This window comes from Lactuca sativa, chromosome 7 (genome assembly GCF_002870075.4).
Source record: "Lactuca sativa cultivar Salinas chromosome 7, Lsat_Salinas_v11, whole genome shotgun sequence".
In the NCBI taxonomy this organism is placed as follows: Eukaryota; Viridiplantae; Streptophyta; class Magnoliopsida; order Asterales; family Asteraceae; genus Lactuca; species Lactuca sativa.
The window spans coordinates 173,740,695-173,812,783 of NC_056629.2; the positions used below are offsets into that span (position 1 = coordinate 173,740,695).

Genomic DNA, 72,089 nt, shown 5'->3' on the forward strand with positions numbered 1-72,089 from the left:
TCAAAAATATAATAACGGTTACCAGCCGCTATTTGAAATCGCAGTTCTCGCAGTGGTATAGTAGTGATATAACGTTTTTTTTATATTTTGTAGAATTTATATATATTAGAGTATTAATCAGTAAATCATATTTCAAAGTTCAACACAATCCAATTAATTAGTTAATCAATAAATCATACTTCACATATCGTAATTAGTTAGTCATACTTCACAAGCCGGTTACAAATATCACAGTTAATCATACTTTAACATAATCAATAAGAAAACATAAGCAATACTTAACATTTTATCATACTTTAACACAATCAGAGTTAGTAAATAAAATGATTAAACAACTTAAAAGTTAATCATATTGTAATACTTTAAGTCTTCGACACAATTAACAAGACAATACATATATGGTTGCAATGCAAGTCATCACAGTTAGGGAATCACAGTTTTATTTAATGGAATTGCACAAAAGTTTTTATTTGGGGTAAGAAAAAAAATTATTCAATTGAATGACATGGAGAACTAGAGTGTATCCTTGCAAAATATATTATGCTAAAATGTATAAAATGTTTCTTAACAATAATATTATTTTGGAATGGATTAGTGTCTTTGTTAGATTTTGATGTTTTTTTTTTAACCATTTTTAGTTTTAATCTTTAAGAATAAATGTAATCCATATTCTTTAAAAAATGTTATTCTTGATAATATATTGTATAATTCCTTAAGCATGTTTAATATAAAAAGTATGTTGAATGAAACAATATTCTGCAAGAGTAAAACCACAAATATATTTACTAGTTTATTGTTGACTTTTGGTCATTCTGACATAATAAAATCGGTTATTACTAAAAATAATATTAAAATTTAATTAGAATTAATTTAAAAAAACTCATATTTTTAAAAAATAAGGGAATTAATGATCCCTTAAAATCAAAAAATTTTCTTTTTTTAAAATAGGTTAACTGACCAAAATATTCTTTTGCTGAAATTTATGCGATTATATGATACGTGCTACCCTATGGTAATATCATAAGATCTTGATTGTTGATTTTATTCATCCAGGGTTCCAAATCTGGTCCAAATCTGTGCATTCTGACACACAATAGTTAGTAAAAAGAAAATAACTTTTATATATATATATATATATATATATATATATATATATATATATATATATATATATATATATATATATATTATTTCTATTTCTATGTGTCTATTAATGATTATGACACATACTCACTAATATTTTTAAATTACTATTTAGTTTTTGTCATAATTTTACAATGATAGTGGTTTTATAGTATGTCAATGACATAATATATATATATATATATATATATATATATATATATATATATATATATATATATATATATATATATATATATATATATATATATATATATATATATATATATGTGCGCGCGCGCGGTGCGGTTCGAGTTTTTGCAGTTTTTGCAAAACTAGAAACCGCACCGTACCGAGCATTTTCGGTTTTTGCAAAACTAAAAACCGCACCATCTGTTTTTATTTCGGTGTTGGTTTTTCGGTTTCGGTTTTTTCGGTTTTTTTTGTTTGCGGTTCGGTTTTTGAGCACCGTATGTCATATCGACTCGGTAACCTAAACTTTTAGATGATTTAATTTGTCACCAAAATAAAAAAAACAAATGAGTTGCGATTCCAGAATTCTTCTTTGTGTCCGTTTCTGCTCTAATCCGGAAAATTCAACAAAAATTTAAACCCCTTAGAAAAGTTTCAAAAGAAATTCATGAACTTCTTTACCGTAATTTTTTGTGTGAAAGATCATTATATTTACAAAAATGACATTGTTTTGGGAAGAAAAAAAAACAAATGTTCAAAGATGTGATTACAAAGTAAAGCCGACCGAAAAAGCACCTCATGATAAAAACATTTCATAATGGTTTTTCGATCGAAACTAAAAACTTAAAATCAAGATGCACGTGCACCCACATAGTCACGAACAAATGGTACACAAAAAATCAAATCCTACACCGATCTAGAAAAGGAAAAATATGCCTGTAAGTGGATCTTACATGTTGGTATATATGACTTCTGTTTGTAAGAGCCTATATGGCCTAATGGCTGTGGACATGTCATGGATGAAAGCTTCGAGAATAGGAGGGCCAATAGAATTTTATGCCTGTCCATTGCATATTATTACCTATATTATAGGGAAAATGACACATATAGCCTACGAACTTTCTAGGGTTTATCCTTTTAGTCCTAAACAATTTTTGTGACCTTATGATGGAACGAAGTCGTTTTTGTCGGGTCGATTACATCCTTTCGGCCAAAATGAAGGGGTCACCCGGTTACCTCTTTTACATATTGACATTTGTTGACCAATTCTCTCTCTCTCTCTCTCTCTCTCTCTCTCTCTCTCTCCCATCCCCACCGGAAGTACTCCCAAGCTCCATGTTCATCTTTTTGGGTCACCTGACCTAAATTTTGAACCAGTCCTAACAAAAATCATAAATTGAGTTCCAAATTAACACACAATACTGATAATAAACACAAACTGTGACAACCTGAAACTTCTATCTGGTACATCTAGTCAGTTAATCTAAGTTAAACTCGTTTTTGTTAACTCCTAACACTGATTAAGGGTTCATTTAAGCGTTCTAAGCTTGAGTACAACTAAGGTCGAGATTAGGAATGAGTCAACAAATCGTATAGTGACGAAATCGGGCCATACACCCCTTTTGGATGAGTGTGCGGCCGCATACATGGGTGTACGGTCGTACACACCCCTCATGGCCACACACCCACCCCTATATAAAGGGTAGACCCCTTTCCTTTCATTCCTTTAACACCTTGGCAGCACACAACATCATTTCTCTTAAGCTTCTTCAACCACAAACCCTCCCAAGGCTTCAAAAACGTGAGTAATCCATCCCTTAGCTTGTTGTGCTTGAAGAACCACTTAATCTAAGCCTTGAATCATTGAGTCTCTTCATGTTCTTCACTCTTGAAAGGAGTACGGCCGCACACCTTCATAAGGTTGGCCGTACACTCCTAAAAAGCCTTCCAAAGTGAGAGTTTGACTTCCATATTCGAGTTGGACATGACCCTAGCTTTGCTACACCTTAGAATTGGCATTTTGGACATCATCATGTAGGGTGTATGACCGCACACACCTGTGTACAGCCGCACACACCCTTGTGCGGTAGCACACTCCCGTGTGCGACCACACACACACCCTAGGACCACAAACCCATTTCTAAGACCCTAAACTTGTACTACAACTTAGTATGGACCTAGAACACTTCATGGATGCAAGTATGGACCTTGAAAACACCTTAAAATACCTTCCATCATGAGTGTACGGTCATACACCCAAGGCCGTACACACCTTTAAGGTGGCCATACACCTCCCTCATGTAATCCTTTAAGGTCCTAACACTTAGTGTAAGTAGTCCCAAGTTCTTAGAGTGGTTCTCCATCACATTTAGTAGGGAAATACCTTCATTTGACTCCTTTATGTGTCATTACATGTTAATTAGGATCAAATCGTGTTCAAGGCTTCACTTGAACATCCCGCATTCCGTATCGATCCTTCATTCAAATCGCCCGAGGTGAGTTCATGCCCTACATTTTTCCGTGTTTTTAATGTTTTCAGAGGGGGGGGGGGGGATACAAGCCAACTCAAAGTACTTTATTAAGTTTTAAACTTATTAATACAGTCCAACGATTTCCACGTTTAATAACATATTCGGATATGATATCCCTTTTTGTAATATGTTGAGCATAAGGGAAACATTTATTTTGGAAATCTAACTTCATAGCTTTTCAGAAAGGTTATTACAAAGCATTTTACTTATCAATTCTAATAAACTATAATGGGTATAGTTTGGGATAGCCTTCTAGGATAATTATTGTTTTATGTTGTTTCTAGCTCGTAAACTAGATTATACAGAATTGTGAGGCTCTACTTTAATACTGTATCCTTAGGTGTACAAGGATAAATCCTTTTAGTATAACCAGAGTCGCCTAGAGGGGGAGCGTGAGATTTGTGAATAGATCTACTTATTGGATTAGTGTCTAGGTCCATAACTATTTTGATATGTACTTGACCCGATGGTGCATGGTCCTTTTGGGTTGCCTTCACCAAAGCAACTTGATAGGATGAATTATGGAGAGAGAGGATTAATTATGATTTATTAATATATTATGAGAATAATATATTAAAGGAGAAATCATATTTTTTAATTAATAATTAGTCAAGAATTAATAAGAATTAATTTTGTGGCTAAAAGACATTAATTAAATAAATGGGACTAGAACTGTCAATTGTGTGATAGTTGAATATTGGGCTAATGGACTCCATAGAGGATGGAGTGGACGATTCTATGGGGAAACCAATTAGAAATTGTCCAAGGCCTCTAGAGGCAGTCCATGGGTTGCTTAGGGCCTAATCATTCAAATTAGGGTTTCCTTGTTAGATAACCCTAATAGCCTCATTATTTAAGGACCCCTAGGGCACCAAAAACGTAGCCAACTGATTCCTTAGGGTTTCCACATGTTTTTGGGTGCCTCCTCTCTTCTCATTCTTCATCCTCTTGCTCTTGGTGTTTGTGAGCCATTAGAGGTGTGACATTTGTGTCACTAAGCTTTCTGAAGCCAATCACAAGGAGGATTTGAGATTGTTATTGCTACATAACAATCAAGGTATGATCTAAACCCTAATTCATATATTAATATCGATTATCATATGCTAGATCTAGGGTTTAAAGTCTTGGATGAATGCATGTACAATAGAGAAACCTATATCCAAGCATTAGGGTTTGCATGAGCACATAGGATGTTCTTATGGCTAAAACCCATCAGTGGTATCAAAGCATTGATTGGTTTCTATTGTGTTGATGCCTTATTTATTTATTCAACCTTTAAAATCAAATTTTGTGCCTACTGCCTGATGAACTCGACGAGTTCCATGAGGAACTCGACGAGTTCCAAAGTGAACTCGACGAGTTTAGCTGTCAGACAGATTTTCAGGATTTTTGCCTATTTTGACTTAGGATAATTGCCATAATTGTTTAAAATTAATAAAATTCGAATTTTATTGTTTCCTTATGATTATCTTTATGAAAATAAAAGATTTTGGTCATCTAGTTAGATAATTGTTACCTTATTTGATAAATGTTAAATTATTTGAATTATTTGATCATTATCTTGCATGAAATTGAATTAGGTCATAATTAGATAATCACCAATTAATTGTTTAATTGCCTTATTTGTGTTTTGATCTAATAGTTTTGAAATGTTTCAAAACTTGCCCTCAAGTTTTGGAATTTAAATTTTAATTAAAAGTTTAATTTTAAAATGTTGAATTCTAAAACCCTAAGTTTTGAAAAAAGTTCAAATTGCACCCTATGGTTTTATTAAATTAATTAAGGTGTATAATTAAAAGAAAGTTAATAAATCCATAGTGATATGGTTTACATGTAATTAAATTAAAAGTGTAATTTATGAAGTTAGACCACCTAGTATTGTAAAAGTGTAAAATACACCCTTATACTATATATAACATTAAAAGTCTAATATTATATATGTATAACTTAAACTGCTAGTCTTACCGTTAGTAGGCCTCATTCACGAAGCTAATCTATAAGGGAGGTATAAGGTTATAGCCTATAAAATGGCCTTTTAATGGGTGTCTATTCTCACCCACCGCTTCCTTGATTGGTGGAGGGTTGTTAGCCGAACGAGTAGGATAGGGCAAACCCTTTCCATTAAAAGTATAATGAAGTATAAAGTAACTAAATGTTTTTACAAAATTCCCAATCATAGTTACTTTAGGCAAAAGTGAATTGATGCAATTCCATGAAATTACACTTTGTGCCCTTGCGAAGACGTTAGTGGAGCGTGTGTGGTTAACCGGCACACTAAATGGTTCTAAGCAAAGGTTGCAAAGGGTGACTCATTGTTTGTCATAGTTCGATGGAGCGTATGTGGTTAACCGGCACATCGAATATGTGACTTGTAACATTGGGGGCACCATGTAAGTTTGCATGGTTATTCACATCCTGTTTTGTGATCCTCGGCATCCCAGTCACAAATCGAGGGGCATATCAAGATTTAAACGTGCAATTGAAAGGTTCAATGAATCTCAAAGGATCTAGGAGTTTTCAATACATTTAAAACTTAATCTCCATTGCGTTTTTCATGGTGGAAAATTAGTGAATCATCATTCACTTACCTTCAAATGTTCTGCAATTTGGGTTACAACATCCCTCTCCCAAGTTGTGGAATATTGTGTTGGATCCTAGCCTTAATATCTCATTTGGGTGTTTTATTAAGGACTCAATCAACTAACTTGAATTTTTTCTCCTGTTTTGTAGATGTTAAAGTATGACAACTATGGTCTTTCCAAATCCCGTGGAACAAGCTTTCCACATGAAGATGATATTCCACGATTCGATCGAGGAACCTGAGATCATGCTTCACTTCCTCCACCTCCTCCTTTTGTTCTCCCTAACCCACAAGTTCAAAGGCTTGAAAAGTTCAAACTCACTCAAGCCCTTTTGGCAAGTAAACATGAAGAAGGAAAGTCAGTGTGTGCACACGTCCTAGAGATGAAGTCAAACATTGATAGGTTAAGATTGTTGGGATCCGTTGTCTGTGAGGAGCTGGTTGTTGACTGGGTTCTTCAGTCGCATCCTGACTCATATAGTGAGTTCATAAGAAAGTACTATATGATGAACCACGATGTGACCCTCATCGATCTCACCTATGTGCTTATTGCTGCTGAATCAGCAATGATTTGGTGCACTGGAAAAGCAAAGTGGATTGGTGGGTGTACCTTCTAGACCTCTATGGATATAGGCAATGGCAACAAAAGGCATGCCATGGTCGAAAAGTTTGATCATAAGAGAAAGGCAAAGTCTGAAGTAGTTCCGTGTGCTGTTCCAAAAGAGTCAATTTGCTTTTATTGCCAAGAGAAGGGGCATTAGAGACAAAGTTGCCCTGTCTACCTGAGAGATCTAAGAGATGGGAGAGTCATGGCATATGACTCTACTTCAGGTAAACTCCACTATCTAACTCCATTAAGTTCCTATTCATTGATTCTTAAAACGTAATGTGATAAGATTGCATTTGAATGTTTTGCAGGATCAGTGAATGGAGAGGAAGCTTGATGGAAAAGCAAGATGAGTCCGTCACGAAGAAATGGATCATTATTACATGGATTCGAAGATAAGATTTTGAGCTTAGAAAGTTATGATAGATTTGTTAGGAGTATTTGATTACATAGTTTTTCAGTTGATTTTGCATTGTAAGGACATGTTTTTCCGCTGCTTTTATGAATAAAATAAATTTTGATTTGTCTTATATATATATATATATATATATATATATATATATATATATATATATATATATCCTTGCAATGAAATCATTGTGAAAAATTGATGTTTGTGTATTTCTATAAATGGATGTGATTCTTAGTTATGTTATTAATGGAAGTGTAAAAAAATTTCTAAGTAAGGAAAGATTCCCATCACCCAGGTTTCAATTGGACAGAAACTTGGAATCATATGATCTGAATCATGCGATGTATGGAAATCTTGGTACATAGGAAATTAAGACTAATTCCTTGATCACTCAAGTATGTGAGTCAGGTGAAGGACTAAAGGACTAGAACACAATGTTGTGCACTAGTCAAGTCCACCACAAATAACAATAAGACTATTCGTCATAATTTACTAAAAGTCTAGTGAATGTGGTTAAGCTTACAAGATTAAGTGAAATTCTGAATCATTGAAAAGTTTCAATGAATGGCAGAACGAATAAGAAGAATCAATTAGGCAGAAAGATAAAAGTTTCTTCAATCTAAGAAGAAGGGAGAGTACTTTTGTATCAGTTTTATGACCGTCTTAATGATTAAGAACCATATCATAATTGATCTTCTAAGGACATCTTAGTGCACTAGTATGGCTAAGAAGAGGAATCGAAAATTGTTGAAATGGTTAAATCAAAAGGATGAGTCATACTTCGTTCCAAAAACAAGTATTAGAGTCATACTCCAAGATTGTGACTTGAGTGGCGTAATCTTAAGTAGGAATGTTCTTACACTTGCACATTTTGGTAAGTTGTGATGTCTTGAATAAGACAAAGACCAACTAGTACCAAATTGCGCGTAGTTTTGTCTTGATATAGACACACACTAACTCTTGGATATTTGTTTTATCAAGAAATATTTCTTGATAAGAGAATCTAATGTGTCAAGAGGTCATTGGGAGTCTGAAGATCTTGAAAAGATTCAAGAACTAATAAAGAGTAAACCTATTAAACACTAGCACACGACTTGAGGTTTGTAACCTATCGTGTTGATAAAATTCAATTTTCTGTGACAATCCTGTTGAGTGATTATGCATATGAGTTCTACGAGTTCTCATTAGAATGCATAAGGCGAACACCTTGTTCAATGAAAGTACATTGACTGACATAGGTGAGCTGCTAGATAACTTGGAAGCAATGGTGGGACCCTTGATGGCAAGAAATTAAGAATGAACAAGTTCTATCCTAAGAGTTTGAATTTGCCACAAACATTATCTTTCGATTATTGTAATGGCAAATTCACATGGATAGGAACATATACACCATAAAATCTAAGTGTCATAAGGTTTCTCTCCTTCATGAAAATGATTGTGAGGAAACGCTTTCCCTAAGAGAGATTTTAAGGAGATAGCAACTATGTAAATTGCATTCTCAAATTTGATTATGATTACGGCATCCCTTTTCATAGTTCAAATTGTGAGATTTGGCAATTAGTCTGAACATTTAGGACTTAGTAAGATAAGTTTTGAATTAGTTTAGACACGCATATGAGCTGTCTAAGGACAGGTGTGTGATTTTGAGAATCTTAGATAAAGGCTAATCGAAGCACATCGTATTAGAAACAATGAACTTTAGAAGTCAATAAGTATTGATTCCTAGAAGCTTAGCTGGTTCCTAAATACGTGTCAAAGCTAGTGGGAGCATAAGGGTTATGCTGGAATGAATATAATCATCATGTGAGTGGGAGCATGATTATTATTTAAGTATTGCAATTTGGCAATATTAATTATAGAAAAACAAAAGGTTTCACTTTGCACGGTTGCAGGGGTTGAAGAGATGTTTTTGCTATAATTAAGGGAGAGAATGTTATAGTTTGTTTCTAATCTAAATGCTTAGATTGAGAAATTTTAATTGAATTTACTCAAGGATATATTTATTACTTGCATTCTAAAAGTTCGATTATGATTACGGCATCCCTCTTCGTAGTTCGAATTTTGAGAAAACGGCAAATAGAAATATTATGACGATATTATAGTAAGAAACTGGTAAAGTATCATGTTTTTACGATGAATTGCATCCCATACGCTTCGGGTATAGGATCAATTGCATATGCTATAATATTCGACCATTCTAAAATTTTCCAAATGTCTAGGGCATTTAGAGGGAAAAAGGAAATAGAACCGGTTTTGACTAAAATAATTAAACTGCCAAGGATAATCTAAGGTTCGCCAAGGATTGGTCGCTTGTGGACAGTTAGAAGTATAGTCATGGATGGATCATATTGACATTATTATGAATAGATAAGATTCTATTTAAAATGAGTTGTCATATGAAAATATGGAAATGTTTCCATGTTGGGAGTTGGACGTTAAATAACTTATGTCTAGATTAGAAACTTTTATGCAAGAAAGATGTTCAAAGGAATGTACTTTGAATGTGAGACTTCATATCTATGGAATTGTCTAGTAACAATCTCCAATAGAGTATTTTGTAATTTCGTTGGCTGAGTCATGGTGACTTTTGTGCCGTGACGTTACGAAATGACCGTTATATAAAATGTTAGAATCTAACATATTCTAGTAGTGGCGAGAATTTTGTATTCTTGCACTAATGGATTAGGAATTGTGAAATGAGTGTGATTGAAAATGTTATTCAATTATACTATTTCACAAAGTAAGGACCATAGGTAAACATAGTGTGCATGCTAAGAGCATGGGACAATTGTTGTTATAATTCAAGTAAGAAGTTGATTACCCGAAACAACAAATAATGAGTAATCAATATGGTGATTAAATAAAATGTTTTATTTATACCCAAAGTTTGGGGCCATATGGGATTAGTATTATTCTTGTGTTTCACTTTGCATGTTTTGACTTCCTGAATAATTAAATTATTTCAGAATAATCAAATTATTCGAACGGTCCACAGTCGTTCATATGTTGGAAGTAGGTATGAATGAAGACTGTCGTGAATTGGTGTGTGGATTGTCTAAAGTGTATTGGACATAAGCAAATGTTTGCTGCAACGTTCATGAGTGCTTATGAATATGATTTGAGCATTGGATTAAACCCATGCTCACTTGGATCACTTCATGGATTTTATCACGAGTGATTGGTGAGAAGATAATATCTTATATTTTTGAAACCAAGATGTGTGAGTTGTATCTTGCGATTCGGTTACACATTGATAATATCTAAACGCACCAGTAACTGGTGTTATAAAACATATTGTTCTGTGTGACTCGGTGAGTGAGTGCAAGCGAGCATTGAGTCGAAGTTTATCCATTCCTTTTATCCAAAGTAGGATAAAAGCAATATTTGTGGGCCCCTCGATGATTTAGTGATGACACCTAAGCGCTTGGCCAAGCCGGGACTAACTTGATGTGTTCAATTGTAGTCTGTTGTCAGTCGTCATAAATCGGAAATTGGGAAACAACACATAGACTGAGAGAATGATTTAAATCCATGTCTCACGTCTATACGATATCTAGAATGGAGGAATATATGATCCCTTACCTAAAGGATGCGTATCTGATAAGATCAGAGTTGACAGCGGCTTTTGAAAGCTACAATTGTGGATCAGGATCTGAAGTCATACGCAGAATAGTTATTAGACTTATCCAAGTGGGAGACTGTTGGATTAATGTCTAAGTCCATAACTATTTTGGTATGTACATGACCCGATGATGCATGGTCCTTTTGGGTTGCCTTCACCAAAGCAACTTGATAGGATGAATTATGGAGAGAGAGGATTAATTATGATTTATTAATATATTATGATAATAATATATTAAAGGAGAAATCATATTGTTTAATTAATAATTAGTCAAGAATTAATAAGAATTAACTTTGTGGCTAAGAGACATTAATTAAATAAAGGGGACTAGAACTGTCAATTGTGTGATAGTTGAATATTGGGCTAATGGACTCCATAGAGGATGGAGTGGACGATTCTATGGGGAAACCAATTAGAAATTGTCCAAGGCCTCTAAGGAGGCAGTCCATGGGTTGCTTAGGGCCTAAGCATTCAAATTAGGCTTTCCTTGTTAGATAACCCTAATAGCCTCATTAAGCTTAGGGTTTCCACACGTTTTTGGGTGCCTCATCTCTTCTTATTCTTCATCCTCTTGCTCTTGGTTTTTGTGAGCCATTAGAGGTGTGACATTTGTGACACTAAGATTTCTGAAGCCAATCACAAGGAGGATTTGAGATTGTTATTGCTACATAACAATCAAGGTATGATCTAAACCCTAATTCATATATTAATATCAATTATCATATGCTAGATCTAGGGTTTAAAGTCTTGGATGAATGCATGTACAATAGAGAAACCTAGATCCATGCATTATGGTTTGCATGAGCACATAGGATGTTCTTATGGCTAAAACCCATCACTATTCGGGACTGACAATCCCACACCTGAACTGCTAGCTACAGTTAGGCAGGCATGCATGGGGTGAACAAATGTCATTTAGCTTAACGCCTGAAGAACGTTGTAAAGGTCTCTCGATCATATCAAACATGGTTATACGACTCGCAAATAAATATAAACTAACTTTGGTTTACGGAATCTACTCTTCATTTGTTTTATTTTGAGTAATAAAACTACTTTTATATATACGGATAGTAATCAGAGATTTCTAAACTTGCATCTCTACATCTAGGATGGATAACTTGTTTTTAGGGAAAATATGAGATTTTCCCAGGATAACACTGACCTTTCTAAAACTGATGGCTTATTTTCTACTAATAGATACTCTTTCAAAACTGCTTTTGATAAGAAAATATAGTATTTTCTTGAGGAACACTTTTCAAAAGGATAAAAGAAATATTTTCCATAAAAACTAAATGCTTATGGACTCACTAGCTTTATGCTTATATTCTTTCAAAACTGCTTATATTCTCAGGGATTTAGTAAACAGGTGCTTCCAGGATTTTGGAGAAGTCGGCGCGTTAGAGTCACGACTTTCCATTTTACTTTTGATATGAACATAACTATGTATTAATCAATGTAAACCTTTTTCATATATGTATTCAATGTCTGGTTGTGTTTACTATACTTGCTATGATACACTTGTTGTAATACTACGCTTGACGTCCTCCGCCCTAAAACGTTTCCGACGTTCCGGTTTAGGGGTGTACCACAAACACACACATATAGAAGTCCAACCTAGATTAAGAAAAAATCTGATCAAAATCGTTCTCCTCTTTCCATCTCAGTTAAGAAAACACAACTCCAATCATCAATCAAAGGAAGAATCACAATTATTATCGTCATTGATTTGAGCATTTCCATCTAGATCTCCGATCAATGGATTTTATGTTGTGGTACGGTGGTGATTAATCAGTTGTGAGGAATGTAGGGGTAACCACTCATCTCCGGCGGCTGCAAATCGAAAGGAGAACATGTAGCAGCAACAGTCATCTGTTGTGTTTTGAGGGAGGCGGCTGATGGTGGCTGCGAACGGCGGCTGTGGTGGCGATCGAAGCTCCGGTGCTTCCATCGATTTCTAGTGCTTTGTTTCCTTGAATCTCTCCTGCTCCTGTCGAGCAATTAGGAGCAATTAGTACTGAGAAACTCGCCAGAGCTGCCATCGCAACATGTTTGCTCCCTTGGATCGGCAATCACTTCCTCTCCTTTGCAAATTATGTCTTGAGCAAGGTTGTTCCTTCCGATTCCCTCCATCTTCAACTCGATTTCACACCAGAGGAGTTTTCTGTTGTCAATTCGTGTTTCTTTTCCTGGTCGCATCTTTTTTCATTGATAGCCAAAGCATGATGGCTTTCTTTTCACCCAAGGGACGAAATCCCTTTCTCTTTTCAATCAATTGGCAACCACTAGACAATTTGTTGCTTAGTATTTCTTTCTTAACTATAGTTCGTTCGTGATTCATTTTTTCCTTTGATCGATCAGACAACACTACTAGAAAAATAGCCTTTTACGACGTGAATTTAATGAAACACACTAATAGAGGACCCGGATTTGAGCATGCCCTAAAAATTAATGTTAGGTTTCCAAAATTTGATGGATAGAGGACACGCATTGTTGCGTACCCTAAAATTAGTGTCAGAAAAGAAAAAAAAATAAATACGGAGGGCACCTATCAAAAAATGTGTGTCGTGTAACTGTGTCACTTTATATTTTTTTAGGAAACACACGTTTTTAGGGGGAAAATGAAATCCAAAAAATTAACCCCCGCCTATTCATCCCAAAAATTCCCGCCTCTTCGAATTAGGGCCTTCATCTTCATCCACAACTTCCTCAATTCCTCTATCCATCACCTCCACCAAAAACCTAATTCTCGGTTCCAACAAGTTCTTACACTCTTAATTCGACCCTAATGAGCTGAGGATTTAGGGTTTTTACCTCCCAGTTATCAATTTGAGCCAATGATTTAGGGTTCCTAAATCCGACCCTAATTTTTTCTATCTCACTCTCGTATTTCCATCTCATCCCTCTCGCCTGGTTCAAAACACATAAGGGGCAATGAACACATTATTTCTTTGCATATTTTGGTCTTCACCAAGATCTCGTTTCCATGTAAGCTTTACGTTTCGAGCCCAAACCATCCTCAAGCGATGTCATCTGCTTGTCTTACTTACGCATCTGCACTCAGTGGTTCTTTGTCCAGAAGCACCACTCCCGAACCTCAAATCGTGGCTAGGTTAACTAATCCTCGCATTCTTGCCACCGCAGGAAGGGTTAACTCTGCTCTTTCTGAACATTCCGACCTAGCAGCAAGCATGAGTCTATCAGCAGATGGTCTGACAAATCAAGAAAACGAGATTGATAACCAGAACACCCATATCAAACATTCATACTTGACCAACAAAGGTTGGTATCAATTTTAATGCCATGGTACATATATCTTTTCATCTATCTTCTCATCTTTTACATATCAATTTTAAACCTAATACTTTCAGTTTCTAGATTATATATGCAGAGGAGCTGGAGGCGGCAACCTAGAATCACGCTGTAACGCCTAATTATGAGTCGTAGTCATAAATCAATGATGCGAGATAGTCATGCATACACCAATGGATATGAGTTTCAAATGATTGGGTAAGGTGTAAATTAGACAAAAAGAATAAGGTGTTCGATTCACCCTTCTCCAAATTCTTCTCTTTAATATCTATGTAACTGAGTCACATGCCACTATCTTAGAACCATGAATAAGGTGTTTGACTGAAACTTTGGATGAGATGGTATCATAGTTACCTAATTCGCTCAGAAGGCCAGGAACTGCATACCAAATCGTTTCGTACCCAATCGGGTACGAAAGTGTTCCGAACGCGACCTAGATCGCAAACCGGTACAGTGTCGAGATAGTTCCCAATTGGAATCTAGAACAAGTTTGATTTAGTAATCTAATAGTTCCAAAACACGATTTCAGGTTCAATTTTTGAAATTGGTATTTCAATTTCTGATATTGGTACGCCGATTTTATGGAATGGCGGGAAACTACCGACTCTTTCCACATCGATTCTTAGACTCTTAATTCTTCTAATTCATTGAACCATCTTACACACTAATGTTCAATTTCTTATTCTGAGTACTATAATTTTGTATATAATACTCAATTTGAAATCATCTTTTAGAATGATTGTTTGTGTAGTCTATACTACTGTTTAATTCTCGATTTTTACAAAGTTTATACAGAGTCTATACATACCAGACTAGTTATTCAAGTTCTTGTTCAGTGGGATTATTGGTCCTGAGCTTGCTATTCAAGTTCTTGTTCAGTTTGATAAGGTCTCTTAACTCTTCAGAGCTTCTTCTTATTCTTCTTCTTTTTTTAACTATGTGTTAATTCAATGTGAAGGTATTATGTGTTTTGATGATTATTTAATCTGTGAGATATCATTATCACTTCATGTTTCAAATGGTTGTAGTCAATGGCTGAAGCTCTGGACAATCAGGTTAAGACCAAGGTCTCTATTAAGGTAAATAATTTTCATCTCTTCAATTCTAGTATGGAGATAAAATGACCATTATACCCTTTACATTCCAGTTAAAAAATTTCATAATATCATCAATTTGAACATGATAAAAGTTACATAAGGTAAAGAGTTAATGACTTGATACATTCAGTCTTAGGCTTTGGCTTAAGCATGTAAGAGTTAAATGATGATTATACCCTTGGTGTATGGATGCTGATGATTTGGTTTATATAGTGAGGTGAGGTTTGTATACTCAGATCTGAAACACTAAAATCCATAAGCTTTTTCACAACTGGAAGCTATCCTACCCTAAGTTCTATTTAAACTTTCACACACACACACACACACACATATATATATATATATATATATATATATATATATATATGCATATTTAGTTATTCTATAAGCTGACGTGGCATATTTCAGGCGCTTTTGGCTAAACTATGTGAAGGAACAGTAGAAGTGAATGCAAACAATGGCAACATCAGTGGTGTTCTTGTAACTGTGGGAGATCTTGCTAGAGTGGTAGGAGATTGTTACATTTTTTTTGTTCTCATAAGTGTAACATGTTTGATTTGATGAGTCTTACTTGTATATGTGTAGGGTGCTTTTGTTATGAAATAACTTGAACTTATGCCAAGAGCTGTTGAAGCTTTGTTGGATGGAGTTGATGCTACTAAACGTGAGGTTTATGTTGCAACTCTTGGTCAGGTTGTATAGAGCACAGGGTATGTATTCATGTTTACCAACATTAATTTTGAATTTGAGGATATTGTAATTTTTGGCAATTCTTGGTGAGGTTTCTGTGAAAGTAAAACAACAATAATTTAGAATTTGAGGATATTGTGATTTTTGGCAATTAATACTTTTATTTACCACTGTATAAGCTATTTCCTGAAGTTAAAAGACGCAATACACAATGATTGTAGACATTAATGGCCAATTTTTCAACAAAGCAAATGAAGAGATCTTTTCTGCTTTGACCTCATTTTGACCAAGTAAACTTTCAGAAGCTTCTACTTCTGATGCATTGCAATGTTTGTGCAGTGTTTCCTTCACCAAACAAACAAAATTTACAAATCAAAACTTCCAATTTCAAAAATCAAGATTTTTAAAACATGCAATATGGGGTTTGATTTTTTTCTTTTTCCAAATTTATTAAGATAAAAGAAGTAAAAGCATACTTACAGAAACCTTGAAGAAATTGCCATCCAAAAGGATGAACTGAGTCCAAACATTGTGTTGAAAATGAACCTGAATCCATAAGTCAAAAGAAACAATGAAAGTTGGGTTAAATGCAGGAAATAACAAAGTATTATATCTTGCATTTAGCCCATTAAGTTTTGAATTGTTATAGTTAAAACATATCAATGCTTACACTGAAAATGTGCCAATTAGTATTATAGGCTTTCTCCCATATCTATCAGCAACCACTCCCCAAAAAAGAGAAGTCAAGGCTCTTCCAATCATGAATGAAGAACCTACAAAAATTTATCAAAGTTATCAAACAATCTTTTGCAGGTTTATATCATTCAAAAAGAGTATTTCATGGAATTGTACAAGCTTTGTAAGGTTATTTTCAATGATGATAAGGAGGGCATTTAGGTCTCTTGTACATACAAGAGATCGAGATCTATGGGTTGAGTAGGACAAAAATTTTGCAACTTTTTGTCCCATTGACATCGCTCATAGCATCTTGTAGCTTACCCATAAATCCAACATAGTAACCAATATCTTCCTCTTGACTTGCAATATTAAAGTCTCTAATCTGCAGAAGATATCATATACATATAGGCATTTCTGGAACCTATAAGGGAACTAGAATGTTTAGAGAGAATGTTTAGCATGTATGAATACAGGTGTAACAAACTGTGACCTGAACTACACGATGCAACCAAATCATTGCTTTAAGATCTTCTTGGTCAACTAGAGGAGCTCCATCGGTTTCAACAGGCTTACTTCCACTTGGCCTACGGGTAATGATCCCACCACTTCTATTGGTGCAGAACCAGCACAACATCACGTTATTCTTGGGACTTGTTTTTCGTCTGCTGACCCTCCTCCACTTTGTCTTGATCAGAGGGCTTCTCAGGAGTTGGACGCCTCAAATGGTGACCTTGAGGTATAATATAAATTGTAACATATGGTTTCATCTTTGAGTAGCAGAATGATGTTGCAAGATGATGACAAGGTCTTTCCCAACTCCCCTTTTGTCCCATTTTATAAACTCTTAATTTAGTAATTAAATCTTTCTTTTTGTATTTTAGGTAATTTCTTGCTGTGTTCCTTGGATCCTTGAGGATACGAAGAAATGTTCTTTACAAGAATTCTTAGCATAATGAAAAACCACAGGGAGCTATGGCTGTTATGGTAAGGGTTTAGGTGTTTTGGTTTAAATTTAATGGTAAATACTTTTCAAGTTTTGTTAAAATTGTTTCTTTTGTTGTGCGTAGGTTAAACTGAATGTTTCTTTACTAAGAGATATTAGTGATGATATTGACTTCTATTTCAAGCTAGCCAAAGAGGAATCCATGATTCTTCTTCCAGGTGATTACAATCCTTTTGTAACATTTTGTTGAATTTTATAATGACCTAATAAATATCTTTCTTTTTGGGTGTTGTAGGACTTACATGCTTGTGCTTATTGCTACTTCCATAACAAAGAACATTTGGATTTCTTTATTTTTACCAAAAATGCCACAGAAATAGCAAGATACTTTCATTTGTTTGTGTATTGTAACATCTTTTTTTTAATATTCGGATGACATTGCTATAATTGGATAACACTTCCATTTCCATTTTATAATCCTATGACCTAATTTGAGCTAACTTTTTCTTTTCTAACACAATTTCCTTTTATTCCTTTCTGGCAGTTGTTTTGCGCATGATAAGCTTTCGGTATGACTACTTAGTCCCAAGTCTGGCCATTGTTCTACAAACAACACTTAGTCCCAATCCTGCTGAAAGAAAAGCCGCTGAAGAGAGCCTCAATAAGGTATTTACTTCTCATTTGGATCGAAGTTACATTGGAAATCGTATTCAATCATAGATCTTCCAAGTCTAGCTGTAGGTATATGTTTTTCTTAATGAATAATGTAATCATATGTATGAATATGAAATAAAGTTTGTTATTTAGTATGTAATAATCATGTATAGGGAGAAAACAACTTCTATTGATTTGTTTTATCTTTCCATGGATCGACTATTTGTATGATATTAAATTTTATGCAATGGATTGTATTTTTTGTATACAGTATTTTATTTTTTGTTATGAGACATTAAATGAAAATTTAATTTGAAAAGTAGTAAATCTATATATAATATTTTTTTTTAACATTTAAAATTATGATACGCAAAAATGTGTGTCATCTTCATTTATGACACGGCCTTTCTTGATAGGGGCTTCCTTGATACGCATTGTGTGTCATTAACCCGCGCGTCGTAAGGTTACGACGCGCGAATGCGTGTCATCTTCCTTTATGAGAGGGCCTTCCTTGATACGCATTGCGTGTCGTAAACGTGCGTCGTAATTGCGCGTCGTAAATGAGCATCATAAATACGCGTCGTCTGTAGACGACGCGCAAAAGCGCGACAGGGCCTTCCTTGACGCACATTTGCGCGTCGTCTGAGCCTTTTACGACGCGCAATGAGCATCGTAAAAGACTGTTTTTCTAGTAGTGCAAGTGACGGCGAGGGGCAAAAAATCCCTAATTTGTTTTTTTTGGGTAACAATTATGCAATTGAGAGAGAGAGAGAGAGAGAGAGAGAGAGAGAGAGAGATGGGCCCAAAGTTTTGTTTGTCTCTAAACCGGCTAAACAAGTAAAGGGGACTAAAATGATAAACTTTAGAAAATTCGTAGACTATATCTGTCATTTTTTCCTGTATTATATATATTATTTCTAGCACATTATATTCATTGTCTCTATTAAATCGTATCTTTAACAGAAACACCTAAACCGATTGGACAGAGCAAAACATAGCATAAAGGTGGAAAAAGAGAGTATTTTCCACGTCATTCATATCGATACATCCATTACACCATGTATTGTTTTATTTAGGCTATACCATACATGGATTTGTACTAAGCTTTTCAAATTTTATAGGGTGTTCAAGGGCGAGATTGGCTTTCCTTAAATGCCTTGGATTCTTCTGGAGACGAACAACATCTGTTACATCTTCCACCGTATCCTTGACAGCATCCATGGCGGCATCCACCACCCCATCCGCTGCCACCGCCACCTCCACCTCCACCATAGTTACCTCCACCTCCACCATAGTTTCCTCCATACTTCCCTTCATCACCATTTGCTTCTTTATTTAACAAAGATGCCTTGGCTTCTTCTGGTGAGGTGCAACATCTGTTACATCTACCTCCATATCCTTGACAACATCCATGGCGGCATCCACCTCCCCATCCACTGCCACCGCCACCTCCACCTCCACCATAGTTTCCTCCTCCGCCGCCATAGTTTATACCATACTGTCCGTCATCACCCTTAGCTTCTACCTTATGCGCGTCAGCAGCTTTTTTTGATTTTGCTTGATTTTCCGCAAACGCCTTGGCTTCTTCTGGTGAGGCGCAACATCTGTTGCAACTTCCTCCATGTCCTTGGTAACAGCATCCATGATGGCATCCGCCACCCCATCCGCTGCCACCTCCACCATTGTTTCCTCCGCCGCCACCATAGTTTACACCATACTTTTCTCCATCTTCTTTAGCTTCAACTTTATGCGCGTCCGCAGCTTCTTTTGCTTCAAGATAAAGTTTAAAAAAAAAAAAAAAAAATCAATATTCTGACAACTTAATTTTAATAATGTGTCACGAGAAAGAGAAGATACGGACTCTGAGGCGTCGTCTCTTGCTTGGAAATATCGTCAGCAAAAGTGGATGAAAGGAGAACGATCACAATTAGTGCAAAAAGCAAATATGAGTTGGTCTTCATTTTCGATGTGCGTTTCTATGGGTATGGATGCCTCTATTTATACTGAATTTAGGGTTTGGATATGAAGCTTTTGCATGCTATGGATGGATGGATAGTTCAAAATTTTGGCAGGTTGATGGTCAAAGTATCATCGTGTTTTCGATTCCCACTCGGTTGTTGCAGTCGAGGATTAGGTCATTAGGTGTGCCCATGCAGTTTGTGGCATGTGTCTTGATTGACTCTGTTGAGTGACACCTGGAAGTTGAATACAGGTTTTAGTGTGTCTTTTTGCTTTTGTCTATGCTTAGTTTATCCTCATCGGCTTATATCCTTGGACCTTTGTTTTGTTTCTGCTACAAATCGGCCTGAATTCAAAGTTTACACTTTACACACTGCAGAATTAAATAAAATCAGGAAACGAACAGAATTATCGATTGGTAAAATAGATTTTATATGTTGGAAAAAGAATACCTAAGGATTAGGATTAGGAGTTTTTTTTAATATGGCTGATCTATATTAAAATGTTTTTTCTTAGTTATTTAAGAATTTTATGATTTATTTTTTATCTACTTTTTTAAAATGTTTTTTCTTAGTCAACAAATAAAATACTTATGATTTACTTTTTTATTTATTTTTTGAAAATGTTTTTTCTTGGTCCTCAAATAATATAAAAAATTCATGATTTATTTTTTATCTATTTTTTTGAAATATACACTTGTTTGCGGCCCCTTTTCTCCTTTTATTCAGATAAGTAGATTATAACGTGTATGGTACACGGTTGACAAGCCTAAAACAACATTGAAACTTTAAAACTATTAATCACAAATGTGCAAACAGTTATTTTTATACGAAGTTAAATGTTTTGTCTGTACATAACAATATTATCGTTAATTTAAATTAGTATACTTACATAATCAACAAAAATTAAGTAGAATAATAATTGACGTAGATTCCGGTCTTTAATCTTTCTGTAATTATAAAGACATCCAAAACATTTGCCCATTTATCAACTGAATCCAAAACATTACCAAGATTGATATTTTCTAATGTTTTGTCTGTACATAACAATATTATCGTTAATTTAAATTAGTATACTTACATAATCAACAAAAATAAGTAGAATAAGAATTGACATAGATTTCGGTCTTTAATCTTTCTGTAATTATAAAGACATTCAAAACATTTGCCCATTTATCAACTGAATCCAAAACATCACCAAGATTGATATTTTCTAATGTTTTCCCTTGCAAAAAAGAGTATGTGGATAGTTTCTCATAATACCATGTTGTAATGGAAGAAATGGAAATAGGATGGTATAAAACATTAAACATTGTCCCATTTATCAACTGAATCCAAAACATCACCAAGATTGATATTTTCTAATGTTTTCCCCTACAAAAAAGAGTCTGCGGATAGTTTCTCACAATACCATGTTGTAATGGAAGAAATGGAAATAGGATGGTATAAAACATTTAACATTGAACTTCATTCAATTTGCTTTCATTTGCCAAATTACCATTTAGTCAAAAATGATCTTTTTAGCCACAAAACAAACCCGATTAAAACATTGAAATTAATACATAATTTATCCGTTCAACCCCTATTCAAACCATACCTTATATATGATTATGGTTTATGGTTTTCTCTAGAGACCATGAAACAATATGATAGTTTCTCCATTCCTTCCGACCACTATTTTGTATTTAACTTGCAGAACCTCTTCTATATGTTGAAACCATAAAAAAGATTAAATATGAGAAATAGTAATAGACTTTCTTGTCGTCAAAGTTTTAAGAAATCAAACTATAGAACATTGACTGAGATGCTGTAACAACCGAAAATCTCACACAAAAAAAATTATTTTTAACAATCATAAAACACGTGTCTCATTAACAAAATCCAAATATCCATCAACAAAGTTTTCAAAACAACAAGTCAAATCTAGGATCCACAACATAGCTCCATATCAAGAGTGTGTGTACAATCACGCCGGTGCCTTCCCGCAATCCACTGGGATACATGAAACACATAACACATAACACGGTAAGCATGAATACGCAGTGAGTTCCTCAAAGTACCACATACAACAATTCGCCACTCAAGGCTATACACTGTACGACCATCTGGTCACTGTGTCTCTGCGGGACCCTCCAGTCTCGTAGCTCGTTGGACCCTCTGGCCCGGTCTAGCTCGTTGGACCCTCCGATCCAGTCTGGTTGAGGACCCTCCTGCCTCGTAAATTGTTGGACCCTCTAGTCCGGTCAGAATAACGCATAGCATACATAAATCACAATACACATAACCTCAAGCAAACACGTATGACCTTCCGGTCCACACATAGATACCACCTTAGGTAATGTATAGTGAGAAGACTCACCTCGGGTAAACTCACATGATCTCGTGCTCGAAACACTGATCTAGCCTCTGCCTAATCACATACATAAATTACCTCTAGTTAACAATGGCTCTGAAAGGCTAAAGTATTCTCTTCCTATTCTCTCTCTCTCAGAAGGGTAAAAGACCATTCTACCCTTCCTGACCTCTTATACTCATCTTGACCAGACCCTAAGGCCAACAAAAGTCAACTCCAATCAACAGTCCAACTTTTGACCAGACTCGTTGAGTGCACTCAGGCGACTCGCCGAGTCCAGTCGATTCATGGCAACCCCATCAAGTTCCATCTCAACAAGCTAACCCCTAACTCGTCGGGTCACCACCTGACTCGGTTCATCAGGATAAAACCATGGGCTACTCGCCGAGTCAGCGACTCGACTCCGCGAGTCTATTCAGACTCTTGCATTCAACCATTTTAGTGCAATATACTTTCCCAAACTTCAGATCTATGCACTGAAGGATCATTAATCATTAAAAGGCTCAACCTTTATGTCCATGCATCACTCATCTAGCTCTATTTGACAAAATAGCCCTCATAATGGTGTCTTAGGCTCAATATCATTATGACTGCATAAAGTTTGGTTCTTGGGACTCCCTGGACCTCTTAAGGTCCATATATGATGTTTAGGACTCAAAGGGACTTCACATATTTCATAACTCAACTTAAAAGAGGGTAAAGAAACCCTAACTTCAAGAGATCTACTAATCATACGAAAACAGGTGTAGATTCATACCTCCACAATAGCCTTGAATTAAATAGGGAAAGATCTTAGCCCCTCAAGACAGCTAAGCTTGAACCCTCTCCTTCTTCCTTGCAAGAATGCACCAAAATGAAGAAATTAGCTCGCTCTCTCTCTCTCTCTCTCTCTCTCTAGATCGATTAGGGTCTCACAAGGGAAAGTGTGGCCGCAAATGGAGGCCACAAGAGCCTTTAAATAGGCCACAGACCAGAGCAATTAGGGTTTTCCTTAGCAACACTGACTCGGCGAGTCAGATACTCGACTCGTTGAGTCCATTCATTAAACACGTCACCAAGCCGCGACCCTACTCGACGAGTTGAGGCACCAACTTGTTGAGTCCCTCTAAAAGTCTTAAATTAAATATTACGAATAATATGCCTGGAAAACTGGATGTTACAGATGCTCAATGAATACGTGCTTGATCTTTGATGTTCCTGTAATTGATGAAAACATCGATTAACTTGATATAAATATGAAATATATATATATATATATATATATATATATATATATATATATATATATATATATATAAGTTTCCTACAATAGTCAAGGAATATAAAAATTTAGAAAATATCATATTTTTTCAGTCCATTCGACATTTTGGACAACTTATGTGATGTCAGTTCACCAATTTTTGCAGATTACCAAGAAAGAGATAAAATGCCTCATATTTCACTTTCTTGTCCAATTACTTCAGCAGTAGAGTAAAAGATAAATACAAAAGCCAAATTTGTTAAAAAGAAGGACATAAGTTGAGTAGAAAGAAAGAAGAGTGCATTATCAGGACACACAATGGGTATACATATAACATGTATGAAAAATTGTTTCTTGACCATTCACTCCTACAAAAAGAAACAACAAAAAGGAAATTAAAGATCGTAAAACAACTAAAAAAACTTTTTCAACATGAAGACATCATTCGGGGTCGTCCTATATTTTCCTTGAGTACAAAATTGAATTCAGAGAGCTAAAACACAGATTGGGTGCTTTGCTTAAAATTTAAAATGAGAGGATGAAATATCACAAAAGAGTGAAAACACACAAAAAGAACCAAGTAACAAACATTTTTAAGAGGTTATAAATCTGGTTTATCAAAATATTTCTTCTTGAAATTGAGAAAAGTACCATAACCAATATCCATTAAAGAACTACAATACATAATAGCGAGACTTGTTAGATATATAACGAAAAAGTCATGAAGGGAAAAATAATACTAACAAGCCAGAATATGAGGAGGAGGATATGAAGCATTTAGACTGGATTTGGGGATCTATTTGGGTAAATCCCAAACAATAGATCCAAGGTAATCTAACATTGAATTGTAAAACAGACAAAAATCACAAATTAATACGTCTTACCTGATTGAAACTGGGAAAACAATTAATAAATCGACATCTACATGTTGATCCACGATAAACCTTTGCAAAAAGAATCGAAAAATATAAATATATAAAGAATAATATACAAATACAAAAAATTACCCACAGTACGCACTCAAGCAAATGATCGAATAGTTGGTACGCAAATGAAAATCCAAGATGAACTGGAAAAGGTAAGAAATTGATGCAATCGAAGGACCATCATGTTCGATACAAATGAAAAAACTCGAAGAAGAAAGTGAACAGAAAAATAATACAAACCTTTTGAGCCTTTTACCAATCTTTTAGATGTCTAATTTTGACCCTTAATAGATAGATACTATAAGAATATAAGAAAACACTTGAGATTAAAAATTGAAACTAAAATCAAGAATTTACATAAATCGATGCTTACTTGAGGCATCGTCATTCTTTAACTCTCTGTCTTCACGAAACAGAAGCATTACGTGAGTGTTGAGTTTTGCAGATTGAGAATTCCAGCATTGGTTGATAAAGCGGATGGATTTGAAGATTCTGGCGGCTGGGGGGTAACGAAGTTGGTAGCAACAGCATCATTGATGGTGATAGTGGTCATCTAGGGCTTGTATAATAAAATTAAGAGAGTAGAGATGAAGTATGTGTGTGAAGATTTTAAAAAGAAGACGTGTGATATAGGGGAAAGGGAGAGATTCAAGCGATAGGAGCTAATATCTCGGCTGGGCAATCGTGATTGATTCAAATAATGACAACTGAAATGCTGATATTTAGGAAGTGAATGTCGATGGTAGCAGTGAGTTAGTGGGCAGGAAACGTAGAGTGTAGATAGTTGGTGCAACGACATGTGGAAGAAGACAGTGCTTAAAAAATGACACATGGTTGATATATGAGTCTTTTATTAAGAATAGAGATTCTACAAAAATTTAAACCCTTTAGAAAAGTTTCATAATAAATTTCATGAATTTTTTTATGTAAACTTTTGTGTGAAAGATCATTCTATTTACAAAAATGATGTGGTTTTGGGAAGAAAAAGAAAATATTTAGGGATATACCCTAATTAATAAAAAGAGTAAATTATTGAAATCGTCCCTGTGGTTTGGTCAAAGTTGCACGTTTGGTCCCTAACTTTTTTTTTTGCACTCGGATCGTCCCTGTGGTTTGATTTTGTTGCGTTTTTCGTCCCTGTAGTTTGATTTTGTTGCATTTTTCATCCCTTACATACATAAAGTTAGGGACCAAACATGCAACTTTTACCAAACCATAGGGACGAAAAACGCAACAAAAGCAAACCACAGGGACGAATCGAGTGAAAAAAAAAGTTAGGGACCAAACATGCAATTTTGACCAAACCACAAGGACGATTTCAGTAATTTACTCTAATAAAAACAATAGTTTTATTTGTCACATGTCATCTTCATAGTCTTTTTAATCGGTATATGTCACTTGTTATAGTACGAGACATGTCCACCAAATTCAGTATTCATTTAAAATCATTAACCTAATTTTATGATAATAATAATTACATTCAATTCATACCGATAGCGATTATGATACGTTTACTCCAAATTTGATATTCATCCAAAATTATTAACATAATCGATTTCAATAACTATTTTTAAATTTTGATTGCATTACCCATTTTACAGTTTTCAAGTTTTATCATCCTTTTATTTTTAGCTTATCATAATCTTTTTTAAAAATTACAGGACTAGAAAATTCAAAATTCAAAATTCAATTGGAAATTATTCAACCAAATACATGTTTTTTATCTCAGTTTTTATGGTGTTTCTAAAAAAGGTTTTCACTTCTGGGTTCAAGTAAACAAAAAGTTCTTAATACCTTCATATTCAACAAATTGAAGAGGAAGATTGTGTCTAGCAATTGCAATTGTAACTAATTCATGAAATTTATCATTCTTATACATGGCAGATCGAGTTCCCAATGAACCATTCGTGCAGGTTTTTTTATCAAAAGTTGACCAACATTAGCATAATTATTTGTATTACAGGACCTAGCATGTCTAAGCATATTCCCTGTCCCATGACTACTTTCAGCAATGTATTTAGTCCCACATTTCTTGCATTTACACTGAATATTTCCATTTTCATCTAATTCATCAATCATTTCAAAATGTTTCCAAACAGGGGAAGTAAGCTTACGTTGGCGTTTCATAGGTTACCAGATAAGTTTGGTTTCAGTTTCTTTGCTTTCACCTTAGTAGCTTTAGAACCTTTAGAACCCAATGGAACTTCTGATTTATTTGGAACGCTTCCAACCTCCTTTTCACCTTCATCACCTGACAAGTTAATAGCTTCTGACAGAAACTAACCTTAAGTTTATGATTCCTCTTCATCAATGTACTTCCTTTAGCTTTTGGTTTATCAGATTCATCATTCTTTAATTGCACAATTTCAATATGAAATCAAGAGTCATTAGGTAAGATGATTGTTTTAATAGTAGTAATTATGAGGAAATTAAAGTAAATGAAGAAACCTTAGCCTTCTAAATCAATTTGGCAGTGAATTCATTTTTGGTTTAGATAGTTGATATGGAGATCACTGTTTGAGGACACCAAATATAGATTCAAATTGAATTTGTTTGATGTAAACAAATGAATTTATAATTGGGATTCTTATGTTTCTGAGTTGTGATTCCAATTTGTTCTATAATTATAGTATGTATTACACTGTTTGGTGTAATTACAAATTCTACCTCAAATAAAAATATATATTGTTTATTTTATGTATTTTGTTTGATGTTCCAAATCAACATATACTGATTATACAACAAAAACTAATTGTGAAAAAAAAATATAAATGAATATCTTTTAAACAAGTAAAAATAACATACTAAAGTAAAAAAGTACCCTTCATGCCGAAAATGGTGATAGTCTTATCACCCATGAGAAGAGTCTTGGAATCCTTGACTCTGACCTCATCCTTTTCCAAGGCCATAAACACTATCGTATTTGAAATATTGAAAACCAACATAATGCATGTATAAATACATGTCCTATAAATACCAAATATGATATGTTATCATGCATAAAAGAACAAAAATCAAGAAAGGCAAAGTTATTGATTCCGTAGTGTAACTATTCGTTTGTAAGAGTATTAATCTTCCAGTCATCTTCACTAGTGGTGGTGATACCTTCTCAAATTGCTAACACTTTATCATTTTTCATTTTCATTCAATCAAACAATCATTTGATTCCTACATTTGTGTCAAATCTATTCTTAGTCCATAACTTGCATCTTATTGACATGCTTCTATTCAATTTCCTAATTAACTCTAACGGATAGTCACACCCTCAAAATTTTACTAAGCATAATAGAAATCATAAAATTATAATAATATACAACGATCTCTCATAAACTTTTATCAGGATGCACATTCCTAACTCACAAATATCTTAATCGACAATTTAGGCGAGAATGATTTAGTTAACTCTTTTCCTTCCATGAATTTGAACTAAAATACCCTAATTTATAGCAATTTCGAAATTCAAAATTCAACTTATACTTGCTGAAATTTTTGAAAGTATCTCATGCTTTTTTTTTTCACAATGGGTCGTCGACAATCACTAACCTGGCTGTCTCCGTTCTCCGGCAGTCACAATCTATCTTAATAGGTTATTCTTTTTAAAGTTCTTGACTTTTGGTCATCTCCAAAGTCCCAACTCCTCACCTCCGTTCATATTCACACCATCTCGTCAGTATCCCATTATTAGATGTGACTGAAGAACACCAGCCACTAGCATTACAACGTGTATGTTTCTTCTATTGCATTTCATTTAATTTTTGGTAAACTTTTCTCTCTCTCTTAGGTCTCACATTAGTTCTTTGTGCTTACCTGGTTATGTCTAGAGACAATAAATAGGTGTTGTACTGTGTAAACTAAAAGTCTTTGTGTCAAATGATGATGTGATTCTGGATCCAATGTGCTCCATTTGCCAAAGATGGTCTCCACTTCTTTCTTCCTCTTTCAAGATTACTAAAACACACTTAAATGGCTCAATAATGCTGAAGAATGGATTAGGGTTTGTTTGAGGATGAAGGTAGGTTGGAGGCTGAGGAAAGAAAAAAGTCTTAGGGGTTAAGGATGAATTAATATTGTCCAAACCCTAAAAATTAGGATTTTGAGACCAGACCACAAATGCTATACGTTCGAGAAGGATGCTTAGCATCCATCATGCCATGCATTCAGAACCTGGCTCATAGCGTCCCTTTGAGCATGTGTTTTCTACAAAACGCTACAAGGGACCTATTTTCCAATACTTCTCATATCAAGGGTATGAAAGGAATACATTGGAATTAAGATGTTATAGTGGGAAAGAAAAAAAGCATGTTATTTAGTTATTTGAAGGCACATTGGTTGAGCACTATGCAAAGCTCTGGTCATATGGTAAGGAGATAAGAAGATCAAATCCTGGATCTACTGTGAAAATGGATGTTAATAGTATGCTAGATGGGAAGACATATTCTAGTAAGTTTTATGTTTGTTTTGAGGGACTAATGCTTGGCTAGTTAGGTAGTTATAGAAGAGAGAGTAATAAACCCGGATGGCTGTTTCCTGAAAGGGTTATGTACTGGAGAGTTGATATGTGCATTTGTTAGGGATGCTAATAATCATATATTCCCAATTGCATGGGCAGTTGTTCGTGTGGAAAACAAAGAGAACTGGAAATGGTTTTGAGGAATTTAAAGGTGACTTAGGAATGATAAATGGTTTTGGATTTACATTAGTGTTAGATCAACATAAGGAATGTGCCTTATTTGTATTCTCTTTTTAATTGATTTTTAGTTATACTTTTTTACCAGTTCAACTCTTTATGTGTAGGGACTATTGGAGGCCGTGAAAGAGATTTTGCCTACTACTAAACACAGACAGTGTGCAAGGCAAATTCTTGCCAACTTCAAGAAAAGAATCTTCGGAGTAAACTATGAGAAGATGTTTTAGAAGGCATGTAAGGCATCTACTGAGCCTTTATTTAATGCAGCAATGAAGGAAATCCAAGTTCCTAATCCTTCAGCCTTTGAATATATAATGGAGAAGAACCCATAACCATGGTGTAGAGCTTTCTTTCAAGAGGGCAGGATGTGTGATGTAGTAGAAAATGGATTGTCAAAGGGCTTTAACATTGCCATCAGAGATGCAAGTAAAAAACCAATCATCACAATTCTAGAAGATATTAGATTGTATGTTACGGAAAGGCAGTTTAATTTGTGCATGAAAGGCATTTCATGGCCTGAATTTAAACCTTGTCCAACAATTACAACATTACTTAATCAACTAAAAAAAGCTTAAAGGTAAAAAAAATTTACTTTTTTTGACTAACATCAATAATACTAAACATAGACTAACTTGTATACTATGTTATTAGTGATTGATTGGTTTTACCAACCGGTTTAAATCAGTTTGAGAGAAGAAACTTGGCAAAGTTTTTTTTGGTGGATTTGGACAAAAAGACATGTTCTTGTAGAATATGGCAATTAAACGGATATGGATGTGTGCATTCAATTGCAATAATCTCCTACCTAAACAGAGACTTTGGAAGTTATGTAGGTCCCATGCTCTTTGGAGTTGTGTATAGGAACACTTACAATTCTCCGTTACATGGGATGAATGGTAGCAATATGTGGCCATGCATTGATTTCATACCACCACTGCCACCTTTGAGGAGAAGAATTCCTGGCAGACCGAAAGTTAATAGAAGGAACGACCCAAGTGAAAGGAGTATTAGACACATTGTGTCAAAGGTAGGGAGGAAAATTCTATGCAATGTGTGTAAACAAGTTGGTCACAACAAGGTTACATGTCCTTATGTTGAGAAACCTAAACAAGTTTATAAGCCCAAAAAACTCAAGGTGAAGAGAAAGAAATCAAGTAGTAAAGATGTTAAAGGGGGAAAGGAAGTAGTGGTGTAAAATAAAATGAAATTGCAGGAGCTAAAGAGAAAGCAAAAACAACGGATACACGAAAAAGGAAGATTTCTGAAATGATTATCAAGATAAAATTGGCTAAAAGGGTTGAAGGGAAAATGGAGAAGGCAATTCAAGTGAACATGTAATGGATATTAATTAGCGAAAACTGGTTGTATATGTTTGATTTTAGTTTGCTTGTTAGACTACTATGTTGTTGGGTTTAACTATGATGAATGTTATGACCAAAAATTGGTTGTTAGACTAATATGTTGTTATTTGCATGTATAAATGTAATGGATGTGCATGGTTATATGAATCATATTATATCTTATTGTATTATAATGTGGTCGCATTACTAGTACAATTGTTGTATGTTGTATATTATTATATTTGTATGTGGATGCAATTGTTTTATATTGTAAGTTACATGTTGGATCTTATCGTATGGACATTTATATCATAAAGATAAACAATTGTATGTGTAATGTCTACAAAACACAATATCATTTTCATTAAATATAAAAATGATTTCTAAAACATTACAAATCCACAACACATACATTGTTAAACGTAACAGGAAACATAAAATTAGAATGTTAAACATAATAAGAAAAATCCATTACACATCCATTACAACTTTTAGACTAATCTGACAAATAAAACAACCCAACTTTGAAATAACCAAAATTTCAGCATCCTAAATTCAATTGAAGCTTCTTATTTGACCTATTCAAAGTTGTAAACAACTGTTCGTCAACACCTGTTTTCGTAGTCTCCACTTTGTCTACCCAACATATAAACTTATCATGAGGACCCTAAAAATAAAAGTTTTAGGAGTATGTTACGAAAACCCAAAAAACGATTATGTAAATCTAGGTTAACAGTGAATGAAAATGCAATTGACATTAGACCTTTTTGGGGCGAGCATAGAATAGTTGACATGGATTGAATGGAGTAGTTAACAATCTTATTATTGCATCAAATCATATGAGCATGGCACCGTTTTCATCGATCCCTTCATTTTAGAAAGGTAAGTTGAAAGGAAACAAGAAGAAGAGAGAAAATTATAAATGTAAAAATACCCACACATGTGTCTTAAATCTGTATACACTTGAGGTTAAAATATGAAAGGACGAAATTACGCCCTCCTTGGCACTAATTATTGTACTGATGAGGGTTACTCTCTTAAAAAACATAATTTAATTATTAAACCCAAACAAATATATTAAATAATGTAGTCAGATTATAATAACAACATATTTTCCATTAACAAAAGAGGATTACACGCATTGGTAATACAAAATTGCCTGTGGATACACATGTCTTCATCCACTTTCACAAAATGAACTTCTACATACCAACTAAACTGAACGTCTGAAACACATAAACCTTAATACAAACACATAAACCCTAAAACAAAAACAATACTACCTAATCAACACAAACAACACAACCCCGAACATATCACTTCTTCAAAACATCAATATCCTTCGCCACCAAAAACCCAAATATGACAAACACCAGTCCACATTAACAAAAAATCATATGCAAATTGTCAAAGTTGAGACAGTCCCTTGAATTTATCGACACCGATCCGGGTGGCTGTGGTGGCGGGGAAGCCATCGTGATTCACATGAAATGGATGTTTGTCGTATTGTCGTTATCGTTTAGTGGAAAAAAGGAATGAAGTTTTAGGGTTTCAACCAATTTGTCCCTCCTTTTATGTCACAAGGAAGGGTCCATAGTAAGTAGTAACCCTTACGGCCCAAGTATTCCACGTCCACCCAACTTAGTGACATGACCATAAATTTGACTTAGAGTTGACTCACTTGCTTATGTGTATTGTGACTTCTATGAGTAACATTTTAAAATAGATAAATAGACCAATTAAGCCGGTAAATTAACAACTCTTTCCCCTAAAACACAAAAAAAAAAATAATAAAATAAAATAAAATAAAATAAACTTTTTAAACCATAACATGTAACATAGGTGAGCTATAGTGACATTTACCATTTTTTGCTAAAAAAATACTGTAAATAAATACAAATTTTAACCAACTTAATAAAACATAATAAAAGGTAAAAATAATTAAAAAAATTATTATCTATGCCAACTTTTAGGACAAAATAAAATTTGTTATAACTCCGAGTTATAGTCAATTGCTTTTTTGGTTTATAATTTTTTATTTTAATAATAATGAAAATCAATATATATTGTATAGTATATTTTTTTATACTATTATATTAATTTGTTATCAAAATATCAACTAAGGCAATCAACTTTTATCATAATAAATTAATTTACACATAAACGAATTTTTATTTATTTCTCTAATATAATCATAAAAATGTTATTTAGGAATTTTGACATGATTAAGACGAAACATTAATACACAAAATTAGACATAAAACTTTATGAAGTTTTTAGAAATTTATATGTAGTTTGTAGCATATTGTTTATTATACTTTATTTTTTATTATTTTTAATAAAACTTTATTGTTGATTTTCATTTGTAATTTGTTATATTTTTTCATATATTTTTATTTCAAACACTTAATTCTCTTTTTTACCATATATATATTTTAATATAATTCACTTCTCGTGGCTGTTTTATTTTTAATAATTAATTTAATATTTCATTATACAATATTATATTTTCATTAATTCAAAACTAAAACTGTCTAATATATATTGAAAAATAATTTTACATATTTATTTTAATCAATGAGTATAATTTTACATAAATAAAAAAATATAAATTTTAGTAATTTATTTAAAATAATTGATTAATAATTATAATATTTATTATAAAAATTTATTTATAAAAATCAACCGTGGTTAGCATGGGCTATAACCTATTCATCAAATCATACTATCATACCATAGGTATAAAGAAAATATTTTTTCTTTCACCAAATCAATTTGAAATTCCTAACTTTTCATATTTCCATATAATATTTTTTCTAATTCAAATATGTTATTAATTGTAAATATTATTATAAATAGAAGACTTTTTGAGTTATCAATAATTTTAGTATAGTCTTAAATGTACAAACTAAATTAATATATCAAACAACATAAAAATATAGTGTAAAATTTAAAACCTAAATTAAAATATCAAATAAAATTTAAAAAAACTAAATTTATATTTTTTAAAAGAGTTAAAAGGAAAGTATTAAATACAATAAACTTAAAAAAAAACATAAATCTAAAAGTAAAAATAACTAAAAATCTTTAAAAACTATTTTTATACTAACTAAATTCCAGTTAAGTTGTTTTTAAATTAATTTATAATAATAATAATAATAGTTAAAATAACATAAAGTTATAAAACAAATTACGTTACATCACAAACAATGATTTCTAATTTAAATAATTATCATGATAAAATTAAAACGTCGTTAATTTTTTTTAGATTAATAAATCATAACATCAATTAATTAAAATATACGAGAAATATAATTAATTTTATATACACGTAAAAATGAGTAGATTCAATTAAATAATTCGATTTTAGAAAGTGTTATGTTATCTATTGTTCAAATTAATTATAAAGTTACATTAATTAAATGTCCATAAATATAATAATAATAATAATCTACCCTAATAAATAAAGATAATTTTGCCAAATGTCAACTTCTTATTGAATTTGACACATGTCATTTTATTAGAATTTTAAAATTATATTTTTTCCACTTGTCATTTTTGTATTTTTTTCATTTTTATTCATCTTCCACCTATTAAATGTCACCTCATAATAATTAATGTGAATTAATGTATAATATACTTTCCATTTGTGAATTTTTATTTCTATTAATATATTAATGAATCCTATTTATGAATTTATATTAATTAGTTTTATTAGTATATAGATTAAATAAGACAAATTACATAAATGGTCTTTGTGTTTATTCTATTTATTGTTTTTTTATTTCAAAAGTTTACTTCAAAAAATACTTAATTTTTTACACGTTAATATTCAACATGATTATTTAAAACATGATAATAATTTTTTATTAGTATAGACTGAATTATTCATCATTTCATTTATATTTATTTCAAAATTTTACTTTAGAAAATACTTAACGTCTACACCTTATATTTAATTTTTTTTATCAATCCGTGTAACACACGAGTCACACACCTAGTTTAGTTAATATAAATAACATAAATATTTTTAGTGGATATTCTCCTACTATAATTACAAAACTTAATTATGCTTTACTTGATATATATAACGTAAATATTTTCAATAATATCCGTATTTTAATAAAAAAATAGTTTTATTCTCATTTTGATATGTGTCACCATATTAGGCCTCATAATTAATATATATATATATATATATATATATATATATATATATATATATATATATATATATATATATATATATTTTGTCATGTGTCACTCTATTATGTCTCATAATTAATATATGTCATTTGTCAACCTATTCATTCTCCATTTCAAATTTTAAAATTTAAATTTTCCACTCTAATTACATTAAATTATTAACAGTAGAATAAAAAATACAGATAAAATTAATACAAATTATAAAGTGATATAATTTTAAATATTTATTTTAATCAATGATTGTAATTTTATATAACTAAAAAAATCTCTTAGTAATTTATTTAAAATAAGTGCTGAATAATTTAAAGTTTTTAATATTAAAAATTAATTAATTTTATAATTATGGTTCTCTCGGGTTATAAACTAGTATGATTAATAAAATGATTAGATATTCATCTACTATAAATATTTTCAATGACATGATTATTTAAAGATGAGATATTCGCCTACTATGATTAAACCAAAAAAGCATCTCACGATAAAAGATATCATAACGGTTTTTCGAAACTAAGCTCCAAGTAAAAATCAAAATGCACGTGCACCCAAATAGTCACGAACAAAAGGTACACAAAAAATGAAAAACGAAAAATAAATCTGTAAGTGGATCTTACAACAAACATGTTGGTAGTATGACTTATGTTCATAGGAGCTTATGTTCATAGGAGCTTATGTTCACGAAAAATAAATCTGTAAGCTTCGAGTATATTAGGACCAATAAAATTAGATATATTCATTGTCTCGATTCAATCGTATCTTTAATAGATATACCTAAACCTAAACCGATTGGATAGAGCAAAACATAACATAAAGGTGGAAAAAGAGAGTATTTTCCACGTCATTCATATCGATACACTATAAGGAAAACGATCATTAGCGGCGACAAAAGTCGCCGGTAATAGTAATAGTGGCGACACGTCGCCGGTAATAAGTCGCCGCTACTGTTTCGTCGTTATTTATCAAATTGTCGTCGCTAATGATATGTGTTGCCGCTAATGATGCGTGTCGCCGCTAATAACAATGTCGCCCGTAATAACATATTCGTCGGTAATAGTGTCACCGGTAATAACAATTTTCATATTTTTTAATTTTTTTTAATTAAAGATTTTGGTTGACGGTAATAATGTCATCAGTAATTACATAACAACATTCGATTAAATATCAAAAATAATAATGTCGACGCTAATTACATAACAAAATCTGATTATAATTAGTTAATATCAAAAGTCATAATATCTTATTAAATATAAAAAGTAATAATGTAGCCCGGTAATTACATAACATCGGATTAAATATAAAAAGTAATAATGTCGCCCAGTATTAGTGTCGCCGGTAATTACAAAAAACAACCAAAGTTGTACAATCTACCAAGTAGCAAAGTGTGACAACGTATGCAAATAAAACTCATCCCTACATATCATCATCTTCGTTCCCATCATTTCCTCGATTATTTTGGGAATGAAAAAATGAATAAAGTTCATCGCTACATGTCGGGTCGTTGAGCATTGCACGAAGATTTTCCAACTACATAATTAATAACAACATATATAAACTTATAAGTTAAATTATCAAACATAAACACTAGGAGTGATAAATGTGAATTTTGATTATCATCATGAACATAAAATGATTTGGGAATAAGTGTTACATGATATATGAAAACAATAGTATTTTCAGAAGTAAAGTTATGACCATGTCGTTTTAGACCTTGATCTTGAGATCCATGTCCAAATGTGATTGCAGCATTCTTGTTCCTCCTCAAATGATAGTCTCGTTTCATGTGACCATGTTCGTTGCAATTCCAACCCACAAGTTTTGATTTTTTGTTGAACCTTTATATTGGTCATCTTTCTTCTTCCTTTTTTCATTTGTTATTTTTCTGATGTTGATCATCTTCCACCATGTTCATAGAAGAACTAGGAACTTCTTTTTCCTTTCCTATGCCACTTTCTTGAGCCCGAAGAACCTCTTCATTTTCAAGTGACTACCAAGTTATACCAGATACAACTCTTCCTTTTGGTGTTTTAAAGTATGTTTAAAGTCTTTCGAGGATGGGGGGAATTTTTCAATAACACTTGAGACAGAAATAGATTAATCTTTTTGCATATTGTGTTGTTTAAATTGTCCCAAAATCCTCATGGGTTCATTGTATTCTTCCATGATAGGCCTAGAATCCACCATTTTGTAATTAGTGAAATTACTCATAAGAAACTTATTACTAGAAGCATCCTTTCCCATGTACTTAGACTCAACCTTTGCCGATTCATATTTTTGTTAGAGGTCAAAGGGAGAGTCATACATACCATTCAAAATGTGCCCACAACATATATAATCATCATTATTCCACTTGCATCTTCTTCTGGTATGTTCAATCGCTTTATCCTCTATTGGTTCTGGCGTAGAACTTCTTACAACATGAACACCTTTCAGAGAGGTGAGAAGGAAGTTCATCTTCTTTGGCAGAAAACAAAAATCATTGCCCTCAATCATATCCAATTTTCTGAATTTGGAAGTTAAGTCCCTGACAGATTCTGCCATTGATATTCTTCACAAATCACATATTTTGAATATTAGATTATGGGTCTAAGAATATCAATATATACTTAGATAATTCTAGGATCGTGATTGAAATCAATTTCCAAAATCTATGATTTTGATCCTATAGCCTAGGGTATCATGAAATCAGATTTGGCATAATCCAATATGGACAAATTAGAAGTCAGGCCACTACATCTGAAACACAAAAAGTACTTTGTTGTTTTGTGTTTTGGAGAGATATAGAGAATATGATTATCAATTTCGAGTATGAGAAAATCCAACCCTTTTCTGGAACATTTAATATGTTCTCATACAAGGAAGAAAGGCGTTTAAAAGGTGGTTACATCCATTTTGGTGCCAAAATTGCTAGTTGGAAAGGTGTTTATAAGACACAACCGATTCTTATTTCATAAATGATGTCACCATTAGTTTTTGGCAGGAAAATGCATGTCTTAAACCACCGACAGGGGCGTTGCTCCTAGGAATTCTGTACCCAGTGGCACTCCCCCCCCCCCCCCCCCCCCCCGACCCCATATTCTCTATTTCACATTTATCACTCCTAGTGTGTACCTCACACTTCCAATCTCAGTGAGTACATATAGCTCAACATATCTTACTTGTCATATCTCTTAATATTTTGGTTTTTCAAATATGTAGGCATTGGCAAGTCATATCTTATGGGGGTATGAATTTTGAAGCAAGGAAAATAAACAAGGCATATATTGTTCATGTTCAAAAAAAGGAATACAGTTGCAGGCTATGGTAACTTAATGGGTAGGGTTGCGCACATTCAGTTTCCACCTTAGCCTATTTAAATATCACATCTAATGGGCCATATGTAGATCCACTATACTTCACACCATTCTTCCATAATACTTACAAATAGCCAATCCATGGGATGAATGGAAAAAACATGTGGCCTTCTACATACTTTGCACCCCCTTTTCCTCCATTGAAATGACGAATGCCAGGCAGACCAACCATGAAGAGAAGAAGGGATGCATCTGAACGAGTACGAAAAAACACCATTTCCATCTGACCATCGCGAAGGTCACCGACCTCACGGTTCATGGCATCCAAGTATCGGTTAACACCCTATTAGAGCTCATAAAAATGGTATTGGAAGTCCTTCCGTATGAGAGACAATTCCAGATGGGTTTGTATTAGATTGATGGCTATGTCTTCGTTGGTTACACCATTGGAATGATTCTCTGCCATGTGAAGGCGTAGTTTGGAGAACAATTGTGTTCTGCAGATGCTCGCGAAGGCATTTTCCCTATTTCGGAGTGAAGTTAAAGACGAGATTGGGGTAAGAAAGTTTCTAGATGTGCCATTTTAGGGCAACAAAGTCTTCAATTTATATGGAGGCGACTTGAACTGTCGAAGCGTGCTCCCTACAATTCCCGTACAAGCCGACGTCGTTTGTGTTGTTGGGACACTTTGAATTCTTGCCATGTCACCGCTTACGTATTAGCTTACGCTTATAGGGCAATGAAAAACGACTACAATATGTGAAAGGGATTAGATTGCTAGGTTACAAAGAATTCATTCCATCAAAAAGTCACAAAATAAGTTAAGTGGCTAAATGGGTAAACCATAGAAACTTAATAGGGCATATATATCATTTTCCCTTCTATATAATATACTCTCTAACTCAAGTATGTTATTAATTTTAAATATTATTATAAATGGAAGACATCTTTGATTATCAATAATTTCAATATAGTATTAAATGCATAACCTAAATTAATATATCAAACAACTTAAAAATATAATGTAAATTTTAAAACCTAAAGTAAAATACTATTTCCATCCCAAATTGATAGTCCACTTTTGAATTTTGAAGTCTTTTTTCTTCAACTTTGACTTTAAATATTTTTGTGTTTGATAGATAATACTTGATACAAAATATATGAATGGATTGTATTTTAAATGTATTTTCATTGTTATAAGTTTATCAAGTAATATATAACACAAATAAAAATATTTAAGGTCAAAGTTGAAGAAAAAAGACTTTAAAAGTCAAAAGTGGACTATCAATTTGGGACGGAGGGAGTATCATATAAAGTTTAAACAAAAAAAACTAAATGTATATTTTTTACAAGAGCTAAAATAAAAATATTAAATACAATAAACGTAAAAAAACATAAATTTAAAAGTAAAATTAACTAAGAGATCTTCAAAAACTATTTTTTTTATATAATAACTGAAATTCAGTTAAGTCGTTTTTAAATTAATTTATAATAATAATACTCAAAATAAAATAAAGTTATAAATTAAATTAAATTACATCATATTTGTAATCTAAATAATCATCATGATAAAATTAAAAACGTCAGTCATTTTTTTCTTTTTTAGTTAATAAATCATAACATTAGTTAATTCAAATTGATGAGAAATATAACTAATTTTGTATACACTGTAAAAAACACACAAGTAGATTCCATTAAATGATGTATTTTATTATTTATTGCTCAAATTAATTATAATGTTATATTACATAAATGACTAAATCTAATAATAATTATTTTTTAATTAATATAGATAACATAAATATTTTCAATGACATATGATTACTAAAAGATTAACTATATAATTTTATATTTTCAATAACATATGATTACTAAAAAGTTAACTATATAATTTTATTCTGCACAAACCGTAAATACTCGCCTAGTATGATTATAAAATAAAACCAATCGAAAAAACATGTCATGATAAAAGATATCATAACATTTTTTCGAAAGACAATTACTTTATACATACCACTCTATTATACACCTATTACGCACCAGTCTAATTTTCATCATTAGCTATTCATGGTGGTATTTAGGACTTAGGCACATATGGATCTGATTTGGTAGTTTTAACATGTTTTTTACTTTTCAATTTCGAGGAAGCTTTTATGTGGAGACTCATTTTCTTTGTCTTATTTATTATTTTTTTTTTCAAAATCAACATTTTTATATTGTTTTTTAGGAAATCATTAGTATATCTTAACATTTATAAAGACGCACATTTTATAAGTATTCATTTTTTTCTCATTTTATCTAATATGTTCATGCTTATTATTAATTTTTTTTTTTGTACTAGTTGATGGAAATGTTTCGTCGTCCAAAAATTAGTGGCACAAGTTACATTCTCGTAATAAAATATAGATTTACAAATAGACGTGAGTTCATCATTTTAGAAAAATTTATTCATAATGTTTTATAATTTATTATACAAACTTATTTAATGCTGCTGTTAATAATAATATAATTAATTTTCTTTTTGAAACGATAAATTTAACCTATTCTTAAATTACTCTTTAAATCTATCTATATCCACGATGAGACTCAAACCTTCAATGCACCAATAAAAATTGAGTAAACATTAAATGATATCTATATTTATAATTCTTTTTTATGGAAACTAATTTAACTCGTCATTAATGTCAATAATAATATTTTTTCAGAATAAATTCATATATAAAATAATAAGAGTGTGTTCTAGGAGAACGAGAGTATATTCTACTAGAATACACCCTCATTCTTCAGACTCCATACAACTTTATTGTATTTGAAGTGAGTGAGTCCTAAAATAATGTTATTGCTGACATGAAAACCTAGATACGAATTCATTCTGAAAGAATGTTATTGCTGACATTAATGACGAATTTAATTAATTTCCATAAAGAGAAAATTATAATTATGAATATCATTTAATATACATACAATTATGGAAATCATTTAATATCTATCATTATTTAATTAAATAATAATATAATTTTACTAAATTTCTATTCGTGTATTCTAGCATACAATAAATGTAAAAAATACTTTAACCTAGCCCTATATATATATATATTAAAACTTTGTTCCCTTATGAATAGTAAACTTGCATGTTTTTTATTAACTTTGTCCCACACTTTTGGTCATTTCACACAATAAGAAATATAAGTATTAGAGGCGACAATATTAGAGACGACATGACTTATTAGCGACAACATGTGACAACACGCGCATATGGTGTCGCTAAAAGTTTCCTGTCGCCGCTAATGCATCGTCTCTAATAGCACACGTCGACGACCCGTGTACTTTCATCTAGAATCAATTTTGGCCGTTCACTTTTCCTCTGATCGAATGGACAGGGTTCCTCTATACGAATGAAATAGCGACGACCCTAACAGAGACGCGGTCGTCGTCGCTACTAGTCACCAAAAAAGACGCGGGACTCGTTCCCTCCAACATGTCGCCCCAATTCCTAACCCGTCGTCACTAAAGGGATCGCCCCTTTTCCTCCAGCATCGTGTCTCAGAACAGGTGACAGCCCCATTTCATTCCTAATCCTACTATCGGCGATTTTTCAGCGATTTACCACCACAACACCTCCTCCATTCGATTTTTCATGCAACCACCACCACAAAACCTCTCCTTTCTCCTTTCCACTTCACTCCTCCTCTCCCCCACTAGATTAGCCCGTTTTTCCAGCTATGATAAGTTTTCCGGCGAGAAAACTTGCTTTTCTCTGGCATCTGCAGTGAAGGTATGTGCTCCTTTTCCTCGTTTCTATTTCAATTTGTTTTCTGTAACAAACTTGTATGGTAATTTGGTATTTTGGTGGTTTGATAGCTTCTTCTCCGGTGAAACCACCTCATCTCCGGCGACATCACTTTTTCTCCGGGACATCGGTTTTGATAAAGACATATGGACAGACGTTTCTGAAGCCGAAATGGTTGGATTGTTGCAGTATCTTTCGGTAAATTATTTAAAAAGTTATATATTTAATATTTTTAATTTTTATTTATTTTTAATTACTCTATTTTTTTTTCTCGAGATGGTTTGATTTTGACGCGATTACAAATCATCCCATGACTTCAACTTATTGGACGTCACTGAACAATCGAATATGTGCGCGGTATAGAGGCCGCCAAAATATTGCAAAAAACTGTTTTATTGATTTTGCAAGGGATGTGGAGACAGCAAGGGCTCGAGCCCCTATGGGTATGGATCATCAGCGTTGGAATGCTGCTATTGACAATTTCTTAACAGAAATACATCAAAAATGATCCGCTGGAAACAAAGAATACCGGAAGAAGCAAGTAGTGAAGAATCGTGGAGGGACGTGCAGCTACGGTAGTGCTTGTTTCAAGAAAGTAAGTTACAATAATGCTTATTCAGTTATAACATATTTTTTAATGTTTATTCAAATATAACATATTTTGTAATGGTAAATAGAATTTGAATGAACTTGAAGTATTTTATCGTGTGCATGTGAATAAAAAAGGAGAATTTGTTTATCCTTTGGTTGAAGAGCAATATGTAACTTATTATTATTTAGAAATGAAGTAGATTGTTGATTTTTTTGTGTTATTTTTAACGTATATTAACAATCTTTGTGAAATACAGAATACCTTAGTTGTTGAGGTTGCTCTACAAACTCATCACATAGCTGATTCTGGTGGTGATCCAGACACCATTGATTGGATCACAATATTTGATAAAGGTGTTAGGTACACGAAGGGGGCATGTGAGAGGCATTGGGCTTAAAGCTTCTTCAACTGTGGGTACAAGTGTTCAATCCCAATGGCAGTCACAGTCACAAACACCGCAACCAACACATGTACTTGTTAAATTCTTACAGAATTTGATAGCTTTGTTATATTGTTAAGAACTTGATGTATTTGTAGTAATTTTTGGTAGCTCGGTAGTTTGTTAATTTGTTAAAGACTTGATTGATTTGGCCGTTTAATAGTTTGGTAAATTTTTAACGACTTAATTCATTTGATGCTTTGATGGTTTGCTGGTTTGTTGAATTGTTAACGACTTAATGTGTTTGTGACTTAATTGTAGGATGTTGATGTGAACGCTTTTCTTCAAAACCTGGCATTTGTGTCGGCTATTGGAGATATTATCCGCTCCTTTAAAAACGAAGTCAACAACAACGAGGAAAACAATGATGGGGAAGATGAAGACAAAGACACACAATATTTCTTGTTTTATGTTATGGATGATGTTATTTTGGATTTATTAGATAGTTTATGGATTATATATTAGATATTTATTTGGGATTTATTAGATATATAACAAATGATGTTATGTTTTATGTTTTATGTAATGTGGTATGTATATATTTATGTATTTTTGTCAAATCTACATTTTATAATATACATAAACTAATATTATAAAAAATATGTTTAAAAAAAAACAATACCAGCGACACCTTTAGGGATGACGTGCACTAATTGCGACGACATATAACTCTGTTGAAGGATTGCCGGAAGAACTCCGGCGGTGGCCGGAATCTCAATAGAGACGACGTCAATAACGACGACACATGAGTATTATTATAGACGACACTTATTAGAGACGACAACATTTGCGACGACGAACGAGTTTAGCTGTGAGGTAATTGCGACGACCCTTTAGAAACGACACGTCGTCGCTAAAGATATTAGCGACGACAAGAGGTCATCAATTGCGACGACTTATGCCGCCGCTAAAGGCTACAATTTTGTTGTGTCAATCAAACTTTTTTATAATTTTTAGGAATCTTTTTAATATTCAAAGTTTGGCCACAAAACTTTAAGGAATTCAACTTTGGTCAATTTTCTACAAACTTAATTCCAACCCTTTTAATTCTTTAACCATTTTGACATTTTTGGTCTTTACAATCAAAACTTCTATATTTTTTTCATAAAAAACACAAAAAACTGCCAGGAACAAAACCCGGATTTTTCCACTTGTTATAATGAAGTTAAATAAAAAAATGAATCGGATAATAATCATTAAAAGTTAAGTAAGTATATATGCACGTGCACCCACATAATCTCGAACAAAACGTACACAAAAATGAAAAAGGAAAAATAATTAAATCTGTAGGTGGATCTTACAACAAACATGTTGGTATGACTTCTGTTCGTAAGAGCCTATGTGGCCTAATCGTTGTGGAGTTGTCGTCATGGATTAAAGCTTCGAGTATATGAGGACCAATAGAATTTTATGCATGTAGATTATATTCATTGTCTCGATTCAATCGTATCTTTAACAGAAATACCTACACCGATTGGATAGAGCAAAACATAACATAAAGGTGGAAAAAGAGAGTATTTTCCACGTGATTCATATCCATACATCCATTACACCATGTATATATTGTTTTATTTTAGGCTATACTATACATGGATTTGTACTAAGCTTTCAAATTTTATAGGGAGTTCAAGGGCGAGATTGGCTTTCCTTAAATGCCTTGGATTCTTCAGGAGACGAACAACATCTATTGCAACTGCCTCCATGCCCTTGATTACAGCATCCATGGTGGCATCCACCACCCCATCCGCTGCCACCTCCACCATAGTTTCCTCCACCACCACCGTAGTTTACACCATATTTTCCTTCATCACCATTTGCTTCTATATTTACATAAAATGCTTTGGCTTCTTCTGGTGAAGTACAACATCTGTTACATCTTCCACCATATCCTTGACAGCATCCATGGCGGCATCCACCACCCCATCCGCTGCCACCTCCACCATAGTTACCTCCACCTCCACCATAGTTTCCTCCTCCGCCACCATAGTTTACACCGTACTTCCCTTCATCACCATTTGCTTCTTTATTTAACAAAGATGCCTTGGCTTCTTCTGGTGAGGTGCAACATCTGTTACATCTACCTCCATATCCTTGACAACATCCATGGCGGCATCCACCTCCCCATCCACTGCCACCGCCACCTCCACCTCCACCTCCACCATAGTTTCCTCCTCCGCCGCCATAGTTTATCCCATACTGTCCGTCATCACCCTTAGCTTCTACCTTATGGGCGTCAACAGCTTTTTTTGATTTTGCTTGATTTTCCGCAAACGCCTTTGCTTCTTCTGGTGAGGTGCAACATCTGTTGCAACTTCCTCCATGTCCTTGATAACAGCATCCATGATGGCATCCGCCACCCCATCCGCTGCCACCTCCACCATTGTTTCCTCCGCCGCCACCATAGTTTACACCATACTTTTCTCCATCTTCTTTAGCTTCAACTTTATGCGCGTCCGCAGCTTCTTTTGCTTCAAGATAAAGTTTAAAAAAAAAAAAAAAAATCAATATTCTGACAACTTAATTTTAATAATGTGTCACGAGAAAGAGAAGATACGGACTCTGAGGCGTCGTCTCTTGCTTGGAAATATCGTCAGCAAAAGTGGATGAAAGGAGAACGATCACAATTAGTGCAAAAAGCAAATATGAGTTGGTCTTCATTTTCGATGTGCGTTTCTATGGGTATGGATGCCTCTATTTATACTGAATTTAGGGTTTGGATATGAAGCTTTTGCATGCTATGGATGGATGGATAGTTCAAAATTTTGGCAGGTTGATGGTCAAAGTATCATCGTGTTTTCGATTCCCACTCGGTTGCTGCAGTCGAGGATTAGGTCATTAGGTGTGCCCATGCAGGTTGTGGCATGTGTCTTGATTGACTCTGTTGAGTGACACCTGGAAGTTGAATACAGGTTTTAGTGTGGCTTTTTGCTTTTTTCTATGCTTAGTTTATCCTCATCGGCTTATATCCTTGGACCTTTGTTTTGTTTCTGCTACAAATCGGCCTGAATTCAAAGTTTACACACTGCAGAATTAAATAAAATCAGGAAAAGAACAGAATTATCCATTGGTAAAATAGATTTTATATCTTGGAAAAAGAATACCTACGGATTAGGAGTTTTTTTTTCTTTGTTTTTGTTTTTATTTTTTTAGTACGGTGATGAGTCGATCTATATTAAAATGTTTTTTCTTAGTCATTTAAGAATTTTATGATTTATTTTTTTATCTACTTTTTGAAAATGTTTTTTCTTGGTCAACAAATAAAATACTTATGATTTACTTATTTATTTATTTTTTGAAAATATTTTTTTTAGACATCAAGTAAGATAATTTTTTTTATTTAATTTTTATCTATTTTTTGAAACATACACAACTTTTTATATTGAATAAATTACTGAAATGGTTCCTATAGTTTGGTCAAAATTACATTTTTGGTCCCTAATTTTTTTTTGCATTCGGATTGTTTCTGTGGTTTGATTTTGTTGCGTTTTTCGTCCATTACATACATAAAATTAGGGACCAAACGTGCATTTTCGACCAAACCATAAGAACGAAAAACGTAACAAAATCAAACCACAAGGATGATCTGAGTGCAAAGAAAAAGTTAGGGACTAAACGTGCAATTTTGACCAAATCATAGGGACGATTTTAATAATTTACTTTTTTATATTTTAAAACTTATTTATGTAGTTATTTATTTTTTTACTAATAGCTGAAATGATGCACTTTTTATTATAGTTTTATATACATGGCTTGTTTATATGTCTTTATATTCAAATTAAGACAAAACAATGCTTCTGTGTATATATTATATGAATTTATGGCAGTTTTACAGGGCAAAATTGAAAATGACATCGTAGTCTTGTAATAGTTTTGGAATTAGTCTTACTAGTTCTTCATCTCTGACAAGACTGCACTGAATACATTAACCGGTGTTGGCCTTCTTCAGCTTGGACATATTCCTTAAAACACAATCGTCTCATTTTCATTCTTTTTCTTTCTAATTATCAGAGATCGTCATATAAACGATGATGATGAGTGTGTTTCTTGCTGTACAATCATAATTTTGGGGTCTAGGTTTTTAGACATGGATAGATTTGGGAATGGGTGTCTACGATTCGAGGAAATATACATGGTTTCTTTTCTTTTGTTGCTTTTGTATTTTTTTTTTCACATAAATGGAATTGGCCATGTGGCAACCACATAATCTTTAACTAAGTATGTTGCAAAATAAACCGATCATATTATGTTAAAAGGACTAAATAAGTAGGCCATAACGGGACATCTTTTAGTTTTTTTCAAACCAAATAAAACTTTTTTTATGCTTTAAATACCAGGTTGTCTTTGTTGCGGAAAATCTCAGTTTAATAAAAAATTTTGAAACAAAAAATATTGTTTCAAAATACAAACACATACACACACACACAAAGGATGTCATAATTAATAGACAACATATCAATCCTAAATACCATTACATGTTTTTCTTTTTATTCACTCGACATTATGTTCACGTTCCGACAACCTTAGTAACCACAACCTACGATGCATATGATTTAAGTGGGTCGGGTTTGAGAACCTGGTGAGACACATAAGGTTTTCAATCCCATAGTACTATAATGATATAAACTATATGTAATAATCATGCAAAACAAGCCTTACCAGACAATATAGACTTATAATCCAACGTGGATATCTATAAAGCAATCTACCTATAATAACCCAACATAATCGATTCTTATAAAATCCTAACCAATGATCATCTAGAAGAATCGACTTACACGATGAATCGTATTGAGCAATGATTTGAATACACAGTTAGGAGATTCCTCGATTGTTGTTAAGTAATAAAGCAATTTAAATATTAGAGTGTTTGATAATTATGATATTCCATTTTTTTCGAAAGCATAAATATGATATCCCATTTATTTTACATGAGTTGGTTATAAATCCATACTAACAACGTGATTCACAAGAGCGTCTAAAATAATAAAGTGTTGTCAACATACTCTAGTAGATGACTCAGATACACTCATTTGTTGTCTAATCCTGACACACCAAAATAGATGTCTTGAAAGTGGATGAATTCTACACTCCGCTTCAAACTCCCACATAACCCCATAAAGAGAGTACTTAATATTCAACTTAATTTGAATTAAGCATCTTTATAATTGTTAGTTTATAACTCGACAAGATTAAAATATTTGTAATTAACTTCTAATATAAATTTCCTCTTTATGAAATACAATAACAATACATGGTATACATTTAGCACATAATACAAACAATAAGCATTCGATATAAATTTGATCTTTTAAGCACTAAATACTTTTATTAAAATCATGTTCATGAAAGTAACTACATACTCATCTAATTAAAAGGTGGGTGATTTAAAATGAAGTTAGCTCTTCATATAACCCTTTTCCCTTTCCTTTTAAACGACCTAAATACCAATATTACTAAGTTTTAATATTCATTTGTATTTATAAGGTTATAATAACTATTTTCCAGATTCTTCATTAATCCCAAAGAATACCAAGTTCTATGAAATAATGAATGACCAAGTAAGATCATATTGGTGATGGGTTTTAGGCATAATAAACAATCCTATGTGCTCGTACAAACCCTAATGCTTGGATCTAGGTTTCTTTATTGTACATGCTTTGAATCCAAGACTTACAAACCTAGATCTATCATATATAATTCGAAATTATCATAAAGAAAACAGATCCAAGTGTTTTACCTCTTTCAAGTAGCTTGAAATCCTTGTAATCTTCTTGATCTTAAGCTTAGAGTCACAATTATAACTCCTCTAATGGTTCACAAATCCCACAAGCAAGAAGGCAATATGAGGAAAGATGAGAGGTGCTGAAATCGACCCTAGGGTTCTCTTAGAAGCATGCGTACGTAGCCGATTTCCATAGCCTAGGGGTCTTATTTATACTTGCAGGCTGCTAGGGTTTCAGTCTAAACCCTAATGGACAGCTTAACCACCAAGCAGCCCAATGAACCTTCTGGAATAAGGCCTTGGACGAAAATATGATGGATCCCCATCATAATTTTGTTCCCCCTTGAGTCCATAAGGTTTGCTTAGCCCAAAACTTAACTATCATACATTTGACAGTTTATACCCCTTTATTTAATTAATCTCTTTTAGTCACCAAATTAATTCCTAATTAATTTATGACCAATACTAATTAAATAAGTATGCTTTCTCCTTTAATATATTATTCTTATAATATATTAATAAACCATAATATTCTCTCTTTCTCCTTAAATTACCTTGTCAAGTTGCTTTGGTGAAGGCAACCCAAAAGGACCATGCAAAGCCAGGTCAAGTACATACCAAATATAGTTACAAGCTTAGACACTATTCCAATAGTCTCCCACTTGGATAAGTCTAGTAACTATATCTCACATATGACTTCAGAATCCGATTAGCAATCGTAGCTCTTATACTTCGCTGCCAACTCTGATCAACAACTTGTCCTTCAGATAAGGGATTGTATAATCCTTTATTCTTGATATCATGCTGACAATACTCATTGTCTAACACTTGTTTCTTGATCTTTGATTTGTTCGACATAGAATTTAATTGAACACATCAACTTTATTCTGACCGGGCCCGACAAATAAGTCAAACCAAATCATCAAGTGGCCAAGATATCACTTTTATTCTCATAGAGTAAAAGGAATAGATCAACTTCGAGTCATATGCATCTATTATTTACTAATTGAATCATGCACAACAATGTGTTTTATAACATCAAGTTACTGATGCGTTTACACATCATCAATGCATAACCAACCAGCAAACAACAACCATATCTCTAAGTTTTAAGACTATATGATATTATCAATTTGTGATCACGAAGTGATACCAGCAAACGAGGGTTTATTCCAATGCTCAAATCAAATTCATAAGCACTCATGAACTTTGCATCAACCTTTGCTATGCCAAAAACCTTTTAGACATTCTACAAACAACTCATGATAGTCTTCATTCACATCTACTTCCAAAACATGAACGACTGTGGACCGTTTGAATAATCTTATTATTCAGGAAGTCAAAACATGCAAAATAGAAACAATAGATAAATAACCAACACAAGACAGTAAATTTAATTATAAATAACACCACTTTATTTATTCATCAAATGTCAAGTAAAAACTATCTATTACATGTTTCCTATCTAATCCAAACTTATATCATCTTTCAGCCCAATGCTCCTAGCGTGCTGCAAGTGTTTGACCCTACTCAGTCCCTTCGTAAGGGGATCTGCTGGATTTTCCTCTGATGATACCCTCTTCACAACGAGGAGTCCTTCTTCTACCTGATGTCTGATAAAATGGTATTTTATGTCTATATGTCGAGATCTACCATGATCTCTTGGTTCCTTGGTTAAGGAAAACGCTCCTTCATTATCACAGAAAATTTCAATCGGCTCCTTTATGGATGGCACAACTCCAAGGTCTCCAATATAGCCTCCTTCAATGCTTCGCTTGCCGCAATGGACTCTGATTTGCACGTTGAATCAGCCACGGTCTCCTGCTTGGAACTTTTCCAAGTCACTGCTCCTCCATTTAGGGTAAAAACCCAGCCCGATTGTGATCGGTAACTATCCCGATCCGTCTGAAAACTAGTGTCACTATACCCTCATACCCTTAAGTCATCACTCCCACCGAGGACTAGAAACCATTCTTTGGTCCTTCGTAGGTACTTAAGAATATTCTTAACTACAATCCAATGAGCTCTACCAGGGTTCCCTTGATATCTACTGACCATGCTCAAGGCGAAGGCCACATCAGGGCGAGTACAAGTCACAACGTACATGATAGAGCCTAGTGAGGAAGTGTAAGGTACTCAAATCATATCAACTATCTCAGCCTCTGTACTTGGGCTTTGAGTCTTACTCAACTTGGTATTGCTTTGGATTGGCAACTCCTCTTTCTTGGAATTTTCCATACTAAAACGCTTTAGTACCTTATCCAAGTATGTATCCTGACTATGTCCTATCAGTCTCTTTTTGCTGTTTCTTACTATCCTTATTCCCAAAATATAAGCAGCCTCTCCGAGGTCCTTCATAGCGAAAAATTTCCCAAGCCAAGACTTGACCTCCTGCAAGGTTGGGACATCGTTTCCTATGAGTAGTATGTCATCAACATACAATACGAGGAAGCTCACTATACTCCCACTAGCTTTGACATATACACAAGATTCATCTTCGCTTCGTAGAAAGCCAAACTCTTTAACTTTCTCATCAAAACAAAGATTCCATCTGCGAGATGCTTGTTTCAATCCATAAATGGATTTCTCAAGCTTACACACTCTATTTGGATTCTTCGTATCGACAAAACCCTCTGGCTGATTCATATACACATCCTCAGCCAACTTCCCATTAAGGAAAGCGGTTTTCACGTCCATCTGCCAAATTTCATAATCATGAAACGCAACTATAGAAAGCATTACCATAATAGACTTTATCTTCGTAACTGGTGAGAAGGTCTCATCATAGTCAACTCCGGGAGTTTGAGTAAAGCCCTTCACAACCAATCGCGCTTTATAAGTGTGCACATTCCCATCCATGTTCGTCTTCTTCTTGAAGATCCACTTGCACCCGACTGTCTTACGATCCGGTACATTATCAACCAAGTTCAAAACTTGATTTTCGTACATGGACTAAATCTCCCTGTCCATTTGCCTCTTTCCATTTAGCAGACTCTGGGCCTGCCATGGCCTCTTTGTAGCTGCTAGGTTCGTCCAAATTCATTAGTGTTTCATCACTAATAAACATATCCCCTTCAGTAGTAATATGAAAACCATAAAACTGGGGTTGAACACTAACCCTATTAGAACGTCTAAGAGGTAAGGACTCGTCAACGGGTTCAACAGGAGTTTCCTCCTCGGGTTGAGCACCAGTGTTAGAGGTTCCTTCATCGCTTTGTTCTTGAATCTCTTCAAGATCAATTTTCCTCCCACTGTCTTCTTGGCTTATCAATTCCCTTTCTCGGAACACTCCTCTTCTAGCAACGAAGACAACATTGTTATTCGGTTTATAGAAAAGATAGCCAAAAGACTTCTGTGGATAGCCGATGAAATGAAACTTCTCACTACAAGGTTCGAGCTTGTCGTGAGTCTCTCGTCTTACGAAGCCTCGCAACCCCAAACCTTAATATATGCTAATGAGGGAGCTTTCCCTGTCCACATCTCGTGAGGAGTCTTGGTAACCTTCTTGGTGGGAACTAAGTTAAGGATGTGGGCGACAGTCTCTAAGGCATACCCCCAGAAAGATATTGGTAACGGATTCCGAGTCATCATAGAACGAACCATGTCTAACAAGGTTCGATTACGTCTCTCAGCCACACCATTCAATTGTGGCATTCTCAGAGGCGTCAATTGCGAAAGAATTCCGCATTCTTTTAGATAGTCGTGAAACTCAAGAGTTAGGTACTCTCCTCCTCGGTCTGACCGAAGCGTCTTGATTTTCCTGCCCAACTGATTCTCCACTTCATTCTTAAACTCTTTGAACTTTTCAAAGGTTTCCGACTTTTGCTTGATTAAGTAGATATATCCATATCTTCTATAATCGTCCGTAAAAGTTACGTAGAAGCAGCAAGCATCCCTTGTGGTGGATCTAAAGGGCCCACACATATCGGTGTGTATGAGATCCAATGGACCCTCACCCCTGTCACAAGTGCCAGTAAAGGGTGACTTGGTCATCTTCCCAAGTAAACAAGATTCACACGCGTCATCGTCCCTAAGGTTGAATGACTCTAACACTCCATCCTTTTGTAGTTGGGCTATGCATTTCTTGTTAACATGGACAAGGCAACAATGCCACAAGCATGCTTTGTCTAGGATAGTAGAATAATCAATATTCAACACATCATTTCCTAAATTATCAACAACCATCACAGATTCATAAATCCCATTACAAGGTAATGCATTGAAATAAAAGACACCATTCAAATAAACATTAATAGAACCATTACTATTATCAAAAGAATATTTGAAACCTTGTCTAAACAATCCATGAAATGAAATAATGTTTCTTGCCATATCTGGCGAATAACAACAATTTTCTAAATCTAACCCTAACTCATTAGTCAGCACTAAAGAATAAACTCCGTCTCTGGGCACAGGCGATGATCTTTTGTTTCCCATAATCAAGTTTATCTTACCATGTTCCATTTCCCTACTTCTTCTTAGGCCTTGCAAATCAGAACAAATGTGGTAACCACAACCTATATCAAGAACCCATGAAGTAGCAAATGATAAGTTATTAGATTTAATTGAATACATACATGTGAAGGTGGGCTTAATCTTCCCATCCTTTATATCTTGCAGATATTAAGGGTAGCTTTGTTTCAAGTGGCCCTTCTTGTGGCAGTAATAGCACTTTGCTTCTTTTGGGGTCAGAAGAGGGTTTGACCGAACCGGGTTTGGTTCCACTAGAAGAGGAACCATCTTGGGTCTTACCCTTATGGTGGCCCTTACAGGGAGCCTTTCTCTTCTTACCCTTTCCTTGGCCAATTGCCAACACGGGAGCAGCCACAACAGGGGATGGTGCAACGAATTTGTCTTTGAGGTTGCTCTCAGCAGTCCTTCGAGCTTGCTCAAGGAAACCTCCTCCTTGTTCATGTGGTAGGTCATTCTGAACTGGTTGTAACAGGAGGGAAAGGAGTGGAGGATTATGTCGATAGCCAAATCCTCATCAAACTTAACATTAAGTTTGAGAAGACGATTAACATACCTCTGCATTTTCTGCAAATAAGAGGTTAGGGATTCTCCACTCCCCATCTTAGCGGTGATCATGTTAGTAATGATCTCATAGCGCTCTTGCCTTGCGCTTTGGTGGTACTGGTCTAGCAAATCCTGATGCATTTCATACGGATACATGTCTTCGTAGGACTTTTGGAGTTCGAGGTTCATGGTGGCCAGGATGATGCAATGAACTTTCGTAGCATCACACTCGTGGGCCTCAAAGGCAGCCAACTCTTCTGGAGTAGCAACATCTGGGATGATCTTCTCAAGCTTTTCATCGAGTACATATTTTTTGTCCTCGTAGTGAGTGATCATGCGAGTATACCTCATCCACTCGTTGAAGTTAGAGCCGTCAAATGTCACCTTTTGACATAGGTTCATCAACGAGAATGACCCAGAAGTGTTGTTGTTGTTTGCAGACATCTGAAAAAGAAAAGGAACAAAGTTTGATTAGAAACGAATCCCTAATTAAACACCCAAATGAGAAATTAGGGCTAGGACCCAACAACATTATTTACAACTTAGAAAGGGATGCCATACTCTAAAAGTAAATAATTTGAAGGTAAGTGAATGACGATTCACTAATTCTCTCCATGAAAAACGAAAAAGAAGTTTTAAGCTTTAAATGTATTGAAATCTCCTAGATCTTTGAGATTCATTGAACTTTTCAATGGGATGTTTAAATCTCGATATGCACTTCAAATTTGTGATTGGGATGCCGAGGATCGCAAAAAAGTTGTGAATAACCAAGCGAATCTACATGGTGCAGTCACTGTCTCCATCACCTAATCAATGTGCCGGTAAATCACACATGCTCCATTGATCTCTGACGAACATCGAGTCACCCTTCGCCACCAATGTCAATCCCAAATTAGTGTGCCGGTTAACCATGCACGCTCCACTAACATTTGACAAGGATACAAAGTGTAATTCCATGGAATAGAATCATTTTCACATTTTACCCTAAAGTAACTAAGATTGAGAATTTTGTAAAACATGTAGTTACTTTTTATTATACTTTTAATGAGGAGAGGATTGCCTTATCCTACCCGTTCGGCTAACGACCCTCCACCAGTAGAGCAAGGGGTGGGTGTGAGTGTACAACCATTAAGCGCCATTTTATAGGCAACAACCTTATACCCACCTTATAGACCGGCTTCGTGAATGAGTCCTAATAACGGTAAGACTAGCATTTTAATTATATATATATATATATATATATTCATTAAGCTTGTAATAATATAATAGTATAGGGTTGAATTTTAAACATGTAAAACTCAAAGGGTTTGACATTTAAATTCTTCAAAATTAAACTTTTAATCACCAAATTCAAATTTCAAAACTTGAGGGCAAGTTTTGAACTTTTTCAAACCTAAAGGGATCAAATAGCAAATAATTTAAATTAAACAATTAATTTCATAATTATCTATATTTGACCTAATCCAATTTTAGTCATTAGATAATTACCAAATAATTTAAAATAATCCATATTTATCACATAAACAACCAATATTCAAAAGATTTGAAATTATCTATTGTTTCGGCAATGATAATCATTTAATAAAGGTAAAATTCAGATTTTAACTTCAAAAAACGATTTAGGCATTAAAACCAAAACGAAACAGCAACTAAATGCCGAAATATCCTCTGCCTGTCGCACGAACTCGCCGAGTCATTAATGAATATATATATATATATATATATATATATATATATATATATATATATATATATATATTCATTAAGCTTGTAATAATATAATAGTATAGGTTGAATTTTAAACTTGTAAAACTATAAGGGTTTGACATTTAAATTCTTCAAAATTAAACTTTTAATCACCAAATTCAAATTTCAAAACTTGAGGGCAAGTTTTGAACTTTTTCAAAACTAAAGGGATCAAATAACAAATAATTTAAATTAAACAATTAATTTCATAATTATCTATATTTGACCTAATCCAATTTTAGTCATTAGATAATTACCAAATAATTTTAAATAATCCATATTTATCACATAAACAACCAATATTCAAAAGATTTGAAATTGTCTATTGTTTTGGCAAGGATAATCATTTAATAAAGGTAAAATTCAGATTTTAACTTCAAAAAACGATTTAGGCATTAAAACCAAAACAAAACAGCAACTAAATGCCGAAATATCCTCTGCCTGTCGCACGAACTCGCCGAGTCATTAATGAATATATATATATATATATATATATATATATATATATATATATATATATATATATATATATATATTCATTAAGCTTGTAATAATATAATAGTATAGGGTTAAATTTTAAACTTGTAAAACTCTAAGGGTTTGACATTTAAATTCTTCAAAATTAAACTTTTAATCACCAAATTCAAATTTCAAAACTTGAGGGCAAGTTTTGAAATTTTTCAAAACTAAAGGGATCAAATAACAAATAATTTAAATTAAACAATTAATTTCATAATTATCTATATTTGACCTAATCCAATTTTAGTCATTAGATAATTACCAAATAATTTTAAATAATTCATATTTATCACATAAACAACCAATATTCAAAAGATTTGAAATTATCTATTGTTTTGGCAAGGATAATCATTTAATAAAGGTAAAATTCAGATTTTAACTTCAAAAAACGATTTAGGCATTAAAACCAAAACAAAACAGCAACTAAATGCCGAAATATCCTCTGCGTGTCGCACGAACTCGCCGAGTCATTAATGAATATATATATATATATATATATATATATATATATATATATATATATATATATATATATATATATATATATATATATATATATATATTCATTAAGCTTGTAATAATATAATAGTATAGCGTTGAATTTTAAACTTGTAAAACTATAAGGGTTTGACATTTAAATTCTTCAAAATTAAACTTTTAATCACCAAATTCAAATTTCAAAACTTGAGGGCAAGTTTTGAACTTTTTCAAAACTAAAGGGATCAAATAACAAATAATTTAAATTAAACAATTAATTTCATAATTATCTATATTTGACCTAATCCAATTTTAGTCATTAGATAATTACCAAATAATTTTAAATAATCCATATTTATCACATAAACAACCAATATTCAAAAGATTTGAAATTGTCTATTGTTTTGGCAAGGATAATCATTTAATAAAGGTTAAATTCAGATTTTAACTTCAAAAAACGATTTAGGCATTAAAACCAAAACAAAACAGCAACTAAATGCCGAAATATCCTCTGCCTGTCGCACGAACTCGCCGAGTCATTAATGAATATATATATATATATATATATATATATATATATATATATATATATATATATATATATATATATATATATATATTCATTAAGCTTGTAATAATATAATAGTATAGGGTTGAATTTTAAACTTGTAAAACTCTAAGGGTTTGACATTTAAATTCTTCAAAATTAAACTTTTAATCACCAAATTCAAATTTCAAAACTTGAGGGCAAGTTTTGAAATTTTTCAAAATTAAAGGGATCAAATAACAAATAATTTAAATTAAACAATTAATTTCATAATTATCTACATTTGACCTAATCCAATTTTAGTCATTAGATAATTACCAAATAATTTTAAATAATCCATATTTATCACATAAACAACCAATATTCAAAAGATTTGAAATTATCTATTGTTTTGGCAAGGATAATCATTTAATAAAGGTAAAATTCAGATTTTAACTTCAAAAAACGATTTAGGCATTAAAACCAAAACAAAACAGCAACTAAATGCCGAAATATCCTCTGCCTGTCGCACGAACTCGCCGAGTCATTAATGAATATATATATATATATATATATATATATATATATATATATATATATATATATTCATTAAGCTTGTAATAATATAATAGTATAGGGTTGAATTTTAAACTTGTAAAACTATAAGGGTTTGACATTTAAATTCTTCAAAATTAAACTTTTAATCACCAAATTCAAATTTCAAAACTTGAGGGCAAGTTTTGAACTTTTTCAAAACTAAAGGGATCAAATAACAAATAATTTAAATTAAACAATTAATTTCATAATTATCTATATTTGACCTAATCCAATTTTAGTCATTAGATAATTACCAAATAATTTTAAATAATCCATATTTATCACATAAACAACCAATATTCAAAAGATTTGAAATTGTCTATTGTTTTGGCAAGGATAATCATTTAATAAAGGTAAAATTCAGATTTTAACTTCAAAAAACGATTTAGGCATTAAAACCAAAACAAAACAGCAACTAAATGCCGAAATATCCTCTGCCTGTCGCACGAACTCGCCGAGTCATTAATGAATATATATATATATATATATATATATATATATATATATATATATATATATATATATTCATTAAGCTTGTAATAATATAATAGTATAGGGTTGAATTTTAAACTTGTAAAACTCTAAGGGTTTGACATTTAAATTCTTCAAAATTAAACTTTTAATCACCAATTTCAAATTTCAAAACTTGAGGGCAAGTTTTGAAATTTTTCAAAACTAAAGGGATCAAATAACAAATAATTTAAATTAAACAATTAATTTCATAATTATCTATATTTGACCTAATCCAATTTTAGTCATTAGATAATTACCAAATAATTTTAAATAATCCATATTTATCACATAAACAACAAATATTCAAAAGATTTGAAATTATCTATTGTTTTGGCAAGGATAATCATTTAATAAAGGAAAAATTCAGATTTTAACTTCAAAAAACGATTTAGGCATTAAAACCAAAACAAAACAGCAACTAAATGCCGAAATATCCTCTGCCTGTCGCACGAACTCGCCGAGTCATTAATGAATATATATATATATATATATATATATATATATATATATATATATATATATATATATATATTCATTAAGCTTGTAATAATATAATAGTATAGGGTTGAATTTTAAACTTGTAAAACTCTAAGGGTTTGACATTTAAATTCTTCAAAATTAAACTTTTAATCACCAAATTCAAATTTCAAAACTTGAGGGCAAGTTTTGAACTTTTTCAAAACTAAAGGGATCAAATAACAAATAATTTAAATTAAACAATTAATTTCATAATTATCTATATTTGACCTAATCCAATTTTAGTCATTAGATAATTACCAAATAATTTTAAATAATCCATATTTATCACATAAACAACCAATATTCAAAAGATTTGAAATTGTCTATTGTTTTGGCAAGGATAATCATTTAATAAAGGTAAAATTCAGATTTTAACTTCAAAAAACGATTTAGGCATTAAAACCAAAACAAAACAGCAACTAAATGCCGAAATATCCTCTGCCTGTCGCACGAACTCGCCGAGTCATTAATGAATATATATATATATATATATATATATATATATATATATATATATATATATATTCATTAAGCTTGTAATAATATAATAGTATAGGGTTAAATTTTAAACTTGTAAAACTCTAAGGGTTTGACATTTAAATTCTTCAAAATTAAACTTTTAATCACCAAATTCAAATTTCAAAACTTGAGGGCAAGTTTTGAAATTTTTCAAAACTAAAGGGATCAAATAACAAATAATTTAAATTAAACAATTAATTTCATAATTATCTATATTTGACCTAATCCAATTTTAGTCATTAGATAATTAACAAATAATTTTAAATAATTCATATTTATCACATAAACAACCAATATTCAAAAGATTTGAAATTATCTATTGTTTTGGCAAGGATAATCATTTAATAAAGGTAAAATTCAGATTTTAACTTCAAAAAACGATTTAGGCATTAAAACCAAAACAAAACAGCAACTAAATGCCGAAATATCCTCTGCCTGTCGCACGAACTCGCCTAGTCATTAATGAATATATATATATATATATATATATATATATATATATATATATATATATATATATATATATTCATTAAGCTTGTAATAATATAATAGTATAGGGTTGAATTTTAAACTTGTAAAACTCTAAGGGTTTGATATTTAAATTCTTCAAAATTAAACTTTTAATCACCAAATTCAAATTTCAAAACTTGAGGGCAAGTTTTGAACTTTTTCAAAACTAAAGGGATCAAATAACAAATAATTTAAATTAAACAATTAATTTCATAATTATCTATATTTGACCTAATCCAATTTTAGTCATTAGATAATTACCAAATAATTTTAAATAATCCATATTTATCACATAAACAACCAATATTCAAAAGATTTGAAATTGTCTATTGTTTTGGCAAGGATAATCATTTAATAAAGGTAAAATTCAGATTTTAACTTCAAAAAACGATTTAGGCATTAAAACCAAAACAAAACAGCAACTAAATGCCGAAATATCCTCTGCCTGTCGCACGAACTCGCCGAGTCATTAATGAATATATATATATATATATATATATATATATATATATATACATTAAGCTTGTAATAATATAATAGTATAGGGTTGAATTTTAAACTTGTAAAACTCTAAGGGTTTGACATTTAAATTCTTCAAAATTAAACTTTTAATCACCAAATTCAAATTTCAAAACTTGAGGGCAAGTTTTGAAATTTTTCAAAACTAAAGGGATCAAATAACAAATAATTTAAATTAAACAATTAATTTCATAATTATCTATATTTGACCTAATCCAATTTTAGTCATTAGATAATTACCAAATAATTTTAAATAATCCATATTTATCACATAAACAACCAATATTCAAAAGATTTGAAATTATCTAGTGTTTTGGCAAGGATAGTCATTTAATAAAGGTAAAATTCAGATTTTAACTTCAAAAAACGATTTAGGCATTAAAACCAAAACAAAACAGCAACTAAATGCCGAAATATCCTCTGCCTGTCGCACGAACTCGCCGAGTCATTAATGAATATATATATATATATATATATATATATATATATATATATATATATTCATTAAGCTTGTAATAATATAATAGTATAGGGTTGAATTTTAAACTTGTAAAACTCTAAGTGTTTGACATTTAAATTCTTCAAAATTAAACTTTTAATCACCAAATTCAAATTTCAAAACTTGAGGGCAAGTTTTGAACTTTTTCAAAACTAAAGGGATCAAATAACAAATAATTTAAATTAAACAATTAATTTCATAATTATCTATATTTGACCTAATCCAATTTTAGTCATTAGATAATTACCAAATAATTTTAAATAATCCATATTTATCACATAAACAACCAATATTCAAAAGATTTGAAATTGTCTATTGTTTTGTCAAGGATAATCATTTAATAAAGGTAAAATTCAGATTTTAACTTCAAAAAACGATTTAGGCATTAAAACCAAAACAAAACAGCAACTAAATGCCGAAATATCCTGTGCCTGTAGCACGAACTCGCCGAGTCATTAATGAATATATATATATATATATATATATATATATATATATATATATATATATATATATATATATATATATATATATATATATATTCATTAAGCTTGTAATAATATAATAGTATAGGGTTGAATTTTAAACTTGTAAAACTCTAAGGGTTTGACATTTAAATTCTTCAAAATTAAACTTTTAATCACCAAATTCAAAATTCAAAACTTGAGGGCAAGTTTTGAACTTTTTCAAAACTAAAGGGATCAAATAACAAATAACTTAAATTAAACAATTAATTTCATAATTATCTATATTTGACCTAATCCAATTTTAGTCATTAGATAATTACCAAATAATTTTAAATAATCCATATTTATCACATAAACAACCAATATTCAAAAGATTTGAAATTGTCTATTGTTTTGGCAAGGATAATCATTTAATAAAGGTAAAATTCAGATTTTAACTTCAAAAAACGATTTAGGCATTAAAACCAAAACAAAACAGCAACTAAATGCCGAAATATCCTCTGCCTGTCGCACGAACTCGCCGAGTCATTAATGAATATATATATATATATATATATATATATATATATATATATATATATATATATTCATTAAGCTTGTAATAATATAATAGTATAGGGTTGAATTTTAAACTTGTAAAACTCTAAGGGTTTGACATTTAAATTCTTCAAAATTAAACTTTTAATCACCAAATTCAAAATTCAAAACTTGAGGGCAAGTTTTGAACTTTTTCAAAACTAAAGGGATCAAATAACAAATAACTTAAATTAAAAAATTAATTTCATAATTATCTATATTTGACCTAATCCAATTTTAGTCATTAGATAATTACCAAATAATTTTAAATAATCAATATTTATCACATAAACAACCAATATTCAAAAGATTTGAAATTATCTATTGTTTTGGCAAGGATAATCATTTAATAAAGGTAAAATTCAGATTTTAACTTCAAAAAACGATTTAGGCATTAAAACCAAAACAAAACAGCAACTAAATGCCGAAATATCCTCTGCCTGTCGCACAAACTCGCCGAGTCATTAATGAATATATATATATATATATATATATATATATATATATATATATATATATATATATATATATATTCATTAAGCTTGTAATAATATAATAGTATAGGGTTGAATTTTAAACTTGTAAAACTCTAAGGGTTTGACATTTAAATTCTTCAAAATTAAACTTTTAATCACCAAATTCAAATTTCAAAACTTGAGGGCAAGTTTTGAACTTTTTCAAAACTAAAGGGATCAAATAACAAATAATTTAAATTAAACAATTAATTTCATAATTATCTATATTTGACCTAATCCAATTTTAGTCATTAGATAATTACCAAATAATTTTAAATAATCCATATTTATTACATAAACAACCAATATTCAAAAGATTTGAAATTATCTATTGTTTTTGGCAAGGATAATCATTTAATAAAGGTAAAATTCAGATTTTAACTTCAAAAAACGATTTAGGCATTAAAACCAAAACAAAACAGCAACTAAATGCCGAAATATCCTCTGCCTGTCGCACGAACTCGCCGAGTGAGCTCTGAACTCGTCGAGTAGTGGCAAACTCGCCGAGTTGAGTCGGGCAGAGGGAAGAAACTCGATTTTCTGCAAGTAAAACAGTTAAACATCACATACAATTGAAACCAATCAAGGCTCTGATACCACTGATGGGTTTTAGGCATAAGAAACAATCCTATGTGCTCATACAAACCCTAATGCTTGGATCTAGGGTTCTCTATTGTACATGCTTTGAATCCAAGACTTACAAACCTATATCTATCATATATGATTCAAAATTATCATAAAGAAAACAGATTCAAGTGTTTTACCTCTTTCAAGTAGCTTGAAATCCTTGTAATCTTCTTGATCTTGAGCTTAGAGTCACAATTGTAACTCCTCTAATGGTTCACAAACCCCACAAGCAAGAAGGCAATATGAGGAAATATGAGAGGTGCTGAAATCGGCCCTAGGGTTCTATTAGAAGCATGTGTAGCCAATTTCCATAGCCTAGGGATCTTATTTATACTTGCAGACTGCTAGGGTTTCAGTCTAAACCCTAATGGACAGCTTAACCACCAAGCAGCCCAAGGAACCTTCTGGAATAAGGCCTTGGACGAAAATATGATGGATCCCCATCGGTCCCCCTTAATTCCCTAAGGTTTCCTTAGCCCAAAACTTAACTATCATACATTTGACAGTTTATACCCCTTTATTTAATTAATCTCTTTTAGTCACCAAATTAATTCCTAATTAATTTATGACCAATACTAATTAAATAAGTATAATTTCTCCTTTAATATATTTTTTTATAATATATTAATAAACCATAATATTCTCTCTTTCTCCTTAAATTATCTTTTCAAGTTGCTTTGGTGAAGGCAACCCAAAAGGACTATGAACAGTCGGGTCAAGTACATACCAAATATTGTTACGGGCTTAGACACTATTCCAACAATTGGAACTAGGGTCAGTTTGGTATATAAATATATTTTTTCGAAAATCCACTTTAAACATCCCATCAAGATCCTACATTGACACCACACCTATAAGTAAATCAATTAGTATTATAACTAGAATTATTGATAAATTTTATTTATAGGTTCATAACAACAACAAATCAACATAAACATAAGTTACACTTAAGAAGTATAGTAAGTATAACTCACCTTACAGGACTGTCTAGTGAAAACATGGAATTCCGTGAGCTAGACTTCAACACTAATTACTTCTTTTGACTGATTCTACAACGCTCCAACGCTTTGCTAAGCGATTCGAAAAGAATGAAGAAATCAAATCACAAGGGACTGAAATCCTACGGGTTGAGAAAGAAGTTTGATCGAAAATTAGTAAGGAATGAAGGAGGAGTCGAATTGTTGTTTATAACAAAAAATTTTGAAAAGCATGCGACCTCCTACGGGGCGCATTCTTGTGGTGTCACATCACTCTGTAGGTAGGTGGGGCTCTTGGTCTCTACTGCTGTCACGAAGCTCTTGTATGTATTTCCCCAATATTTTAATAAATCAGATCTCTTACATGAAAACTTCGTTTTTGACGTTCTTTATATCTATGGTTTCGTAATTTTTTGTACTACAATTTTCCTTTAAATCTTAACAGCTAATTCATAATCAATTTTAACTTTATATATTATAAGTAATATATAAGGAATGCTCTTACGAAATTCATAACTTCTTCATATGAGTTCCATTCTCGACATTCTTTATATCCAAAGAGTCTAATTTACATGTACTAAATATTTGCTTTACATTACTTAGAATAAAAAGGATTCAATTTTCGTTTCGTATTTTATAACAAATACTGACGCGATGTGTTGTAATGCATAAGTTTGCAAAATCATTACCTTTTCATATGATGTCAGATTTTGGTAGTTTTTATAATCATGGGTTTGTATTCATGACTACTACAACTCTCATATAGATTATTTATTCAAAATAATATTTTAATCATAAATGTCATTTAACACTATCTATTATGTTTAGAATAGGATTTTATACAAATATTCTATAACCATAATATTTATCCATATAACATTTACACAATAAATATATACAAATAATATTTATATAAATATATATCATATATGAAAGATTCTTATTTTGAAATATCTTGTATGTTCAAGAGTCATTATAGAATGATATTTCTAATAAGATATGATCCTATCGAGTCACACCTTATAACAAGTTACTACTAATTGATTATTTATTAGAATAATTTTGATTATTAATAAATATAAACACTTGTTTTTAATTGGAAAAATATTATTTTATGAAAAAAAAAATCTACCAATACATTGTGAATTATTGTGAACTGACCCAATATACAACATTAAAAAGCCAGTCGTTACCCTTTTAAAATATAAATAAAGTTTTCAAGACAGTCAACCAATTTTGTAAAATGATATTTCTAAAAACTTTGCGGAAGCATAAAATATCCCAGTTTAACAAAACATCATAATAATATCTTAAAAATATTCAAGAGAATGTCGCCTGCAGTCACATCGGTCTCTTTTCCTTGTTAGTACCTGATGATCCTGAAATTTTTTAAATAATAACAGGTAAGCATAACACTTAGTGAGCATACACATTAGTCTACCATTATATAGATCGCTTACTTACACATAGGATAACATTTCACATAAAAACATAAGACATGATATAAACATTCCTAGCACATATTATTGGCACCAACCATAACATTGTTCCCCCTTCCGGGAACTACCATCTTAATCCCTAATAGGGAATAAGAGATAAGAGTGAATCTTGCCTCGCTAGAGGACAAACTACATTCTTCCTTACCTTGTTCACACTTGCAGTTTAGAGAATCCATGAATAATAACATCAAACAAGTAATGCCTACATAATAGGAGTGTTAATGTAACTAACCTCATAGCTTGAACTTAAAAATTGAGCCAGCGTGAGGTAGATGGATTTTGTTTCTTTCCGAGAACCTACACAACAATTATGACATTATTTAGCTTGTGCTTTATTGTATTATTCTTATAAAACTTATGTACATATTTCCTTATTTTCTATTTGATTTTAGTGTTCCGTTAGGAACCTCTTTTGCCCACCTTATTCTCCATATGTTTCAAAACTGTATCACATGCAAATAGATCAGGTACTTAGCTCTATAGCTAATACTTGCACACCTCCATGCGAATTTTCTATGAATTTTGGGCAAAACTAATGAAGTTTAGAGGACTCCCATATTAAAATTTGTGCACTGATTTTGACCAACAAGGGTTTTCCATGACCAATATATGATCTTTCAAAGATAGGGATAGATTAGGGAAAAATATTGAAATCACATGTTTGGCTTTTTAGGGTTACTTAGCTTTTTAACACATTAAGACCCAATCCAAAATGGATTATTTTCTGGAAACAATTTCTTTACAGAGGTGAAAGCCCATTAAGTCAAAATGCCAAAAAAAAATCAAATCCTAATACTACAAAGTTTATTGCTTTTTAGGAAAAACAATGTAGACTACCAAAATTAGGATTTCACAACTAGGGTTAGGGTGTAAGCCACTCAACCCCTTAACTCCCAAATTCGATTAAGACATTAGAACATAATATCTATGCCTTATTGGACTTTTCCAAGCAATGAAAAAGAAATCATAAAAATTTTGTTAAGCTTGAAGGCTTCATATAAGCCTTGCACCTAAAACAAATTTGAAACCAATCCAAAAATGTATGCCATCATCGATGATCTATATCTCGCTTTTCAAAGCTAAACATTGCAACCCCAAGGGTCAACTCTTTAATATATATCATGGGAACCTTCTCACAAAATTTCATGAAAATCCAATGGTTCAATCTCTATGGATTGTCCAAACACTATTGTGAGGTCTTCAAAAACGGGAATTCCAAAGCATAATGATTATTGGGGTTAAGTTGTGTTTAAGCCTTAAAGGTTAAGTACATGATCAAATTCGGTCCTAAGGCCCCTAAATCAACCTAAAACGTTATCCATTAAATCCCTAAGTTTTAAATAATAACCCCATTGACCCTTCTTTGCTATATCTTACTTTTAAGTCCCCAAATCTCATTTCAGTTTTCATAGTTCCAACTATTATTAATTTGACTTTCACGTAATTATAATTTCATTCACTATCCCCCATACTTAGTTTTGGACTATAAAATTAACTATTAAAATTTTATGATACAAATTTATAACCTCACACTTTAATTCTATGACACATAATTATAACCATTTAAATTAAATGGAAATTTAGGGTCTTACAGCTCTCCCTGGTTGAATCAAACTTCGTCCTCAAAGTCTCGGCTAGTAAACAACTATGGAAAAATTTTCTTCATCTAAGTCACTGGTTTCGATGTCCACTCGGAACCTTTCGGATGTTGTCACTCAAACCTTTACTAATCCAATCTACTTCTTACGCAAGGTCTTGGTCTTTCTCTCAAGGATGGGAATCAAATTGTCAACATAAATAAGCCACTAGTTAATTTATATGTCCTCTAGTAGAAATACTACTGTTTCATATACTAAACACTTTTGAAGCTATGATATGAAAAGTGTTATGGACCAACTCAACTCATCTAACATATCGAAGGGATATGCTACCTTCCCTACCTGAGAAATAATCTTGTAAAGATGTATATATCAGGGTCCTAGCATCCATCTCTTTCAGAACTAGATCACCCCTTTCCATGGTGAAAATTTCATTAATTAACACATAGTCTTCTACCTAAAACTCTAAATCTGATTGTCTCCTATCAACATAGCTCTTCTGTCGACTCTATGATGTCACTGATCTCTACACCACCAGGATCAATTTATTCGTTCTAAGCACCATATCCATGCTAGAACACAACTGAGCACCCTATTCCTTCTAAAACATTTCCCATAAACGAGACAGGAATCGGATGCCTCTAACATAGACAATAGAAATCGGTAATCTGTGTCTGGCTATGACCTCTCTAATGTAGATGTCTTCATGTTACCTCTAGTGTATGAACACATACCTAACCATAATATGTCAAATAACCTTGATTGTCCCAATCAATAGCCAAAATCTCACTTAAAAACTTTCTCATATTTGGCATTCTCATCTAGAAACTCCACTTCATGTACCTTTTCCAACAAGCCCAATTAAGGAGTAAACACTGCCATCCAAAAAAATAACTCTTGAAGAAGATAACTAGCCGACTTCCTACTAAGAGGATCAATAACTATACTTACTTTACCAAATTAGTAAAGTATCATGCCTTCGAAATTCTTATATGTGTCTAGCAATACAGTCCAACTCCTTGTAAAACTCGCCTTACTCTAGAATTTATGCTCTAAAACTTCTGATATGGACCCTCTAAGGCAAAAAATCTACCTTACTTCATTGTATATGAAACTGACTAATCCCTTAACAAGGAGCTCTACCATTCCTGATTAAAGCAATATCTTGATTGACAGCTCCTCAATATCCGATCATAGACAATAGTTTTGACATACACACACACCCATGCCACTCCAACTTTCTTGTTGTCTTCTAGATAATTAACACTTCCAACTACATGAACAAAACATATATCATACACTAACTAGTGTTATCCCCTCTATACACCCAAATCGCACTCTTATATTGTTCCAATTCACACCCAAGGTCTCGCACCTTGCACTGAATCGTGCACCATGGTATCCTCATAAATTAGATATAGTACAATCAAACTAAACTAGTTTAAGCATGTATACAATACCTACCAAGTGTAATCTCGTAACCCACTAATGTATGTCTATAGACATGTGACCATCCTTCCATAGACTTGTAGGTTTCTTATTTCCGTTCCTTCAGCTCATAGTAACTCATCGATCTTCCTATCATCCAAACGTGCTTCACTGACTCACAACCAACACCTCAATGACCTATAGGTATAAAACCATCATCTTATTAACCTGAAAGAACCCCACACCCTATAACAACAACATCCAAGAACAAAACGAAACATCGAACCCTAGGAATCTATATCTATCTAGTCCTAGAACCATGCCTCGAATCTCCAAGCCTTCATGAAACAAGAACATGAAAGGGAACTTTCAATACAATCCTAAACAAAGAGCCTATCCAAATTCTTAATACATGAATCAATGTTGATGACTCAAAACACCTAACCTTCACATACTTGAACCAACAATACCCGCTTAGGATGAACAAACATATGAAATTCTTAAATACATATTAGAAGACAAAGATACACAATTATTAAATCGAGTCCGCCATATCTAAGAGTTTTATGTTTTTTTCTTCCCTGCACGTGTTAGTTTAAAAGACAAGAGTTTCTAGGAACCTTTAGTATTTTTCACAAGTCTTCCATACTATAGCGAGGTCTGCGCAATCCTTAGACTACTACCATGGATGGGTAGCTCTCCCTTACTTGGAATCCAACGAACCTTTGATGCTGCCCTTGATTGATCTAACCCCTAACTATCTTGAACGAACCATATGGTTCAAACTATATGTGACTATGCATAATACTAGGGGTGTTTACGGGACGGTTCGGTTCGGATAGTAATAAAATTGTGAACCATAACAATAGGGCGGGTACCTTACATGCACCAACCGAAATCAAATCGAATTGCTAAAAACCCGAACCGAACCGAACCGTTTCACGGTGGGTAACCACAGTTCGGTTCATGGGTACACACTAAATATAAAAAACAAGAATAAACTAAAGCTATAAACTCCATTTCGGCCATCCTTTCTAAAAATAAAAAAATCACCTATAGAAGAATATCATTTTTTGTTAATAAAACTTATGTTTTATGAATCAATTACATAAACATAAAATAGACATGTCATAAAGTTGATAAAAAATACATACACATTTTACATTTTATTAGTATGGGCAATAGCATATCAACTATCGATTAGAAACTCAATATTACACAAAAGTCATATATATATATATATATATATATATATATATATATATATATATATATATATATATATATATATATATATATATATAGTTCGGTTGGTTATCCGCGGTTATTTACATATCCAAACCGGAACCGACTCGTAGGTATCCGGTTTTTTCGGTTTCGCTTTTTTTTTCGGTTTCAGCTTATTTCAATTTTGTTTTTTTCGGTTTCAGATTGAACGGATCTGCTCGATTTTGCAGATTTGCGGTTGTTTTTGCACGCCCTGACGTAATATGGAACTAGGTAGAACTCTCTATTCATGAAAAGATCTCATATCTTCTCCAGGCAAACTCCTTAAATTAAATAATATTGATCATTGCTTCACTTAAGTTCTCTATCCTTAATCTTGAGGACCTGAAAATGGGTCATCGAACCTTGCTTCAATCCATAGGTAATATTAAAACACGAGCATACAAAGCGATCTTCCTAATAGTCCTCAACCCACCTACTAGTCTTCCAAGGCTTTCAGCTATACATCTGTAACATCCGAGTCACCAGGTATTCCCTTCAATTTATTTAAGTGTTTTATATATTGTTATTTTGAGAAGGGTCGTACGTTGGGCGTACATAGTGTACGCACGGCGTACACGATTGAGGCGCAAAGCGGGGGGAATCCTTGTGCATGCTGGGCGTAACCTGTCCAGTTGCAAACCCTAAATTAGTGTTTACACCATATATAAAGACATTAACTCTGTCCCAAACCTCATTCCCTCAGCCTCCATTATCCCTAAAGAGTAGAAATCGAACCCTAACTCTTGCATGCTTTGTGAGCTAATTAGGTGCACTTTTGGGTGATTTTTGGTCGTACTGAAGAAGAAAAAGTTAGAAGAAGGAGCAAGAACGTGAAAGGGGCTTGTTGATCTAGGAGTTTCACATCTTTTCTGACTCATTTGAGGTATGAAGCTTTAAACTTTACCATTGCATGCTTAGTTGTAGTTTTAGGGTGCTTTATGTGGCATTTTGACTCCATTCTTGAGATTTATTGTGTTATGGTAGTTTCAGTCCGTAAGAGCTATCCTTTTGAGCTCTTGGAAGCATTTAGAACCATAAAAATCATGCCTTGATGGTTAAGCCACAACTATGCAAGTGATAGATGGTCACAAAGTGTATTTAAGGACTTAAATTATGTCTTGACCCCCATCCAGGCATGCAAAGACATAAAATTTGTAACTTTATGGTTTTGGACGTCTTAAAGGACCTGGATCTATGTTTTAGATGTTAGGACTTAATGGATTAAGACACAAAGGAGTTCTAACGAAACTAGCTAGTACGTTAGGCCTACCCCTGGTACACTATAATATTGGGTTAATCTCCCTGAAGTGGTCAAGGCCAGCGTACGCTGGGCGTACGTGCCAGGTACACCGCACATACATACGCAACATAGTTAAATGGGTATTTGGGCCTTAGGATGTTAGGCCTGAAAATAATTGGGCCACATGACCCACTGTGGAGTAAGGCTTCTAGGTCTAGACCTAGGATATATGGTATTAGGCCTTAATGGACCTTATTGAGCATTGAAACTTAAATGAATGGACTTGGGACTTAATTTAATTAGGAGTTCAACCTTTGGAGAAAGAGGCCCAATAGGGCAAGGATTGGGAAACATCGCCTTGGGACATGAATTAGATGTTTGCGCCATAAGGGAGTCCTATTTGGACCCAATAACTAATTAGGGAATTTATTATTTTTTAAGAGGAGTAGTTCCGAGCAATCCGAGGAGTACAATTTCGACATACACAGTAAGGTGAGTCTCCCTTCGTAGAACTTCTGGGCCGAAGGCACTAATGCCGGCCCACTAGTATTGATATGGCTTAATAATTGTCTTTGTGATAACTATTAAGGTGGTACATAATATTTGATGTTTATGTTGATGGGTTTTAGTATACTACAACATCCTATGGTGCACATACAACCCTAAATGCCTTGGATTTATGTTTTCACTAATTGTACATGCAAATGGTTTCCAAGGCATTAAACCTATAACTAGCATGCAATTTGTCATAAACAATACAAGATACTAGTTAGAGTAAGATATTGTCACACCCCCAAACAAAGTATGGCGGAAACATCCGGGGGTGGAGGACTTCATGTGTAGTATCATAACAACGAGTATAATAGTGCTTAAAGTAAATACAACCATAATAAATATAACTGAAATAGTTACACCGTAGTATATGTTTACATGTTTCAAAATCAATTACATTAATGACAACAAATGAAATGTTTGACGTCTGAGCGTCCCATCCTCAAAAGTTGTTGTTTATCTGGTTCACTGATTTTCTGAGAATACAAGTAGTTTCGAAAAAGTGTCAACAATTAAGTTGGTGAGTTCATAAGCTTTTGTATGCAGCGTTTGAAATCCTTTCCTTGTAAAAATGCAATGTTTGACATCTGAGGGTCCCTGTTTAGTGTTCCAACGGACCTTC

At 32.7% G+C, this 72,089-nt stretch overlaps 2 protein-coding genes across 2 annotated transcripts; both read right to left on the minus strand.

Annotated features, from left to right (window-relative positions):
* Positions 1–19,214: 19,214 nt before the first annotated feature.
* Positions 19,215–20,240, minus strand: LOC111902838 (late embryogenesis abundant protein M17). Its single transcript, XM_023898652.3, has 2 exons — positions 20,081–20,240; positions 19,215–19,989 (listed from the first exon to the last, which is right to left on the minus strand). Exons 1-2 carry the CDS (start codon positions 20,178–20,180, stop codon positions 19,346–19,348), a joined length of 744 nt encoding a protein of 247 aa, XP_023754420.1. The 5' UTR covers positions 20,181–20,240; the 3' UTR covers positions 19,215–19,345.
* A 24,288-nt stretch (positions 20,241–44,528) lies between these two features.
* Positions 44,529–45,767, minus strand: LOC111902839 (late embryogenesis abundant protein M17). Its single transcript, XM_023898653.3, has 2 exons — positions 45,596–45,767; positions 44,529–45,505 (listed from the first exon to the last, which is right to left on the minus strand). The coding sequence occupies exons 1-2, from the start codon at positions 45,693–45,695 to the stop codon at positions 44,664–44,666; spliced, it is 942 nt and encodes a 313-aa protein (XP_023754421.1). The 5' UTR covers positions 45,696–45,767; the 3' UTR covers positions 44,529–44,663.
* Positions 45,768–72,089: the final 26,322 nt, after the last annotated feature.

What these genes read in the sequence shown, in the direction of transcription:
- LOC111902838 (XM_023898652.3), bottom strand. Translation starts at nt 20,180, where the DNA reads ATGAAGACCAACTCATATTTGCTTTTTGCACTAATTGTGATCGTTCTC. An exon ending in GCAAGAGACGACGCCTCAGA is followed by an intron (nt 19,990 to 20,080) that starts GTCCGTATCTTC and finishes TTTATCTTGAAG; the next exon opens with CAAAAGAAGCTGCGGACGCG.
- LOC111902839 (XM_023898653.3), bottom strand. Translation starts at nt 45,695, where the DNA reads ATGAAGACCAACTCATATTTGCTTTTTGCACTAATTGTGATCGTTCTC. An exon ending in GCAAGAGACGACGCCTCAGA is followed by an intron (nt 45,506 to 45,595) that starts GTCCGTATCTTC and finishes TTTATCTTGAAG; the next exon opens with CAAAAGAAGCTGCGGACGCG.